The sequence below is a fragment of the Phoxinus phoxinus genome (assembly GCF_949152265.1).
Source record: "Phoxinus phoxinus genome assembly, chromosome: 19".
Taxonomy (NCBI): Eukaryota; Metazoa; Chordata; class Actinopteri; order Cypriniformes; family Leuciscidae; genus Phoxinus; species Phoxinus phoxinus.
The window spans coordinates 24,122,887-24,183,834 of record NC_136894.1 but is presented as its reverse complement, the minus strand read 5'-3'; the positions used below and the strand labels follow the sequence as shown (position 1 = coordinate 24,183,834).

At 37.9% G+C, this 60,948-nt stretch overlaps 1 protein-coding gene across 1 annotated transcript; it reads right to left on the bottom strand.

The window, feature by feature from the left end:
- Nucleotides 1-4,383: 4,383 nt before the first annotated feature.
- On the bottom strand, nt 4,384-55,887 carry grin2da (glutamate receptor, ionotropic, N-methyl D-aspartate 2D, a). Its single transcript, XM_079589832.1, has 13 exons — nt 55,635-55,887; nt 46,620-46,886; nt 34,882-35,210; nt 22,867-22,981; nt 21,401-21,606; nt 18,993-19,161; nt 18,554-18,707; nt 17,413-17,538; nt 16,959-17,188; nt 14,114-14,274; nt 10,254-10,441; nt 8,802-9,034; nt 4,384-7,463 (listed from the first exon to the last, which is right to left on the bottom strand). Exons 1-13 carry the CDS (start codon nt 55,878-55,880, stop codon nt 4,440-4,442), a joined length of 5,448 nt encoding a protein of 1,815 aa, XP_079445958.1. The 5' UTR covers nt 55,881-55,887; the 3' UTR covers nt 4,384-4,439.
- Nucleotides 55,888-60,948: the final 5,061 nt, after the last annotated feature.

Here is a 60,948-nt window from a genome sequence, read left to right as displayed (position 1 = left end):
TTTAGTAGATAAACATTATATATGCATGTTATTCGTTGAAATATATAATTTATATCTATATGTATATATTTATTTGCTGCTGTTTGATAAGAGACTTCTCATTAGAGTAATTAACAAACAAACAAAACATTTACTTTCATAGACACCATCAACACAACAAGACGCATGTCTAGAGAAAGGCCTTTTTAAGATTCTTGGTGGCGGTGGTTCCTAATAAAACATGTGCAATATGCCTGATATTTTATCATTTGAAAATAAAATGGAAGGGGGGGAAAGGCATTATCTTAAGGTCCTTGCTGATTCAGCCCAAATATTTTATCAAAGCAGAATTGAATGTGCGCAATGGAACGGAAAGAGAATTGAAAAATATTTTTCGCAGCTAATACATGAAACACATCTTAATTATAAAGTCTGCCAACAGAAGTTGTCTTCAGCTATGCTGCTTAGCTGAACAGCTATTTCTCTATTGCTATCTAAACGTCACAAACACATATATGAGGTACATCTATATATAAAGTAATCCAGACACATATATTACACAACAAAGTTGGAGTCAAAAGGATATACACACATAAGCTGCCAAATATTCTAAATGTTAATACTACTCTGAAATTCATGACAGTGAGGCAGAGTGTTATGATTCTGGTCAGATTTGACAAGATTTTTTTTACTGCCCTCCTGGTTTCTCCAAACAAAAGTCATCCGTGTTTATAAAAATTTAAACAATCATCACCCATTGTTTCTGGTACTTCATTGTCTCTTGACATATACGCTTGACCCCGTTGACAACAAAATATACCCCAATTAATTAGTACTACTTGTAAAAAGCTCAGCATACAACAAATAAGCTAAATATGGCTCAGATGCAGTTACAAGCACACACAAAAAACTATTAGCTTGTTGGACTGTGCGTGGTTCTGTGTCAAATATGCAATTACATAAATGTACATACATAGATATATAAATAACAACATAGTACATACAATGTTTCAAATCAAATTTAAAATAGTCAAACTTTGCGGCTGGCTTGACAAAGCCATGTCTGAAAGTTTTAAAAATATTTTTAGGATTCCATATCATAATTCCATATTTTTCCAGACTCATTTTTTTTAGACCATATGTAACAAATGATTCATACAGCATTATGTTTGGTATATAGTAGTCACCTGTAAATATTTTTCCATTGGGTTTTCTCGAAGTGATAATGCTTACATGATCAGAAGAAACCTAAAACATTTTATAACCTGCATATTTTCATCTCTGAAACATCAGTGTGATACTGATCAGCGAACAGCAAAGTACAGTCTGACTTAGATGATGGTTTGCTCCTTTATCTGTTGCTGGTTTGAGTGGCACACGCTTAGGTATTGGATGGGGTTGATGTAGCTTGAACATCATCCGATTTGTTCAGAAAGCATCAGATAAAATTTGTTCAATACAGTACGCTGGCTTTGCCAAGGCAATATACTTACAAAATTGACCATTATTCATAAAAGACAATGAAAACTTAAATGCTGTATAAACAAACAAAATAAATCAAACAAAACATAGTTGACTCAGACCTGCTGCCAACACGCATTGCCCTTAGCATTATTCACAGTCAATTATAGCGATCACTTCAAAAATGCTAGCTTTTGGCTAATGGTAAAAGCAAAATGAAACGAAAGATCTACCTGACTGGTTTGCTAATCAGTCTTTTCCTCACAGTTAACAGAATACTTGATCTGGCTTTTTTATTTTTATTTTTTATTAACATATGTCTAGTAAAAGCACAAAATTGCAGCTCTATTTTGCTCTCATTTGACATGTTTATCCTTGCTGCTAATTCTACAGCTTAAGCAAACTTGCTAAGCAAGTATGGATATTGTGTCCGAAGCTAATAAATGGCAGAGCAGAGCGGCTTGTAAAAAAATGTGTAAAAACACAGTGTTAAACTGTAAACAGTGCTCTCCTTCGCTTATCGCTCTCTGAATGATGACGCGTCCTTCATCACTGACAGCTGAGTTAGCGAGTACAGTGCTGGAGTATGGCTAGCCCTGTCGTCCTGGCACTCACAACATCAACGCTCAAAGCTACCCTAACTGGCTCAGACTAAAAGGTCTCCGCTGAGAAAGCTACGATCTTAAAAGTGTCTTGGTTGCAGCACACCGTGTTGTCATGGTAACATGTACATTCAGTCGAGATGGGAAGGGCTGTCACCGATTATAGGTAGTTGAAACATTGCATGTGCCCTAGTGGTAATACAGCACAGTGCTTATATTCTCAGTTTTAATAACTTAACACAACTGTTTTGAACCAGATCACAAAACATATATGTTATATATAATAAAATAACTTTTAAATATAAAATATATGTATTGAATGCTGTTTGTAGTTAATTATGTATTGCTCAAGGGATAAGGATGAAACGCGAGGACCTGTGAGATGGTTTCAACAGAACAGGACTGTACATCAGCTCCAGTTAAGTTTGGCATTCAGCTTCAGTAAAAACAATACTGTATGTTATCAGTCATGGCTAACTTACCCTGTTTCTAGGTATGCAAACGCTGACCACAACGCACAGAGTGCTAGATGTCAATTTGCAGAAGGTGGAGGTCAAGGAAAATGCTCCGAGAGGAGAAAAATGGATTGCTACTTGTCTTTGTGTATGCTTCCCTTGAGATATTTTGAACAAATATACACAACCACTACATCATGATCCGGAGCTCAGAGTAAGAGAGCGGAAAAAAGATGGGTGTGTGGCGTTAGGTAGGGGTGTAACGATACGCTCATGTCACGATTCGATACTAAACTCACAATACCATACGATTGCGATATTTAAGCCAAAATAAAGAAGAGAGTTTATTTTACATTACAACTGTATTATTTAATTGAAATTTTTTTTTTTTAGGTTACACTTTATTTTAAGGTGTCCTTGTTACTGTGTAATTATATATTTAAGTACTGAGTAATATTAAGCAACTACATGTGCTTACTATAGGATTAGGGTTTGGTTGAGGGTTAGTTGCATGTAATTATGCATAATTTACTGTTATTACTCTGGTAAGTACATATAACATATGTAACAAGGACACCGTAAAATAAAGTGTTACTTTATTTTATTATCAGGACCCACAAATATTCCACCATTGCATTATTATACATTATATTCAACATTATATAGAGTAGTTTTTTGTAGTAATGTCTCTGAAACTTCATAAACGTTATTTTTTTTCCTCACGCAGTACTCGTGCTTTCAATGCAGGCATTCGTAGGATCTCTTACACAGACAAGCACACACAGACTCTCCCGGCGCTCACTGTGTCCCACCTCTCCAGCTATTAATGTACTAAAAATATAAGAATAAACAATCTAAAACTAAATGTGCTGTATTGATTTAAATTATGTTTACGCTTTCACATTGAGAAGTGCGGTTCCAGCAATATGTATGGGCTTCAGATAATCAATGCAATCAATCACAGTTCTAATTGCAAGCAAGTAAAAATGACAACTCCCAAACTGTAAATGGTTAGTTAATCCAAAAATGTTAATTCTGCATTTACTCTCACTCTTGAACAAGCAAGCATTTTAACGTCCGTGTTTACTACAGTATGCGCATGGTTGTAAATCTGTTCATCATCTAAATCCATCGGGTCTTTTCAGAAGACTTGAATTTGGATTAGAGTCCACTCGATTGATTATTTTTACGATGCCTTTATGACATTTTTTGGATCTTTTAAGTTTTAGAGGAATGTACTTTAAATGGAGGGACAGAAGTCTCTCAGGTTTTATTAAAAATATCTTCATTTGTGTTTGTAAGTTGAACGAAAATCATAAAGGTTTGAAACGACATGAGGGTGAGTACATGATGAAAGAATTCATTTTTTTGGGTGAATTATACCATATAAAATACAGTAAGTTGAGCCTTGGATAAAACGAACTCTACATCGTGAATCATATCGTTTACATCAACGATACATACCGTTGCATTTTTTTATATCGTGATATAACGATGCATCGTTACACCCCTAGCGTTAGGGTGTTGTATTTTGACCTCAGAATCTCCCTTTGAAAAAAATCATTCCTGAGCCATCGAGCAGCAAAAAAAAAAAACTCGAACAAAAATCACATTTACCCACATGATCGACGCGCCACCTTAAAGCCCCCAAGAAGTTAAGAGAAGCAAAGCCAATTCCATATGAACAGCCTCGCTAACATCAACAAGATTTGTCAGCATGGCAGTATTCCATTCTTACACAAGAAAAGGGAAAGGGCTACAATTTATGTGACATCCCAATCCAGGTTTGTCTCTAAGGAGCATTAGAGCTTTGTGCAAGAGGAGGGTGCCAGCGAAAACAACCCAACTCGACTGCTATGAACAGTTAACAGTTTGTGGCAGGAGCAGGTGACTTGATCACCCCTGGGGCTATTTGCTGATGTTCCTCATTTAATTATGTTCCTCAAACCTCACTCTCCACACTGGAGAATTGGGCAGAGCCTCGACGGGAGCATAGGCTCTTGGTTTTGAGGGGAAGATGTGGGGATTGATACCTTTGGGGTTGGGGAACTGACCGCAGTTTCTGGTATTGGAGCTTAGCACTAGAGGATGACAAAGAGGAGGGCTGTGGGGCACCAGGTGTAGATGAGACAACTGAAGGGGAGGAAACTGAGGAGGAGGAGGTAGGTGGTGGTACATGTATATGGTGAGAGGAAGAGGGTGGTGCTGGGAGTGCAGGGACCATTGGAGAGGGTAAAGAAGGTGGTAGACTTTGAGGAGGGGATGGCGGTTGTCGGGACCGGTCTGAGCGCTGTGGTCTTTGTGCATTGATGTTGGATTGGCTACCAGATTTTGCCAGGCTCTGAGCCCGATCCGGTTTGGATGATTGCCGTTTGGGCCTTACGCTGCTGCTGAAACTGTGGCAGTGGGGGAGTAGTTCCTCCTGACTCCTAGAAGTCACACGATTCCATTTGGAGTGAGTGCTGGCAGAGTGATGGGGCGACTGGCAGGAACAGGATGTGTGGCCTCGACTCTTCTCTTGAGACCTGCTTTTAGATTTCTTTTCAGTCTTGACTGGTAATTTATCTACAGACCAGTATCTTCGAGGTGGTGGGGGAGTCAATGGAGTTGGAGGCCACTGGTTTGATCCTAAGCCTCCTGATCCCCATCCTGTTCCTGCACCGAACCCCAAGCTACTTTCTCTGCCACCCAATCCCAAAAAGGAGTCGTCTCTACTGTTTATACTGCTTCCTCTTTCTCTGGCAGGGTAGGTGCCAAAGAACCATCCTCCTCCTCCAATGCCTCCAACTGCCCTTCCTTCGTGACCCTCCCAGTATCTCTCAAACTTACCAAACTCTCCAGAGGAACCTTCATCATCTGTGTATATCTCAACAGTTTTTTCTCTGTCCCTTTCGGACTCTGAGTTCATTCCTCTGCTTTCTCGTCGTCTCCCCTGTTCTTCTGGCCTACTTCTTTCCACTTCAGACTCTTCATCTTCTTCCTCGGATTCCCATTCGTGAAACGACAGGCCTTCTCTCGAGCAAGGCTTACCTCTACAGTGATTTTCCAAAAGAGGCCGACTCTCTACAGCTCTTCCATGCTCATCTCTCTCAGCTCCTACAGACTTTCGTCTTTTAGAGGTGATGGGAAGTAGGGGTACAAAAGGCGATGGAGACTCTGAAGTTGGGTTCCCACTACCCCAAAATTTGACAGTTGAAGGAGGTTTGTTTGAGGTGGAAAAATGCTTGTTGTTTGACCTTGGTCTGGAGTGGCGAAGGGATTTTGGGCTTCTGTGATGCCTTTCCTTTCCCCTACTGCCTTCTTCATTATCTCCTCCTTGATCATCCCTATCTCTTTTTACCCCATCTCTGATAATATCCCACTCATAACTCTTGGTAGAGCTTTCACTCTTTTTTCGGAAAGAGCTCCGCCTCAGTGCAGGATAGGGATAACATTCCTGTCCTATTCCTTTTTCAAAAACATCTTTCCTGTCCACATCTACTTCCTCTTGTTCAGGTCGCTTTTCCCTGTCTCTTCTTCTGGATTTCTCCTCTTTCTTCTTTTTCTTTTTCACTTTACGTCTTTTACGCTCCCTTTCTCTTTCACGCTCTTCTCTCTTCTTTTTCTTTCTACCCTTCTTCCTCCTCTTTCTCTCCCTTTCCCTTTCTTTGTGATGCCGTTTCTCCTCCTTAACTTCTCTATCTCCAGCTGCTCTTCTACCTTTTTCTTTCTCCCCCCAAGACGCCCACCACTCTTGAAGCTGTGCAAGCTGACTGCCTCCTCTATCTCTCACCTGCGCCCTTTGTGGGCAAGGTTTACGGGGTGGTATAGGTGGAGGCGGGGGACTGCTGGGCAGGGATCGAGAAGACATACGAGAACGACTTTTTCTCCTCCCCAAAAGCAAGCTTGATTCCTCTGTAAGCTCATCTGTCTCATAGTCCTCATACACGTCTTGAACATCTGCCCGGTATCTGAAGCTCTGTGATGATGTGTACGATGAGGAAGAGGAGGGAGAATTGGATCGGGAGACTGACTCTGAAGAAGAGGATGAACTGGAGGTGCTGGAGCTGCTGGAGGAAGTGGATGTGAGGCATATAGATGGAGAAGGTGAGGGCGGAGTTTGTGTTGGGGAAGAGAGGGGCACCAGTATAGGCAGGGGAAGGGGAGGAGGACGACGTCCTCTTCTTCCACCAGCATCCCTCATTCCATATCTGCCGCCACCTCTTCTTCCGAGTGGAAGGATGTTTTCGTACAGCGGCGCCCCTGAGCCCTTCCTTTTTGATAGGCTGCTTCTCCTCCAGATAGATTGAAGAGGTGGAGAGGGATGTGGCAAAGCAGGGTTAATTGGCAAGTGTCCAGAAGCTTGACCTTTAGGAGGTAACCGTGGATTTCCGGAGGATTTTGTCCCTCGATGCTTAGTTTTTGGAGTTTGAGTGCCCATGTTTTGAGGGTCTGCAGATACTCCTAAGCCCTCTGGATCAATTGGTCCATAGTATCTCTTGTACTCATCCAGACCCCCGTCCCCTCCAGTTATTCCTGCACCCCAGTGAGGGGGCATGCCTTGAAATTGAGTTAAGTCTGTAATCCCACTGCTCACACCACCGGGCTTCTCAGGGCCCACCTTTGGACGTGTCCACCGATCTACCACAGCTAATCGGCGATCATGGCGTGGTAGGAAAGTAGAGCAAGGCATAGGTGCTCCAAGAATGGGACTGTTCGATGGCCCTAGAGCCATTCCAGAATGTCCACCTGACGGAGGAGAGCCAGGAAGAAGAGTATTGTATACTGGTGGTGGCTGCTGGTGGTGTTGCTTTTGTTGTTGCTGCTGTTGTTGTGCCATAGAGATAGTGGGATTGGCCATGGATGTAGAGATCACATGAGGTGGCGGAGGAGGAGGAACTGTGGAAACATGATGATATTGAGGAAGTGTGCTTTGGGAACATCCATGATCTCTTTCATCCTCAAAATTGCAGCAGCTGTACATTCCCTGTAAGAAATAACAAGCAAAAGATTTATTTAGCAAACAGTTCAGGATATCATAATATTCCCCTTGGTGACATACAAACAGATTTAGATGCTTGGAAAATGTCTCTGTAAAGACGTGAAACATTACCATAATAATAAAATTGTAAAGCTCCCAGTGCTTTGATGATGCAAGAGTACACACTGTAAGCTCAGCTAACCTTTCTCTGAGGTAATGGCAGTGCTGACCTCACTGTTTGAGTGTCCCATCTAACCTAAATGCCTTACATTTCTCTCAAAGAAAGTCTGTTTGGGAATTTAAGGTTCTTCTCTTTCTTTCCATAATGTAAACAAAGACACACAGTGATAATACAGAATGAATAAATAATCCCTCTTCTGTCATCTCCCTCTGTTATTCATTACTATGAGAGAAGGTAGGGGCTTTCATAAAATCCCTCTCTGTGTGCAGTGGAAATGCTGGATATGCCATCACATTTCAGAAATGACAGGAATTTAAGGAGTGTGCTGTAAAGTTCCCTTCTAAGGATTTAACACCAGATTACTGCATGTCAGTCTTTGTTCGTGTGCAACAAGAATTGCAAAAAGGGTAATCTTGACTTTTACTTGCAAATAAATTCGAATAATTTCAGTTTTGTTTCGGTTAATTTTTACATTTCCTGGGCTACTGATTTTAGTTTGCAGAGCTGGAAGGAAGTCATTATTATGGCACAATTATTGTTTCTTAATGTATTTTATTACATTTTCTCTAATATCAACAGAGTTTCATAAGAAATAGTCATTAATACATTTATTAGTGCATCTGATTACGGTAATTAAATATGTTTAACACCATTTTGCACCATTAACACATTTATTCAATTTGATATTAAAATGTGTCCGTTCTTTGTCATAAAAAAAAAAAATGGGAAGAATTCAGAACTAGTTTGAAAATTCTCTCTCTCTTACACAGAGTTTATCAGCAGCCTAAATCACTAAGAAACCCATTCTCCTACAAATTATTTATTTATAAATCAAACCCAGATGGGACGTTTAATAAAAGTAAAAAAAGTAATAAAAGTTGCAGCCTTTATATAATGAAATTGAATAATCATTGAAGCTCAAAAAGTGAAACATCATCCACTAGTGGAACACCATCATTCATAAAAATGTTAATGCAATCACCAGCCGCAGACTGTGGGTCAGTGGTTGGGAGTGCCATTAACACAAATCGAAGAACAATAAGTACCCTCAATTATTTAGTTAACTTTCCTTAAAAATGAACTGAATGCATTAACATTTTAACAAAATCAATTCAAAGACATAATATTTATATATTATTACTGCTATTATTTGGGTCACTCACCCGACTGAGAGCCAGTAGGAAGTCAAGTCCTCCTGAGCGGCCCATACAGTGGCGAAGCTTCCAATAGACAAGATGCTCCCATGCAAACACCAGCAGACTTAGGCCCATGGCAACCAGAAGCATATAGAAGACTCCTGCCATGTTGTCTATGTCTAGTTTGGAACTCATCACCTCAATCTTATCATTATGGCAGATCCCAGACAACCAGAGTCGTTCAAGCATGTCAATCTCATCTGAAATGAATGAAAAGATGTGCACAATGACAGAAGATAAGAAGCACGAAAGATAAGCAGTCCTTCAAACAGACAGATGGACAGAAGGTAGAGAATGAAAAAAAGAAGAAAGTAAAAGAGTACTAGAATCTAACCGTATTGTTGGGAAAAGTGAGTCTTTAATTCAAATCTCCTGACAGTGGAGATCTAGGTTTAGCTTCGGTTATTATTACACTGTGTTCACAAAAAGGTGAAAATGGAAAAGAAAAAAGAGAGCAAAAGAATCATGAAAGGCAAGGAGGAGGAAAGAGAGAAGCAGAGAAAGAGAGACTGGAGGATAATAACAGCTTTGATGGAGGTCTGAAATGGCCTGGTTTTGAGGCTCTTGTGATAAGACAGGCCCAGAGTAGTTTGGAGATGAAAGCTCTAGACTGATGGGCCTACCTCCCAACAATAGCCATTAGTGCATTTATCAGAGTGAAAATGTCACTGTGGAAAAAATAAAGGAATGACAAGGTCATGTTTCTGGGAGAAAAAAAAAAAACAGAAAGAAAACCACATATGCATTTAGATGTCGGATTTATATCGGGGATTATTCCTTCACTCCGAAGGAGGGAAAGAGATAAGACTTAATCCTCTTTTCATATGAAACAAAACAAAAACATAACTGCTTTGACCCATGGGTTAATAATGTGTTTCAATTCATGATAATATGGCCTTGAACTATGGCTTAGGTAATGGGAAATTTAATCACAGGAACTAAAATCATAATATTTTTCATAATATTTATTTATTCAGACAAGCAAAAATCAGCCCTAATGAGAATTCCAATCCAAACTGGAACGCGTCAAAATTAAAAATCGAGGCGTTCGACTACCGCTCTGTTTACTGAAGTGACCCTTTGGCTATTCATAATTGTGTTCATTTGCTGTGACACTTTTTCTAATTTCATTTCTCATATTTCAATGAGACTTCCAGCTCCCTTTCACATTTAGGGTTTAATCAGTATGGGGCAACTCACTAGGTTCCTCATCAAAGAGCCTCATCAAAGCAAAAAACAAGTAATGCTGGAGAAAAGCATGTGGATGTATGCATATGAGAGATGGAGAGAGGGGAAGACACCCCAGAAAATAAAAAAACTATGTAAACAAAACAATTAGAATATTTGTTTGTCAGGGGTGAAAATCAAGGGTTTGAGACTTGAGTATTACAACTAATACTCATTTAGAATTTCTCTTACCATCTCCAACTAGCTGCAGCAGGGCAAGATCTAGCGGCCGCTTCCAGCGGGAGTTCTTGTGTAAGGCAATGCCATATCCTGTTGTAGCGAACACTTTACCAGAGCCGATGGTCATTACTTTGCAGCCCTCGTCTTTACGGGCCATGTAATTCAGGACAGCCGCATCATATATGAATGCATCCAGTTTGCTGGAGAAAAGAGAAAATCGGAAACAAAACAACAAAACATAGGGAAATCACTTTAAGAGACTAATTATCACTTTATTGATTGTTACATGTAAAGACAAAAACATTGATGATCTTCTGGGAAATCCCATTCCGAAACTAAATAGTTTGTAATGGGTAATTAGTGAAGCCAATCAAGCACCAAGCACCTACACCATGCATTTGTTGGCTTAACAGCACTGAAAATCCTATTTAGGACATGGATTTTTTTTAATTCCTGTATTGCCACTGGCACCTGCCTTAAAAAGACCCATGGATTTCCATTATTTTTCTATTACCTTTCTATGAGTTGGAATACTGTATTTTATTTTTTTAAACAATTTTATAGAGATTTTACTCAAAATATCTCAGAGTAGAGAATAACTATAAAAAAAACTCCACTACCACTCAAGTTTTTTTTTACATTTCTTTTAACTTATTTATGCAATAAATACTTTTATTCAGCAAGGATGCATTAAATTGATTAATAGTGACAGTAAAGACTTTCATGTTGTTAAAAAAAAATCTATTTTAAATAAATGGCATTCTTTTAAACTTTACATTTATTAAAAATCCTGAAACAAAAATGTTCCACAAAAATATTGAGCAGGAAACTGGTTTCAACACTTATAATAATAATAATAATACATTTTTCTAGAGCACCAAATCAGCATATTAGAATGATTTCTGAAGGATTGAGTGACGCTGAAGAATGGAGTAATAACTCCTAGAAATTCAGTATTAAACATATTTTAAAAAAATATGTAAAGGTGAAGAAAAGGAAATTATAAGCTCCTAGGGAAGCATGAATAAGCAGAGCTACTTCATGCATGAATACTCTGTTTTTATATAGAGGCGGATAATCAAATACCTCAAGAGTTTTCTGAGACACGTCTTGTTTCTTTGCCATAAATGTGATAATATATGCGCACAAGCACTTTGCAGAATAGCACCAAAGAACGTTGTTATTGTCTGGCAGCGCGCCTCGCTGAAATGAGCAGCACATAATAGGACGACTAATTTGTAGAGACACTGGTCTTCAAGTCAAAAAAATCCCACCTGAAATTGGGACCATGATATCTGAGCTGTGGCTGTGCTGTGTTACACAGATACATATTTCTTCCACAGTTTGTAATGTAATGCTCGGTGTCATGTGTGCAATTATTTTTCTAAGCACTAAAAACGTCTGCATGATAAAACAGGCAAAAAAGGGGACATCTGCATGCACAGGCACCACTTGCGTTCTTAAAATAATGCAAAAATCCACTTTAATCTTATTACTGCATATTCACAGTGCTAAATAATTTAGCAGGTGAGTCTATTACAGTCAAGACATAAAAGAAAGTTGCAAAAAGTCAAAGAAGCATTGTGCCTTATCAGAGTCAGGTGCACCGGCGGTATGCCTCTTTTCTTTGATCGCATTTTCCCCACCTTGTAACATGCCAACGTCTTTGCAGCAAAAACCCAAATTGACAGCTTATTACTGGCTACTCTTCAGACTCCTGCTAAGCACACCTTGAGGTTATTAACAAGCTCAACTTGGCCCTCTAAGACCAACGAGCGCTGCATTAGCATTCAAGGTGGAAGCTTTTGTCAGAAGTGTTGAATCCAACAAAACAGAGCCCTTGGGGGAAAATGAGTCACACATTTCCGTACGGGTGAAACCAAACTAACAGAACACACACAGACAGGTGTTTGATAGTGCAGAATACCACCCCACAGTGCAACACTGGAATAGGTAGGCTACTGAGGTAAACAAGTGCCTTTGAGAATCAGCTAGCACCTCGATGGAGGCCTGACTGGCAGGCCTGCCTTGATTTCCGTGGCTTGAAAGTGAAAGTATCACTTTGCGGGCTGGAACTACTATACAAACCAAGTGCTGATAAACGACAGATGAAATCTTCACGAGAAATTGCATAGGTGGAACATCGTGATTTTATATTCTAATCTGCAAGCATAACCTTTTTTTGAAATGGGAGGCATATTCACGCCCTTTGTATGCATAATGCAGGGACTTGAGTTTTTAAGACGCCTATACACACACACACACACACACACACAGATCACAGGCCGTGTTGATACTACACTACTATTTAATAATTGTGGAGCTATCATGGCATCTCATGATGCGGAGCAGAATATTAATAATGCAGAAGTGCAGAATTGCTTCTTTGATTGAATAAACACTACCAGAAGAAAATCGAATGACGTCAAATTTTCTTTGCAAAACAAAGCTTTTAAAAAAAGTTTTGTTTCCTAAACTAGCATCATGCAGAGTGGTGTCAACTGACTCGACACATTAAAGCACCATTACAGGAAAACTGTAATACCGCCAATGCCTCTACACTAAGGCTGCCACAACTGTGGTCACTCTCAACATGACACTAATAAAACACATTCTGCTACTATAAAGGTAGTCTCGTGTAGCCAGAATTACAGTGCAGCTTTCATTGGCCAAGGAAAGCTTAGAGGCCGGCTGATTGGCATGTAAAGCAACCAATCACAGTTCGTTTTGTTCATGTTTATGGGCGTGAAAATGTATGTTGTGATCCCTACAATAACTGACCGGTGTGTAAAATTCAAGTTGTATTGGACGTATTATAAAGAGTCTATGCCGCGAACTTCACAGTAAGATTTTTATTTTTTGAAAGAAATTTCTTATGCTCACTAAACATTTATGACAAAAATATTTCATAGATAATAAATAAAAAGTAGTTTTCTATTTGAATATACTTTAAAATGTAATTTATTCCTGTGATTGCAAAGCATTATTCAAATATGGGGATTTGGTGTTTAAGAAACATTTTTTATTATTATCAGTATTGAAAACCGTGATGCTTTTTTTATGATTCTTTGAAGAATCATAAAAGAAAGCATTTATTTGAAAGAGAATTCTTTCAAAACAATGCAGAAGTCTTCACATTTAATGTTTAATGATTTAATTGCATTTTTGCTGAATAAAAGGATTACTTTCTTTTAAAAAAACCTAACTGACTCCAAACTTTTGAACGGTAGTGTAACTAGTTACTGCAAAACTTATAACAAATTGCTTGTGATGTTCCTCACTTGTAAGTCACTTTGGATAAAATCATCTGTTACATGAATACATTTCAAATATAAATAAATGAAATGAAAACGTAAATAAAATAAATGAAGTTTGACTGGAGTAAGCGAGAGATATCAAAACCATGCTCGCCCTGCAAGAACTGTAACAAATCAAGTTAAATGAGAAGTATCCTGTGGTGATCGTAATGCCTCCTGAATGTTTGGTCCTTCCAGTGACATAGCACCAAGGATAAAAGTCAATCTTCACACCCTCCTTGGAAATGGAGACGAAAAGCGACAGCCAACAAAATAATTAACGCCCCTGTTGTGATCCATCATGTCACCCATATCCGTCAATTAGTTGTGAGCACATCTGTTTTCCCCCACTGCTACAAAGAACATCTTGACTCTTAGTGGTCAGATTTAGGGCCAGGGTTAAAGAGTTTGGACGATTTTTGTTTATTTGTCAAGCTGGCCATGTAAAACGATCATTATAGATACAGTTTATGCATATGGATTAACCTATAGATTCTTCCGAGAGTGCGTGTACACCTGAACCTGGATCCCCCAATCAGATTTTAGAGTCTTTAACACTGGTCGTCATTCACTCACCCGGTTTTAAGGTTGTCGATGGCTTCTTCCACTCCTCTCTGATTGTTCCGCACCATGTACTGATGCATGTTGGGGTAATTGCTCCGTATATTCTCTTCCGTACTCCCGTTCGGGACAGTGCCGAATCGTAAGGGAGGGTACTGATCTGTGGGATGTTGAAACTGAAAACGACAGTGGGAGATACTTCATTAGGTTTCTGAAATATGAGATTACAGTTTAGGCCTCTGAGTTTCAATTAATTAATCATTTGTCTAACTATGTTGGGAAACCCAAGGGGGGGGGGGGGGGGGAGGCTCTAATGGGGGTTTAAAAGAATGAAAATCAAATCATTGCTTTAAATGATTATAGGCCGATGATTTATTTGCATAATTTGGCCCCTACTCCTCCACACAAACAAATGTCTGGTTCACATTCAAATGAGACCTGTTTCAAAAGATTAATAGTGTGTGACCATATTACAGTGATGTCAGTTATTGTTATAAATCACAATTTCAGCTTATTTAAGATATTCACAGCTCAGTTTAGTACACTTTAGGTCCAGTAAATAGGGATGCACCAATATTAAAATTGTGACCAATGCCAAAGTCCCTTTAGGCAAGTTATTTCACTCGGCGGCCATCTTTGAAAAGCCTCTCGGACAGCTATTTCAGTCATGCAAGTGCAGCTCCTGTCTCCTTGAAATATCTCAATCTCATTCAATTCTCCAAAGCTGCTCACCAACGGTCTCATTTCTTATTCTCAAATATCATTAAAAAAAGCTTATTTTTCAGGCTGGACCAGCCAATGCGCACGTGCGTCTCAGAACACTGACTGTTCTATAGCAACCGGAGCTTCTAACGGCAGCTGCAGTGACTTTATCAATCAGCGATTGGCTGTTTTATTTAGAAGGCGGGACTTATTCCGCCATTTTGCGCGTTGCACTTTCTACCATTCTTAGCAATATGACGAGTGCACTGTCTTTCTATGTATAAAGTCTTTGACAATACCAATAATTGGCTTTTAAGTGTTAAATTTTTTTTTTTTTAATTGGTAAACCCTTCCTATGAAGTCCATGCTTATAATGAATTATAGCTCCATTTACTATTTTATAAATATATTTATAAAGACCTATACTGCATTATGAGAACAGTTAGTTACCGGTACACTTATATAATTTTTTATAATAACAGCATTTGCAGATTCAATGATAATCCATTATACACTGATTTATGAGTATTAATTAGTCTTATGTATCTATGAATGTGTTTATAAAGATGCAACGTGCATTGCTTTAATGTTATTATATTATAGTTACAATTACTTTTTAATATTATTATTTCTGTCAAATAAGTGAGATATTGTTATTAATAGCAGTGATCTTATAAACACTTATTGTGAGTGATAATACAGTTACTAACCTCTATAAATGCATCATTGATGGCTTTAAGTAAAGTGAAAACATAGGAAGCAACTTTCCTAAAGCAAATGTTAAGAAATCATGAAGATGTGTTCCTTATACATTTTAAGTTGTTTACTTGTAAATGTAACTAATGAACAATAATAATCATTTAATAAAAGAATGGAAACAAAAACACATAAATCATTAATACAAATTGTTGGAAAAAATCATATTTTTTAATGTTACATACTAGCAAAACACTGCAACAATATTTTTTAAGTATAATTCCAAACTGCTATAAGTAAAACTATGCATATGGCTGAGATATAGATTTTAACAAATCAAAATTACCATTCATGACCTCTAATGCAAACATTAGCCATTAAAGACATAATTGATAACTAATTGGTACAGCAAACAAGTGTCTCTGAAACCATTTTATATTTGATCATTTATAAATCAGTGTATAATGGATTATGATCATGCAAATGGAAAAAAAGCAAATGCATGACATAAGTAATTATAAAAATAATATAAATGAAACTATAACTGTTCTTATAAAGCAGTATAGGTCTTAATGAGTCTTTATAAATATATTCATAGAATAGTAATACTTAAGTATAATGGGGTATATAAATAATTATAAGCACTGGGCTTCATAGAAAGTGTTACCAACTGTTTTAACAGAAATAAAGCTGAAATTAAATAAAAATATAAATTATAAATGACAAACTTTTTTAAAAAAGTTGGCAACTAACTGAAATAAGTTTAAGTACTAAAATGACTAAATTTGAAAATAAATGTATTAAGTTAATAAATATTGTAGTATATAAATATTACTAAAATTACACTGCTGATAACTGAGAAATATTTGATTTATACCCTACATTGTTAAAACCAAACATTAATAACTAAAATGTTTTATTATTTAGGCATTACCATAATCTATCAATATAAGTTAGTGCTAAATGGTAATCTAAACCTTAAAAAAAGGGAGAAACAATTAAATATTCAATAGTGGTAGATACATTATGATGATTATAAATGATAAATACGTATACAATTATACATTGAAAACACCTCAATATAACAATTATCGTATTTGCAAACAAGATTTATTATTACACAAAAATAAAACATCTAATCATAATTATTCCCCTGGTTTCACAGACAAGGCTTAAGCCTAGTCTCAGACTAAAATGCATGTGTGAGCTGTTTTAACTGAAAGCAAATTTCTCTGGCATTTCTTAAAATATGTCAGTGCCATTGTTTTGTCTCAAGACACACACCAGTAATGTTTTTTTTCTAAGGAACGTTTATAAAAGCTGCTTAATTGTTCTAATTGAACTATGGTCTAATCCTGGCTTAATCTAAGCCCTGTCTGTGAAACCAGGCCATTATTTTTCAACGTAACAGCTAAAAAGAGGGAAATGTGTTAATAATTAAATCACTCATATTACTGTCTACCTTCTTATCACTGAGGCCCGACACAGTGTCGATGTATTCTTCTTGGATCATGAAAGCAGCCAGGTTAGCAGTGTAGCTGGCTAGGAAGATGACAGCAAAGAAAGCCCAGACCAGCACCATTATCTTACTGGTGGTGCCTCTCGGGTTTTCCACCGGAACAGAGTTATTAAACACCAGAGCCCATAGCAGCCAAATAGACTTCCCTATGGTGAACTTTGAACCTCCTAACTCTGGGAGAAGAAAAACACAGGAAGGCCAAATGAGACATGTCTTCTTATGGGATGGTGATAACAGGAAGTGTAAAGAGAGGACACATGAGAGAAGAGGAAGATAGCTCGAGGTGAATTGTGGAACATGCTTACAATGATAATAATAATCTGTAAACAAATCTTTCATTGCTGATTGCATTCAAGAAATGCCTAGAGCGAAACCTTAAAATATAGAAATAACATACTCTTTCCGCTCTGTAAGCTCCGGTTATATCCAACAGGGCTGAGGAACTCGAATATAAAAACGGTCACAGCCACCACAGACAGGCACATGACGAACATCATAACCCACACAGCTGGGCTGTACGGCTCTACAGTAGTGGAAAAAAAACAAAAAAATGAATAGATGTGACATTCAAAACAACTTTATATTTTCCTCTGAGCTCCATTTATAATGTTAGCAAAGTTTTTGTATTTTGTGCCAATAAGCAGGGGTCGGCAACCCATGGCACACGTGGATAAACACTGGCACGTGACAATAGCTAAAGAGGTATGCATTTAATTAAAATAAAGTGCTTGTTGACCTTTATTGAAATAAACTTGCATGTGAGCGTAAATTTTGAGGTAATCATTCCTCATAGTCACACAGCCTGTTTTAAGTTAGGTGCTATTATACATGCTATTAAAGTGTGACATTTTAACCTGCGCTTGCGCGCAGATTCGACAATTCATTCGCGTGACCGGAGGTGCGTGCTTCTGTGACTATCCCTCCGCGTGCCATAAGGTTCCCTTAATTGAATTGCCTAAATTTAATTGAGCAGTCTAAATGACTTTGAATAAACAGTCTAAAACCTGCAGAGCAGTAGGTGCTACACACCTAGCCGGGAACAACTCAAGAATCAATGAACTTTCTCATATATCACAATTCTTTTTGTTTCGGAATAATATCATATTTTCTTTGTTTTATCTCAGGCTTCTAATCACCCAATAGATGTCATTGATATGTCATTTGTTAATGCATTTATCTGTATACAAAATTTGATTCCTTATGCCAGCTTAACATTGAACAATTTTTTCATTGTTAGGAAGAAGCCCAGTTGGTTTGCGAAGTATGAGATCATTTAAAGATGTATATAAAAATCCTCATTTGGCAGTGTGCATAAAAAAAGACAATCAGCAAAAAAATGTTTAAATAATTGTAAGTCTTCAACATGACATAACACTAAACCTGAAGTAATGTGAAGCCTGTAGTGTACTGTAGCTCCATTGGTAGAGCGCGGTGCTGGCAAAACCAAGGTCAAGGCTTTGATTACCAAGGAAACCGATACTGTCTGTCAAACGCCTACATGTAAAGATGAAGTCTGATGCTCTTTCCTACTTTCTTACCGAGGAAAGCAGATGGTGACACAGTGCCATTGCTACGAGAGACCATGACACTGATGCCAGTCTCCACAAACGGAACAGAGAACTCCACAACCTCTGACCTCTCCTCATTAATAGTCAGGGAGCCGATCGCCATGTCGGCCCGCTTGGACACCACCTGGTGGGGAAAGAGGCTAATAACATTACGGACGGAGAAAGTGGATTAAAAGTGAACAGGTTTATCAAGATAGTAACTAACTTTTATTATTTGAATGTTGCATAAGTTTGGACATTTAAAAAAGTGAAATATGTTTATAATTTTAAGAACATTAGCTTGCATATTTAGCCTGGTGCTTCATCTGTCACAATTCAAGAAAGAAAAAAAAAACTTTTGAATTCAGTGGACTTTATGATAATAAAATCCGGGTCAATAAATAGTCAAGAGATAAGATGAGGGCCTGACCTCCCCGACCATTCCATTCCACTCTCCATCTATGTTCTTTCCATGCCTGCCATTGGTCACCAGATAGAGGTCATAGGTGAAGCCCACTATTTTAGCCAGGCGCTTGAGAACATCAATACAGAAGCCTTTGCAGCAGTGCTTCATGGATTGAATGCCCTCAACAACCATGCTGTAATTGAAAAGAAGGAGAAGAGAAAGACATAGAAAAGGAGAAAAGAAACAGAAAGGGGACAGTGACAAAAGAAAGAAATAATGTAGAGAAACCAAGCCAAAGAAACTAAATGAACATCCCTGCTTAGAATTCAGTGCTGTGTCACCTAAGGCAAACACACATGATCTGGGGTCTATCAGCATAAAGCATTACGACTCTTAACGGAAATGGTTCTGCGGTTTTAAAAACCAGCACTACTCAGAAACTGGAGTTTTGGTCAAATAGAAATAGGTTATTTATCTAAATATTGTATTCCATATTTTAACCAAAAATATAATACAAATTATTTGAAGACAATTAAGTTTTTTTTTTAGATTGTGACTTTATTGCACACTAAAGGGGTTCTATTATGCTTTTTCACTTTTAGTTAGCGTGTAATGTCGCTGTTTGAGTATAAAAAAGATCTGCAAGGTTACAAAGCTCAAAGACCACTCCAAAGGGAGATATTTTATTTAACAAAATCAACTTTACAAGAACTACAAAGAAAAACGGCTCATTTGGACTACAACGCGTTTTTTTCCGGATCTTATGAAGTCATAATGTTCCTCATTTAAATAATCTCCGCCCACGGAATACGCAAAAAAGTTGACGAGGCCCCGGTTGAGCTGCGCTAGGTGAAGTGTGTTGTTGCTGTTTTTTTTTTTTTGTCCAAAGGCTGACGAACTTAAGAGTGGTTAAAAATTTATTTTAAACAATGTTCCTGAACATTATAACCTCAATGTTTGTCTGTGTGCAGCACTTTTTACGGAGAACAGCTTCCAGAAGAGAGTGCAATGCAGGCTCCGCACAAAAGCTTCTCCTGAAAGACGTAGCAGTTCCCATTTTCCCCAACTACAAATAAAAGACATACTTGTAAGCCGGGATCATAACTTGTAAGTATGTGTCTATTATATATGTCTTTTATTTGAAGTTGTGTTTTCTATTAACAGTTCCAATTATAGGTTTTATGTAGTTGCTATGATGATGTAAACGAAGGGCAAAGCTTTGCCTCCGCTAGCCTGCTAACTAATATTACAGTATAGATGTTTTATTTACTGTAGCTTTTGTAAGACTGTTCACTGCCCCTTAGGAAAATTATCCATGATTTTGTGATTAATTACTCAAAAACGTCCTGTGAAATCCGTTCAGCACGTTCCTCTTGTTCGTTAACATTGTTAGAGTCTGTATCGTGCTCGAATCGCCATCGTTAATATTTACATCTGAGTAGAGCTTGCGGTTAATGAAGGGGGCGGGACATTTCCGAACACGCGCTAAGCGGTGCCAATCATGACACACGCTGGGCCAGCTAACCAATCACAGCACATTTCGTATTTCGGAAGGAGGGGCTTCATCGAAAACAACGCGTTCAAACAGACTGGGGAAAGAGGAGCTGTAATGATGTCAAATATGTGAAAAAATAAGGCGTTTTTTTGAACAGTCAAGCATTAAAACACATTCTAGTACACCCCCAAAAACAAAATCAATACTTTGTAAAAGGGCATAACAGGACCCCTTTAAGTACATTTCCCCTTACTGTCATTACCGTAACTACTTTTGAGTATTTAGTAATTCTCATTAAGAATCAAATGAGATTCGCCACTGCAATAACTACCATATATATATCTTTCAAAAAATTAGAACGAGAATCACTGGGATAAATTATTAAGAAAGATAATGGAAATTAGATTATGATTTAGTTTAACCAACTCAATTTTAAACATTTTTCATGACATTTTTATTATAATTAATTACGGTAAATATGCTTAATTATAATTAAAATGTCATGAAAAAACAAATACAAAAATTAGTTGGTTAAACAAAAATCATAATCTAATTAATTAAAATCGAATTTCCATTATCTTTCTTAATTTTGAGGTGAAATATCACCTGTGCATGTTATCCTTACAGTTTTCTGCAATTCACCTCGGCTCTGTATGCTAGGCCAGGAAGACTTTTGAGCAATTCTCCATTTAAACAAGGTAAATGAAGTAAAGTGCCTCTAACACAGAACAATCATTGATCAACCTATTCTATTTCTACGTGAATTTCTAATTTATTTAAATTCCATCAGTGCTAGCGACAGGACGGGGAATTAATGCCCCTGGGCTAATGTGAATGTAATTTGCAACATCTGCATATTCCCTGCCACATTCGCTAAAAGTGATAGCCTCAAATGTTGAACACTTCTAGTCTAAAAATCCACAGACTGAACCTTGACCTGTTGTTGAGTGGCAGACGGCACGGGACAGAGTCTCTGATGCAGGAGCCTGTTCCAGGATCAGCAGGCTCTACGATGACGAAGGGCCTCTCCTCCAAAGTAACAACGCGCAAGTGCTGGGAATCATCCAGAGGTTTGAGGAAGGGGCCGTACCGGGACCAGGGCGGGTAACGCAGACGCAGCACTCCATTCTCCCACCAACCTACCTACAACAATAGCAAGACGCCATTAAAATGGTACAAACACGTTTTTGAGACCTGACAGATGCTAAATGTTTCATAATGGTGCTTTGATGAAGTTCAATATGACTGGTGTTGGCAGGTCTGTTTCCTTGCTGACATTCTTTACATCGTTACTGGATGTAGTCCCGACTTTATTAAGTTAGATACTTGAAGCTAAAGAACATATGAAATGCCTGTCGTCCCAGTGACAGCTATTTTACCTTTCAACAAGACACGTAAAAACCCAAACCTTTCAAAGCTACTGCAGCATGACACCTTTGTAAGTTCACATGATTCCCAATCTCAAGTGTTAACCGTCTGTCAGTGAACATGGCAATTAAATGAAAAAAAAGAAAAAGAAAAAAGACTTTTGTACTAGCTCAACAATAAATGATTTACGGTTTCTGCAGCTCCTTTGGCAGTTCTGTAACCAGCCATTTCAAACTGTCAAAAAGTGCATGAATAACTAATACCAAAAACTGTCCTGCAAAAAACATTTTTTTTTTCCATGGCTTATTGACATTTGCCAGAAAAAAAAGATGTACAGTATGTGCAATCATTTGCAATTGCCACTCAATTGCATTCAAGCGCACTACCCTGTTAACAATTTCTCCTTTGAGAGTAATTTAAAATAACAGACAAGTTATTGAAAAACAGGAACATTACGAATTATACAGTAAAACATTAGCAGGTAACTGCAGTGCAGATAACATATTTTTATAAATCTTTTTTTTTTTTTACCCTGAAATGTTTTTAATAAGGGAGAGAGAGATTACAAACTAAGTGTCCAGTAGGTTGACCATTTTGCTGCATGATATGTATTAGTATATGTACTAAAAGTACCTGAATATGAAAATGACTGGTTAATACGGTCATGTACAAAGTACAAAAGAACACAATAAAATGATAATGATAGTTATGTTTATAAACACAAATTTCAATGCAGTAAAATTAAAATTAAAATGAAAAAACACCGTATGACCTCGACTTCCTTGATTTGCTTTGCTTTGCACAAAATGTATTGTAATAAAATGTGAATGTGCATATATTTATTCTTTGATGTACTTCAGTCCCTTCTGTATGCGACACACGGTTCATTTCAAATACATTCTTCACATTTCAATTATATTGCATTTAAATGGCACAGGCAAAATGTGAACTCACTTGGAAGCTGCATTTAAAACAGTTCAGTGATAACCATGAATATCTAAACACATTTAAGCATACTAATGGCTCCACCCCTACCTCCTCCCAGCTTCTCCCTGCAGTGTAGGAGATAACATCCAGAAGCGGATTTGCCAGATAACCGTCATTATTAAAGGAATAGTCCCGTCCAGATAGAGTTATGTTACTGAAGAACCTGCAGGAGGAAAAGGGGGGGAAAAGAGAGGGGTGATAAAGGAAGAGTCTGAGTGAAAGTGATAAAGAGAAGGAGAGCGAGCAGCGAGAGATAAAGAGTGATAGATGGGAGTTCCATTAGTCACCTCTCCACTTGGGGTGGTGTGTGTGATTTGTGCTGAATGCTTAAGGGACTTAAGTAAACCTTCTCAACTGAACATTAAACAGAAATGACAACACTAAATCTCAGAGAACATATACAAGAAATTCATTTACAGAATGACAGGAAACTGAAGGTGTAACTGCTTAACCAAATGAATGAATAAATGAATTAATACAGAGTAATTGTGTGTGTGTGTGTGTGTGTGTGTGTGTGTGTGTGTGTGTGTGTGTGTGTGTGTGATGAAGAATAAAAATAAAAATAGGGACAATATTTGAAGAGAGGGTAGACGGATTCATGGATGAAAAGAATAAAAAATGAAGGGATCAACTTCATGAATGTATAAATGAAAGAACCAATAAATAGAGGAAAAGGAGGAGGAATAGACCGATAAAATATGAAGGAGAGTAAAGACGAACAATTTCATGTTTAAAGGGTAAAAATAATGAATGAAACGGTGAACGAGTAGCTAAATAGAGAGGAAAAATTGGATGAGTGGATTCAAAATTATAGAACCAAAAGATAAATGAAAACAAGAATAAATGCATGAACATTTTATTTATGGAGACAGAATTGTAAAGGATAGATGTGGACGAATGAAAAAAAACAAAAAAACATGGGTAACAAAGGATAAACTTCACAGAGGGATTGATTCGATGAATCTTAAAAAGAGGAACTCTTGGATGGAGGATGAATGACATGCCCTAAAGCACTGCAGCCACGGCTCCGGCTGCACTTTTATCACACTTCCAGATCGGCGGCAGGACACGGCAGTCATCTCGCCAGTGGCTTGTTTTCAATATTCAGTGTTTGGAGCTCTTAGGATGCTGCTGAGATGCTCTTGTTAGTCGCCATGACAACTAGAAGCATGAGAGTAGCATTGAAACTCCGGAACAGAGGGACGCGAAACGTGAACATCACAACAGAGTATCTTTCTCCCCTCGGCATGTGTAAGCTGAATCTCTCATCAGGCATTTGTCAGCAGTTTTCTTTTCACTGGTGATGCGGTAATGGCCAGAGAAAACGACTCTTTCAACCAGCTCGTTTTTCATTTTTTTTTATTTTGGCCCGTCATTGCACGGGAATGCTCGGCTCGTTTTTATGAGACGCGTCTCATAAGTCTTTCCACTTCTGTCTTTGGGAGAAATTGCATTTGATATCTAATCCATAATTTATGACAGGCTCTATATACGAGATTATGTTCATTTCAAAGCGTTGGTCGGAATGACGGCTACGGGCCCGCTTCTGGTTTAATGCCCCATTTAATAGAATGTGAGCGGCATTGCTTAGCCAAACTTCATTCCTCCATCTTGAAATGCCACACTAAACACTTTTAGGAATACGGAATGAAGATTATGAATGACTGCTCATTTTTCATGCACACTTAGATCTAGCACAAGGGAATCATAATCGAGTTTACAAATCACTCTCAAACTTCTTCGATCCGTCACACACGGTATCTGCTCCGGATCGGCAATTAAAGAAAACGTCCGATGCGGTGTAATTCATTTATCTCGCACTCATTACGAGAGAGCAATGGAGAGCGTGACAATCTTAACAACCTCGAGTCTGCGATGCCAGCACTCACACTTCCCTCGTTCCCTCGCTCTAGACCCCTGCATGGTTGTCATAGCGACGCAGCCATTGACATTACATGTGTTCCGCTAATGCCTTACATTGTGGGGTGAACAAACAACCTAAAGCACAGCACGTAGCGGAATACAGATGTCACTTGTGTCATCACAATGAAGACGAGAAAGAGAGAGGAAGGAAAAAGAGAGCGTGAGCCTGACACGGAATGGAAACGTAGCAGTGATGTACTGTCACACAGAATATGAAATGAAAAGGCCTGGAGACACAAGGAAGAGGAAGCAGGGGAGGGGGAAAGTGTGAGGCGCACACTCACTAGGACAGGATAAGGAGAAATGTTGAATGTTTAAACATCACAAGGGTGTTTAAACATCAGAAACATTCGAGGGGTTTTAATGTGTCCATTAAAGCGGCATTAGTATGGTGATGAGCAGAGGCACTGCCCTCTGCAGCTGTGTGTGTGTTTGAAAGAGAGTTTCTCAAAGCAGTTTCAATATGGCTTTATGCACTGGCAATATGGTGACCCTATAAGTGAGAGTCATAAAAGAGAGAGGGTGTTCCAAAGCCTGAGACATAAGCCGCATTTCCATTACATAACTTTTGCGCTATTGTCGATAAAAAATATTGCGAAAATTTCCATTAACCGATGTTATGCGACTAAAATGTCATTTTTTCCTCTCACGAGAAGTCATTCCAAAAATCATGGCAACGGATGTTGGTAGGTTTACGCATATCTCAGAAAACCGCACTAGCCATTATTTTTTTATATACTTGGGGAACGACACATACGAGGTGTTTCTCCCTCCTATCTGCTCCAAGGTCTTGATAAATTGTGGCATTTCTTTATTGTTTCGAATCCAGTATTCCCGCAATACTTTTGTCTTTTACGAGTTTAATGAATAACTCTGTCTCATCTTCTGTCCAAACACACCGCGCCATCTACGTCAGGTGACCTGTAAATGCGCAAAAACTGTTTCCATTGCAGGTTTGCGAAATATTCCTTTTTCGGATTGCCTGAAAAACCACCTCATGTGAGGGTCAACTTTTTTGCGATATATGGGAGTTTTAGCAAAATTTACGTGTTTCCAGTGGGCGTACTTTCAATTCGCAATTTCAATTTGCGCAATTTGAAGGGTAATGGAAATGCAGCTATAGAGTTATTGTAATTGTTTCCTCTTGCGATAAGTCATTCCATTTCTTTATTGTTTAGAATCCAGTATTCATGCAATACTTTTGTCTTTTACGAGTTTAATGAAGAACTCGGTCTCGTCTTCTGTCCAAACACACCGCGCCATCTACGTCAGGTGACCTGTAAATGCGCAAAAAACTGTTTCCATTGCAGTTTTGCGAAATATTCCTTTTATCGGATTGCCTGAAAAACCTCCACCTCATGTGAGGATAAAAACTTTTTTGCGATATATGGGAGTTTTAGCTAAATTTACATGTTTCCAGTGGGCCAACTTTCAATTCGCAATTTCGATTTGCGCAATTTGAAAGGTAATGTATATGCGGCTATAGACAGCATTTTTTGGGGGCGAGATCATGGGCAGGTTCAAAAGGTAACTTTGAAAAGACCACAAATGCTGTCTATGAAGGAATATTCAAAACCAGCTGTGATGCCTAAAACTCGTATATGCAAATTTAACATCCATATGATCCCCAAAAAGGGCCTTTAGGGTTATATAGAGTTATCTACGCAGGAATGTTCTAAGGGGCCATTCACACAAAACGTGTTTTACAAATCAGATATAAGGCAGTGGAATAATAGATCTATAGAACATCTTTTAACTTCTTTCCTTAATAAAATATGCAAGAACTGAGTGCACGTCCAAAATCAACGTCATTTCCAAAAATGCTGCTTGTTGAAAAAGTCTACACTGTAAAAAATGTTGAGGAATTTCAAGGATTAAAGAGTGTTATTTTATTATAAATTACTGTAATCCGGAATGCTGACCTGGGTCATTTTCTTATGAATTATTGTTAATCAATAGCAAATTGATGATTCACATTATAAAGTTGTCTTTAACTATGCCACAGTACGATCATATTGTTTATTACTGTAATTGTTTTGAAGTCACTATAATGGTGATTAGTGTTCAATTTGCTTGGGATCTTGGACCTTGTATATTCATATTCAAATTTCTGATCTATAGCCAAGTAAGAAGTGTGACAAATGAAAACATTTGTTAAAATAAGCTAGAATGTAAAATAAGTGAAGTGGCTGATTTTAATACCGGTAGTCAAACTATACTATCATTAGCATTATTTCAGCATAAAGATTTTATTTCAAATTCATAATTGTTTGTAGATGGATATTTCACAATAAAGCAGCTGCTGAGATTTATCTTTGAAAGGTGTGACATCATCTTGCAACACAGGATTCTTTTTTTCTTCAGATCAATTCTGAACATAACAAAATAAACAAACAACACAAACTGCTAGAAGTGAACCAAAAATAAGTCCAGCAAGGATAAAATCAACAAGAATCAAGAAACTCCACAGCATAATTTATTAATGCCGCACTGCATGCTGGGTACATTCAAAGTACATACGCACTGTATGATATTGATATTGTAATATAGTATGATATTGTAGACTTTACAAGACATTTCCAAGAGTGAAGTTAGATGCAAGGGAAGGTCCTACTTTGGAAATACCGTGAAATGAATGCAATTATTAACCTGGAATATACTGTAATTACACAATGTTTAACGGTGTAGATCTAAATGCCCAAAAAGGTCTATGTAAGAGTGTTTGAAAGAACCCATGATGGAACACTTTCACGTCCCTAATTCTTAAAAACGCTGTTTAGGAACATTTAAACGTTCCCATGATCCCCAAAATGTTGCCTAAGGACAAATGCAGTTTGGAGTATCTTGGTCTATGTAGGAATGTTTGAATCAGGTTTCCCCACTCTTTTCAGCCATCATTTTCCAGGACATTTTCAATTTTACTACGACAGGAATAAAGGACAAAGATCCCGCCCTGAAGTATATATTGCTCTCACCATAAATCTTATAGAATATTGACTTGGTACCAAAGTATCAGTACTTTTGACATCAATCAGAACTGAATAAAACAGACTGTGTGACTGCTTAAGTTAGAAAAGTTACTGAATTATGTGCTTACCAGTCGACATTCCCTGCATATATTTGAGCAGTTAATAACATTAGCTAACGGCTGCAAGTGGCAACACATGACTAAACATCATCATTCAAAATACTTCTCTTACATGTCAAATCTCAGCATCCCTGAACATAGCACTTTCTGAAACTAACGTTAATTGTTTTGGGCCAGAAATCTACTTTTTTTGTTTAAAAAAAATCCATGACAACAAGATTTTCCGGAACATTTTACATTTTCTCTAATTTCCCATGTGTTTTCCAGGACTGGAAAATGTACCATACATTTTCCAGGTTTTCCAGGATGCAAGGGCATAATGTCCAAAACAAAAACAGTCGAGGTAGAGCCGTTCAAATGTGCATGATGCCCAAAAAAGGCCAATAGGATTATCTAGGGCTATCTAGGCAGGAATGTTAGCCTGGGAAAACCCAGACCACTTCCGGCAAATTTAGATTTGCTCTGCAAGTGGGTCTGGCAAAGAGCCCATTGAAACCCATTTCCAATCCGTCGAAATCGCGGCACCAATCAGAAATGTCGGGGCGGGCTTTACACGATGACGACAGAGCAGAGACGGTTACGCAGATTTAGTACATTACAAAGATGGATGCCGCTGTGGAACATCACAACATCACTCATTCGAATCAGCTATCGCGTCTGTTTCAAGCGATTTAAAATTGTCATTTTCGTTAACACAAACAGAGAATTGCTGAGAGTCTCAAGATGTTTCTCCGTCGCTCTGCATACGTCATGTCATTCATCGCTCTGATTGGTTTTAGATCTATCCGACGTCCGTTGGTGACGCCCCTGTGGAAAAGAATTGTCTATGGAGCTTTGCCAGACCCTAACTCAGTTACAACTGAGAGTGGTCTGGGTTTTCCCAGGCTACAGGAATGTTCTAATGATGCCCAAAACTGCTGTCTTTGACACACATATGCTGCCCAAAAATGCTGCTTGTTGAAATGGACAAGATCGGACCCTTCAAACATATCTATGATGCTCAGCAATTGTCAATGTAGAATGTTCGAAAACATTTGCATGTACCTAATGGCTAAAAATGCCGTTTAGGAATGTTTTAATGTGCCTATGATGCCAAAAAATGCTTTTGCAGTAGCTGTAGAATCCTTCAAACGCATCTACAGTATGATCCTTCAAATGAATCTATGATGCTCAAAAACCCACCCATAATACAGTCAGGATGGCCAAAAAAATGTATGTAAAAATGTTGAATGCACCTGGTACTGTATGATGCCCAAAAATTACGTCTATGCAGGAAAATTCACACGCATCAATAATGCACAAAAATGCAACAAAAGTAGAAATGTTCCTATATGCCTGTGATGTCTAAAAAATTGTCTAGATAAGCAGCTCACAGGGTTGAGACACAACCAGAGGAGAGAGAGAGAGAGAGAGAGAGAGAGAGAGAGAGAGAGAGAGAGAGAGAGAGAGAGAGAGAGAGAGAGAGAGAGAGAGAGAGAGAGAGAGAGAGAGAGAGAGAGAGAGAGAGAGAGAGAGAGAGAGAGAGAGAGAGAGAGAGAGAGAGAAAAGTTGGCAAAGTTGGCTGAAGACGTCAATACTGCAGCGACATTCTGCACAGACAGCATGAGTTAATAAGAGGAAGTGGGTGTAAGAGTGAGCGAATGAGGGATGGAGCAGACCCTGAGTGAATGAACGAGTGAGAGTAAGATTGAGTTTGAGTGTGTGTGGGTGAAGCCGTGTGGCTGCGAGATCAGTTCCATTGGTGACAGTCTGTGATATTTCCCCCACTCAGCGCACCATAACCAATTATCCTATTTACATGCAAAACGACACTGCATGTATGCCTCTTTATAGCCGCCCGCAGGGGCAAGACGAGAGCGGAGAGGAAAAATGAAGGGATGAGACAGTGGGGGCCAACAAAAGGGAGGGAGAAAAGGAGGGGGACAGGAAAGAATGAGTGCGAGAAAGAGCGAAGAGTATGAGATAAAGAGATGGAATTAGAGTGGGGGGGGGGAAGTAATGTCGACATGACGAGAGAGGAGAGTTATTATGAAAGAGTGCAGGGACTGAGAAACGCATGGGCATGAAAGAGTGGGAGGATGTGAAAAAGAGGGGAAAAGAATGACAGAACAAGTATGAGAACAACCCAAAAAGAGGGTGAGAAAGGGGTGAATAACAGTGGGCCGGAGTTCAGGTGAGCATTCATCACACTCTATTAGCTTAGGCAGTAACAACAAGTTAGCAGTAGGGGGCAACAGGTCTGTTGCAATATGCTTACTCATAGTAATGCTATAGCGCTCGTCTCCTGCACCAGCCTCTAATGACTGATTTAAGAACAGCTCGCGGCACACCTGCCTCCATATTTAAACTTGAGTAACTGGAATATACTGTTCCCAGAGTAAATGGCCATACGTGCGATGGTCAGGGACAAAATCTCAATATAAATTCAGCAACCGTGCCTGTAAGTCTGTGAACTTGTTTCGTTGATTGGACTGCAGATCATGCTGGAATATATTGAGGTCAAAGAATCAAAGCGATTTCATTATTTCGTCAACTCAAAAGTGGACTTTAGATGAATCATATTAATACTAGATTCTATTTTATCCAACTGACCACTATTATACTAATCAATTTAACTTCACTAAAATGACCACAAGCTCAAATATCAAACATGGGTGCTTCATACAGGTGAAACTCGAAAAATGTGAATATCGTGCAAAAGTTCATTTATTTCAGTAATTCAACTTAAAAGGTGAAACTAATATATTCTATAGACTCATTACATGCTAAATTAAAGTGAGATATTTCAAGCCTTTATTTGTATTTTATTTTTTATATTTATTTGCCTTATAGCTGTAAGCCATAATCATCAAAATTATAACAAATAAAGGCTTGAAATATCTCACTTTGCATGTAATGAGTCTATATAATATATTAGTTTCACGTTTTAAGTTGAATTACTGAAATTAACTTTTGCACGATATTCAAATTTTTCGAGTTTCACCTGTAGGTCAGAAAGCTTGGTCAATAACATGATCATAAACCACAAGAGACTACATAAATTTCACCATACATCAAACATTTTCAGGTCATATTTCATTTGGAAAAAAAATAAATAGAAATGATATTTTGCTTAAAGAAAATGCAGCCCGTTTGTTCAAAAAGTCATCAATTACCCTAATGTCGTTCTAAACCAGTATTTTCTTACTTCCTTACCACAAAAGGTGATATTTTTAATACCGTTTTGTCCATACAATTAAAGCTAATGGTGTCCAATGGAACATTGTCTTTGCATTGTGACCAGGGCCTTCGCTAGTGTGGTGAGAGATAATAACAATAGTGGCCCCACTAAATCCAGTAGTCATGCTATATATATTAGCATAACTACTATAATGAATAACCCTACTCTAATGAATCATTATAGTATATTGATTTGTATGCCTGAGAGTTCAATGACTAACATTTTCCAAATATCTCCTCTCAACCCCCTTCATAAAAATGGTTTAGTCCGATGGTTATTAATTATTTCAGCTCAGTCAGCGACAAACAGCGGATGGAAACCCAATAAAATCGCAAGTCCCACCCCAGCTAGTGAACAGAACCAATCACAGTTTAGGCTGCTCCGAGAACGGTTGAAGTTAGAAGTAAAGTTTCATTGTAAGCGAGACTGACTGAAACTGTCAGGGGGGGGGGAAATCTGGGTACCAGTAACATCATGAAAAGGAGAGGAAGGCCAGGAGAACTGCTTAATCAGCCTATCAAAACGTTCTTTTACAAGACAGGTTAGTGCAGTCAGTGTAGGGATGTCAATGTGATGGGATGCCGTGCCCTGATCGTTTTGCGGGAATCGGATACCTAATAAGAGCTGCTGCCTGCGCCCTCCTGCCGGTACATCTCATTACTGTATACCGGCGTGTGATTAGTTTTAGTCGATTGCGCTATTATGTAGTTTGTTGGTTTGTATAACACGCAGAAAAATGGATATGCGTGTCACACTGATCACAGACTTGCCGGCAGCTGATGAGAAATGTTTCAGATAATACTGTCAAGAAAACGCAAATACAACTCACTGCTCTTGATGGATACATTTTTAAAGCTTTATTTAATCAAATAGCAGTGCATTATCTTCATCAAAAATGAAGACAAGGACAAACATAAGTGGTTTTATTTTACATTTGACTGCATTCTTTTTAATTTCTGAATATTTATCTCAGCTGTTAGACATGAGACTGCCTGGAAAGACATTTTGGTAACACTTTACAATAAGGTTCATTAGTTACCATGAACTAAGAATGAACAATACTTCTACAGCATTTATTAATCTTAGTTAATATTGATTTCAACATTTACTAATACATTATTCAAATCAAATGTTGTATTTGTTAACATTAATGCACTGTGAACTAACATGAACAAACAATGAACAGCTGTAGATTTATTAACTAACATTAACAAAGATTAATACGCACTATAATGCATTTATTTCTCGTTGTCAGTTAATACATTAACTAATGAGCCTTATTGTAAAGTGTTACTGACATTTTATAAGCCTATTAGATTGCTGGTATGCCTACTTAAAAATATATATATTATTAATTTCTTCTCTTTTGTTGTTATTTTATTATTTTGTCTTGCATAATTGCGTGATGACTTCAAACAGTAAGTAGTTATTAAATCGTTAAATGCAACTGTTTTGATATAATATTTATAATCAACTTTGTATATACATTTATATAAAATAAGTACAAGAAAAACCTGTATTTGCATTTATGTATTTGTCCGTTTTGTTATTTTGTAAGAAATCCTTATTAGGTGCATGGCACCAGATGTGAGCCTCCATGCCAATATCGGCCTACCGTTACGGTACACGGCATGGGTGCAGGACAATGGGGGCCCACATCAATGTTTTTTTATGGGGGCCCAGGATTCAATAGCTACGGCCCTGATTGTGACATTATTTTTATGACAATCCTCCCCCCCAATTCTCATTATTGTAATGTGCCGCCAAAAAAAAAAAACAAGTCTCGCTCATTACCAATGAAACATATAATGGTATATTATTTAAATGTGGAGTCATTTAATAAGAACCAAATGAGAATCACGTTTGAAAATAATGAGTAACAAATTAACTTGAAAGTAAAATATCCTGATATCTTGCCGTAATGAAAAGTGGAAGGAAAATATGGTTATTTGTCATGAAAATAATGTTGCAGTGTCACAATCTTAATGGTCCTAAAAACAGGCAATAGGCAAAGCATAACTTCTATTTTTATTTGTTTTATTTTAGAACTGAAATATGACTCGTCTCGGACATGTGCTTGGAGACACGTTTTAAAAAGAAAATTGAGAATAAAAAAATTACCCACATGAAGATCGAATAAGAGTTCATTCAAATGTAGGTTGCAATGATTTCAAAATAAGGAAGAAAATAATTAAATGAAAGAGAAATTATGGGGAGGGGGAGCGTGTATGAAAACACTTGCAAAGGATCTATAGATGTGATTCCGTGCTCAGCGCTAATGAATAGAGATCAATGGGAAAACCTTGAGTAAAAAATAGCTGCAAATTCTAAAGTGTACTGTCCATTGGCTCCCCTAAAGGAATAGATGTTGCAATACTTTGAGGTAGAGAAGCAATATTAACTTTAAGACGTGGACAACTTGGTTACACCTAATATGCAGAAGATGTCACATGAAACAAAATCTGATGATTGATAACCGTGCTGGTAAAGTGGGCTTGAGAGAAGGCTCAAAATGGAAATGAACTGGCCAGGTCAGCTAACCTAAACTGATGGCATGTTTAAGTGATTGACTTTTGAAGGCGTTTAAAAGATTTATGATTCCCTCAGTTCATGCCTGAGTGACACAAACACTTCCAAGAGAGCTCCCCTTACCATAAAAGACAAGTCAACGGTGCTGTTTGAGGCCAGACTTTCTTTTTTTTTTGAGTGATTTGTGAAAAGCATGACTGACAGATAGCAAATCCCTGCAGTATGGGCTGTCAAACACAAATCAAATGCAGGTTAAGGGCTTGTGTGTGTGACTGAACACATGTGGTCTCACTGGGGTAATGGGTGAAAAGAGACCCAGGTAACAGACAACAGGGTTTTGATTCAGTCATCACAGTCGCACTAGTCTTTGAATCTTGCACGGCAAGAGATGGAACAGGAACTCGTTAGATTCTTTTTTGTTTTGCTTTGCCGCTCATGATGTACCCGGTTTAGGGCCATTTCCTCTAACAGTGCAAAGTCAATGTAGTGTTCATACATAATTAACACCAGTTATGCACAGCTTGAAATAAAGAGTTTCGGTTTGTGTTAGGAGACTGTGGGGAGATATATTACAACCAAAATGTAATGCATATTTATCAAATGAAAGCTTTAACAATTTTAAATGGAACGGTCTGGAATGCATTATGGTCAGCGTTCTTTTATTCTTTTAAATGCAGCTGGATCATGTGCAGATCATTGATCAAATATAAAAGACTTGTTCATGATTATATATAAAGACCTCATACATGTTTTGTAGATTCAAGTTTTAGCTTGCATGCCATTGATATGCTAGTGTACTCTTAAACATTGACAGAATCTGCTTTTAGTGAATATTTGCATTTATTTACAGTCTTTCTCTACAAAAAAGGGGACCAAAAGTTGATGACTCATCCTGTACTTCACAGATTTTCAACCAATGAAATTCATATCAGAATGAGAAAACGCCTCCAAATCTACACTTGTCAAGTGATTTTATGGTATATTTAAAAGATTAAATTAAGCAGCATAACTGTTTTCAACCTTCATAATAATAATAAGAAATGTTTCTTTAAAACCAAATCTGCATAATATAGTGATTTCTGAAGGATAATGTGACACTGAAGACTGGCTGCTGAAAATTCAGCCTTGCCATCACAGGAATAAATTATATTTTACACAATATTACTGTTTTACTGAAAAAAACTGAACTGACCCAAAACTTTTGAACGGTATATTGTTTTTCTTTCTTCTTGTTTTTGTACGAGACATGGATGTACATCAAACAAAGCCGTGAACCAATCAGCAATCAGGTAGATTTTCTTACCTGATCCTATCTGGCACCCTCTGGGTTTGATTTCCATCCATCATGCAGTTCCCAGCGAAGCTCGTCCCACGAGCCCCAGCATACTCCCTACGCAAAGCCATGGCACCGTGCGTCAGTACCGACACACCCTTTGCGATTCGCCGTCGTGGCTCGTCCCTCCATCCCTGTGGCCTCACAGCAAACACAGCCTTGGGTAGACCCTCAAGACCAAGTCCTGCCAGACCCGGGCCCACAGCAAACCACATATGTGAGGGAGTAGCCTGCCCTGATGCCCATGCAGCCTTAAAAATGTGCCCTGCCTCTTCCTGCGAGCAATACAGGAGTCGCACCTATAAAGAGTGGTAGAGCGAGAATAGAATAAGTATTCAAATGGACCACTTTTTACTTTTAAAGTCAGCATAAAATCAAAATGCATTTACTTAAGGAGAAAGTTCACTTACTCACCCTCATGTTGTTCCAAACCTGTATGAGTTTCTTTCTTCTGTTGGTAACCAGACAGTTGATGGTAGCCATTGACTTCTTTTTTTTTTTTTTTTTCTGCTATGGAAGTCAATGGTAACGTCAAATGTTGATTACCAACATTCTTTAAAATATCTTCTTTCGTGTTCAACAGAAGAAAGAAACTCATAAAGGTTTGGAAACCCGAGAGCGAGTAAGTGATGACAAAATGTTCATTTTTGGGTGAACAATCCCTTTAATGATTCCTGGTTTTATTGTGCACGACAATCATTGATTTAAATAATTGCAAAGAAAAGTCTTTGTAATGTTTAACGAATGAACAAACTTGATCCACCTCAAAAAAATTCTCATGCAATACTATAGAAACGTCACATTATGGAAGAAAAAGAAAGTTTGGAGTTAATAAAAACATCATTGGTCTTGCTAAGGATACCGAAGAACACGAATATCATGTCGACTTTAACTAAAAGAGTCTCCAGCGGAAAAAATAAACATATTACAGACAGTCATCAAGCTCAATAAGCTCTTTCTGGATGCTCATGATACTTGTATGATTTCAGAAAATGTCCTATCGGAACAGAGTGATCCGGTCACCTTGTTATCCATGCGCTAGCACGCGTTCTTCAATTTCTTTAGCATGACCAAAAGTGTTATTATAAAACTCAAACCCAGGAAGTGATGTACAAGGGCTTTTTACACACACATTTCAAAAACAGGTCAGAGATGCCAGACATCTTAAAATTACTTTGATACAGGTCTCGTTTTTTCTTGCTGGAGATATATTACTTATACCGCTTGTCGACATGTAGCCACAGGCTTCTCACAGGGAGATAAAACTACTCTTGAGGGTTGTTGACTGGTGACCTGCAATCCTCCAAAAATTCAAACAGTATAACAATTGTAGCGAAAGTAGTAGTGTGGAATTAATAGACCTTCCAGCAGGGGCAAGACTAGGCCCTGGCTATTGGACTACACCCCTAAAAGTATTTTTAATTTTTTTTAATGGCTGTGGGTCTTATTTTCCGTATATATTTTTCATATATATTAAAAAATTGGGCAGTTAAAATAAACTTGCAGTTGATGACAATTCTGTCACGAGGCACTGGTTCCATTCATTCTGCCCATTTTAACCTCAGAGACCCAAGCATTGACATTCATGATGTGATGATGTTTTTTCACCTTTCAGTGTGTCTTTAGACAGGGCTCGACATTAAGCCTTGTTATGTGCTTGTCAAAAAAACAAATTAAAAATCCTGTCCGAAAAGAATGGTGTAAATGTACTTCTAAAACAATATTCTCATAAGTGTTCTATCGGTACTTACTTGCTTAAATCAGCAGATTTGTTTTGTGATATTAGTCCCCTTGATTTCCAGGGTATCTTTTACCTTTATAAATAGCATTTTTTCTTACTATTTTAAATATGCGTCATCTTGTGTGTCAAATTCTTACATTTTATCAATATATTCAATTATAATAATAAGACACTGAAGGGCTGTTACCAGTGAAATGAAAACAGTATGAACATAATCCATATTTTCACTGCAGAGGAAAGCTGCATTTAAAGTATTTGTATTTAGATGTATGTACACAGACTGTATAATGAAGCTTAGAGGTGGCATGGATGCATTTAAACTGCATAAATAATGTTATGAGATTAATGTTTTAAATAACATTTTCTAAATATCCAAATATAAAATATTGGGGAAAAAAATTGAAAGATACTTTTAAACATAATAATGAACTAAACCACCATTCAATGGATTCATTCAAACGGCTGATTCGTTAAAGAATAAAACAAGTGACTGTCTGTCTTTATGAACAAGTGACTGTCTGTCATTGAATCACAGACTCACCCGATTCATTCAAAAAACGAAGCAGTGTCACGAATCACCGCAGTGTGTTTGGACACACACAACAGTTCTGCCTTGGCTTAGTTTGGAACTATGGTTGACGAAAACAAACAAAAAAATCAATATTGTGTCTAAATCTCATGTACTATTAACTTCTTGTTTCTTGAACTGTCCTATAAAATCAACACCACATGCAATCATGTTGATTTTTGAGAAAACCACACTCTTGTGCATGTGATGTTGCTTAACAGCTCTCCAAGCAAGCTGATGATGTCATGTGTGGTAAATAAGGACATACAAAATGTGCACAGCAGGAGGACCCCAGGGACAAGATGTTATAAATATAAAAACTCAAACAATTTTAAAACGCCTTTTTTAAAAAATTAACACATAAAAAAGCTGCTTCTTTTGAGTTTTTGTTTTTTTGTGCTGTTTGATTTCTCCACCAAGAGTCTCTTTCATACACAGACAGGCTGTGCGAGCCTCAACTAGTGCAACCCTGTTAAAGGGGTGGTATAATGCCCCTTTTTACAATGTGTAAAATAAGTCTCTGTTGTCCCCAGAGTGTGTATGTGAAATTTTAGCTTAAAATACCCCACAGATAATTTTTTTACACCATGTTCAAATTGTCCCTTTTTGAGGGTCAGTAAAAATGCGTCATTTCATGTGTCCATTTAAATGCAAATGAGCTGCTGTTCCCGGCACAGAGCACATAGACCTTCAAGAGCTTGTGTGTGTTAGCAGCTCCGATTACCTCAAGCACTGAAATGTCAGAAACTGTTCAGCCTTTTATGTTTAAACTGGAGTCGGACAATGATGGAGAGACTCAAGAAGTTGATGATTTTATGCTGCTGATGGAGTTAACTATCTTCAAGTCTTTGATTAGCATATTCTGTCATGATAATCTACAAATCGCTTGTTTAACTGTTGTAAGATGTCTACAGAGTGACATACTATTGCATTTGTGTTACGTACTGTATATTGCATGTGAAAAGACGGATGCGACAGCTTGAGCAGACTAACAAATGTGCTGTACTACAACAACTCTTCCTATTCTCAACATGGGCTGCTGTTCCCGGGGGTGGGGTTTAACTAACCCGGGAGGAATGTCATGTAGTTCCTACCAGCCGTTTGTTGTAGTCCTTAAAAAAACTATTTCTTTAAAAGCAAATATCTTCCTTTGCTTTAAACTTTGAGCGTTGTAACTTTGCAGATGTTGTTTATGCTCAAACAGCAACATTACACACTAACCAAGTTAGAAAAGTGAAATAATAATCAACCACCCCTTTAAATGTCAATTCATTATCCATTATCTGTCGCCATTTACACTGAATGTAATAAAATCTGAATCCTTTTTGTCCCCAAATTTTTGGTGGCCGAATTTTCAGTGCTTCCCTAGTGATGTTTTATTAATTACATTTTAATCAGAATACTTTTACTTGCCCCTTCAAAAAAAATAATTAATGTCGAGCACTGCTCTAGGAAGCCATTAGTCGTTTAAAGAAAAACAGATAAATTTGCACCAGGGTATAATTTGGAAAAGCATTGCATAATTGCAACACTGGGCATTTAAGCCCCATATACTTCTTGTGAAATCGAAGAACGGACTGAGGCGACATCATTTTGAACAAAATCAGGACAAACTGAAGTACATTTGGAGTTCGTATCGGGAGTTCGAAACAGCTTGCCAAAGCAAACTTTCTGGAAAAGGTTTTTTTTTTTTACGTGCACCCCCACGCGCTCAGTCTTGGATAATCAGGAATTTACATGAAACACATTGCGCTTACACCCTTCTCCAAAACTAAGGCAGTGCAGAAAAATGATCATCCAATCCAGCAAGAAGTGTTTTGTTGAACTTTTTATTTTCTGGCTGCGTTTGAAAAGAACCGTTTCTTTTCACTTATCATGAGACGTGTCTGACATGCACGCTTCATCTGCAATCATTTGTTTACATTCAAGTAAATGCAAATGAACTTGCTGCAATTCCACTTTAATGTAACATTTGTGAGATGACAAATGGAGCTTCTGACTGCAACGGCTCGCTGGGCTTCATTTATCATTAATGACGTTATAATTTGCGTTTTTTTCTTGATCAACAGCTTTCATCGTGCTGGTGAAAGTTCAATATCAAGGTGTGAAGACGTGTGAAACTGCTTAACGATTGTACATTCCAAGATTTCCTCAATGTAGGTAAGCTAATGTGCTACTGCTTAGAAATGTGCTAATTAAAGCAACCATGCTTAAAGCATAAGCGGAAATTAGAAAGTCCACAGGGCTTGTTTCCAGGTTTCAAAGCTTTGCTGTTTGCTGTCAATTAGGTTTTACTTAAATTTGAAAAACCCCTGAAATGTCTATATTCATGCTATTGTTAAAATTACCTTTCAGTGAAAAGCAAATTCGGCTAGCAAGAACTGCAGCCCTTCAAGTCTTTGACACAGACACCAAATGTGGAGGAGGAAATCTTCCATGAATTAAAGGCAGTCTACATTTAAACACTTCAGACATTCTTTCAAGGCCTCCATACTTCTGATATGGTAGTGTAAAGGGTTTATTGTACCCTGTTTGAAATAATGTTTTGCTTTTCTCTCTTAGAGTCTCCCACAAGATCCTCAACCCCCATCACATGCACTGATACTCTTTCACTCTCTTCAACTGGCCATAAAGAGACAGAGAGAGCAGTGCAAAATCAATCAGTAAGGGCCAGCAACAGCCGTACCATAGAAGCTGATAAGGCAAAGCAGCCATGTACGCATGTGTTTTTCTTCATGATTAATTTGTCCATGTAATTATTCCCTTCCATTATTTTACTAGCCTTAAGTTGTCACCTGTATTACCCGCTTTTCCACTGAGGCTATTGGCACCGAGGCAATAGCCTCGGACCTCGAGCATGTTTAATCATGTAAGACTGGAGAAACTGGAAGAACTGGAAGAGAGCTACTCTCTGAGAAAACAAAGGAAATTAACATTTTAACTCTCTTGCTAGATTACCATCCCCATTAGAGAGACGATCACACTTGAGTTGATCACCTCCCAATTTACACATAATTCCCTTCACACATCCGAATTCACCCAAAAATAAATATGGTTTAATATGAACAATTATCATACAGTATTATACATGTTTGGTATCATTTGAAATGTGTGGAGAGTTTAGAGACATCTTGTTAAGTGCTGTGGGTGTGCCGCCATGTAAATCATCTTCTGTCCCCAGTAAGTCTGGGACGGTGATCAATGCAAATTTCCACTGTGAACTAATGTTTATATTTGAAAAGAGGTTTCTGCCTTGGCCTGAGTATTTAGGGAGATGCTGAAGAAAGCTTGTTGCGATTTGTAACTCAAATTAACCTGTGATGCTGAGAGTGGCCAAGACTCTCAGCATCATGTATTTTCTAATGTCAGGTTCGCATCTTTTCTCTTTATTCCAGAGCATTTGATGTTTTGTATTTATTATCTTTGAACTGATTATGAAATTGGCATGATATATTTACCTGACATAATAAATTGTTACATTTGACTGAAATTATTTTCCCCAAGTAGATTAAATGGATTTGTATGTTCCTGCAAGTTTTGGGTCAGATTAGTGACGACTAATATTTGGCGCTAATTCAAGTGTACTTGGTTTGCAAAGACAAGAAGTGAATTTCCATTTAGGGCAGCAAAAGTGCTGCTTGACCAACATAAATCTGGGTGTGTCTTACCTTTGTTTTAATTTAGTGTTACTTGTACATGGGAAATCACGGCATGGCCAATCCAAAGCAATTGACCGTTCGCAAAGACCCACCCCCTTTAGTTACTGTTGCCATGTCCGACAAGCTACCATGTTCTCACACAGTGAAAAATACTTCGCAGAGCAGAGAGGATACTGACAACGTTACCTTTAATATGAAACAAACTCTCAACTTTCAAATTTGGTCATTTTTTAAAGAAATGTAAACAATAAATACCTTTTTGTAGCTCTTGTGTCTGACAGATCGCTGTAGAGCATCAGTGAACCGTGAACCGATCATCTCTTCCTTCTAGTTAATTTATAGCATCAAATAAACATGAATGAACATAAGAAGGAATGTAGTTTTAACCGCGGAAAGATGTCAGGACACTCCGTTTTTCAAGTTTAAATCCTTCCATGTTCATCTACTAACTCTCCTGACTGCTTTGTCGGACAAAAATGGCGGATTCGGCGGATTATGATTGGTTAGATCGCCTGTCAATCAAACTCCATGCGAAGGGTCAATTATAAGAGAAGTAAAGTTGGTTGACTTATATCTGTAGTAGTGCCCATACCTCTACTGAAGTAAACGTTAAGTTAAATTCAGGTGCATGCAATTCCATGGGGGGTATACCAAAGTACCTTTGATTGTGTAAGTTTGATTGTGACCGATCTCATGTAGCAATTACCTCTGTTTAGTGACCAAAACTGATGAGCTTGTGTAACCCTAACGCTCAAAATACTTAATTGGTTTGAGTAGAACGAACTTAAATTAAACTAATTAGTTCAGTCAAATGAACTTTTATGAGTATTTAGCACTTTCTTTTTAGTTCACAGAACTGATATATTTTACGTAAACTGAACTGATTCATTGGTTTGAGTTTTATGAAATTATTTATTTTAATTTAGACAAACTTAAGTTTAACTGAAATAGCTGGGATGTCTATTTCCCAGCATGCTTTGCTGATGGCACTCGAAAGGGAGAGTAAATGCTAAAATTAGAAGAAGAAAAAAAGAAATATAATGGGGTTTTTTGTGCCAGTCTAATGTTAAGTGGGAGATTTAGTAGTGATTAATGTTTTGTTATGCTAATTTAGAATAATTTCTGTTAATGTTGGTTTTAGGATAGTTACCATCATGGTGACAAAAGGTGCATGCAGGTTGATTTGAGAGCAAGCAATGCCTTTATATTGTTGCACTCACACAGCAAGTGCTTCTGTATAACATACTATTGCTAATATGTTAGCAAATTAGTATGTTAGTGGATTAGCTTGTAAAAGATAATTAAGTTTATACTAAAAAAAATGTGCACATTGAGATTACATGAAAGCTTTAAGTTAATTGTATGAATTAGTGTACATTTTAATTGTTCTTAACTTGAAATGTTTAAGTACAAAATACAAATCTGCTAGTTCTGCTTACTTAAACTTTGAATTTCAGAACTTAAAAAATTTGAGGGGGTTGCTTAAATGTTTTGAGTTCTGCCAACTTATTCGGGTTTACAGTACATGAGACCTGCATTTAAACAGAAGACGTGAGGACCTCTGAGCAACATAGTTTCCTAATTTTAACGGGTAAAACATAATTAAAGAGTTAAATAGAACAATCAAATGTATTGCTAAACTATTATATAAATTAACCAATAACCAATTGGCAAGCTAACTTAAATTCGAGGTCGTGATAAAATGGAGTCAGATATAAAATTGAGTCAGATAAAAGCTTAAATGGAATTAAATTACTTTGCAGCGCGGAAAGACAGTAACGCGCAGAGACCTTCACCCGTTATCGGAAACTGCCTTTGGGCCGATCTATACGGGCTTACAATCAGATTGTCCAAGACGCCCTGGAAAAACAATCTGGTGGTGAGGAAGTGCTTCAGGGAACGAGACTAAGATCAGTCCAACGGCGGCTGTTGACAGACTTGTACAATTCCATAAAGGTAAAACTCATAATTCTGTTTGAATTTTTAAATCAGGATCATGGTTGTAAATACCATAATGCAGTGGTTTTCAATCCTGGTCCTAGTGACCCACCACTGCAAATTTTGTTTGTCTTTCTTGCCTGACACACTCAGTTCAGTTCATGAAGCTCTCTCCAAACAAGCTCATGATCTGTGTCAGGTGTGTTAAAAATAGGACATTCAAAATGTGCAGAGCGGTGGGTCCCCAGGACCAGAGTTGAAAACCACTGCCATAATGTCTTAGGCTACGTTCACATTGTCAATCTGTATCCGATTGGAATCTGATCTAAAATGATTCACTGTCCACATTGTGCATCGCAACTGTTCAGATCCAGATTTGTGTGTCCCTTGCTGCTCTTTTCTTTTCTGGAATGACTGCATTAGTTTCTATGGCAATGACGTTGCGATGGTAGGTTTAAGCCAAAAAAAAAAAAAAAAAAAAAAAAAAAAAACGCGACATGCAATACAGATGTTGACTTTTTACAACATGAAAAAGTACAGCCACCATGCTGAACTGAGGCAGCAAAAATGAGCAAAATTCAGCATGTCTCCATTATATTGTAAATTTCTGTCTGACTGCCACTTTGCGTAAACACAATCTTGTTTCTGCAGTGACTTTCAGAATGTTTCCTACAACAACGTTGGACATGTTTACGTTTTACTTGGTGTGAGAAAGTGGCATAAACCATGTGGAATACGAATAAAGCGGTCAGACTGAAACCGATTTCCAGACAAGCAATTTAAATAGGATTTCAAACCACATTTCATTGCATTTCTTGTGATCTTTTTTTTTGTTGCCATTCACACTTTCTAAAAAATAATCGGATTCCAATCAGTTATGCACAAAAACTTGATTTGGAGTCTGAACATAGCCTAAAATGTACCTTTTGGACTCTAAAAGTGATGTCACGCGTTCACTTGCGTTCTATTGACCTACAGCGCTTAGATTTCCTTGAACAATTCTTCATTGTGAATTAATGAAAAAGGTAAGTCACTAATTTTTAGGGTGAAATATTCCTTTAATGAAGTTGTCCTTGTCACAGTAATAAGCAAAGCATACCAACTGGTTTTATTTTGCCCATATTGGGTTTTCATTTGTTGTTGTTTATATTATGATTAAAGGGTTAGTTCACCCAAAAAAATAAAATTGTCCTTTACTTGCCCTCGTGTCGTTCTAAACCCTTAAGACTTTTGTTCACAACACAAATGAAGATATTTTAATTAAATCTGAGAGCTTTCTTTCTGCTTTCAGTTTTTACTGCTGTGTGTATTTATTTGATTTTTGATAGGATTATATTTACATATTCACCTAAACTCTCTCAGCAGTGTTGACAGCGTCGGGATGTTCGCTAGTGATACACAACTGGTAACGGATTTCAAACTTCTTTTTACCCCCTAAGCGAAGAACGAGAAAAAAATTCACCACTGTATTTTTTTGATACACTAAGTGAAAGTTTTGAATTCAATTTCAAATGAGATAGTTATGCATTATTTTATTGCTTTATACAAACTGTGCAATTCTGCTACACTGGGTCTCTTAGGGTTAAACACACACGTGAAGAGGGAATGGATTATTTAGTCTTATAGCAGCTTCGACAATGGAGCAGTTTACAATTTATCATCATGCTGCTCTTTCTTGTGAAGCTTATTAAAATAAAATATAGCGAGTAAGCTTATGCTTTGAAGCGAATCACTGGCAGAGGCAGAGTTTTTACATTCATAACAAAGCTTGCTGATAAAAATCTGCACTTTGATGTAATGTGTGTCAGTTGAGCCCTTACAAAAACCGAACTGATGTTTAATAATTTTGAGGAGAGAAAAAAAAAATGGAAAAGTTTCTATCGCATAGCATCAAGCTGACCCCAATTTTTTCCTCATTCTTGTCCATGCGGGAAACGTGACAGGCACTTTGAATGTGCTCCTGTATCAGTCACTGATTAGGGCCTGAAAGTCTGGGTACTTGGACACTGTGGAGAATTAATCAGTCAAGTTGTTGAACGTAGAGGATGTCTGCTGGCGTGGCCAGTCCTGTGGGGAATTGAGTTGGCCACCTTTGGGTCAGATGGAAACTGTCATTTAATGTCACGCTGCTCTGTAACATTACGGATGCCATCTCCCCTTTCGTAGGTCACATGACCTCCTTCTCTTTTGGAGCCTTCACGTAAAGGCCAAAGTATGCAGGAGAGTAAGAGAGAGAGTGAAGAAAAAGAAAGAGTGGAACGAATACACGAGCGATGAGAGGGAAGGTTAATCGAGAAATCAAGTTGGGAATATGGAGGAAGCGACTTACAGAATGCATGAGGAGCTTTACCATATTTTTCTTATTTTGAATTTCTGTAGAATAATTGCTCTGGGGCATTAGAGCTGGCTTCTCTCTTTTCTTTGTCATATTCATACTTCTATAATTAACCAAGACTGATTTTGTAATACAATTGTTAATTGTGCTGCCAGTGAAGCCACTTTGAATTAAAATGGGAAAAAATTAACTAGGAGCTGGTGGAGTGGGAACGCTAGTTCAATGAAAGGAAAAGAAACCTCGGAAGAGTATGAACTGTACAGTCGCAATTGAAAAAAAGAGCTGCAGTGCAGTTCACAAAAGGGATTGGATTTACATGAAGATAAATGAACAGAAAAATGAACAGATTAAACAAAAACGCTGATTGTGAACACTTTGAAAATACCAAGATTTGGGATATTTAATGTGCACGGTCATGATAATTTATTTATTTAATTTTTTTTTTTAATCTGTGCTTTAACCCTGTAATAAATCATTTTAGAATTTATGTATGTAAAATTACTTAATACTTAATAAATGATAATGAATTAAAAAAAGTGGGACAAAAAGTCAGATCACATGAAAAATCTGGGCTATGAACCCTTTAAATTTTAGAATGGAAAAAAAATATAGTAAATTGATATACAAGAAAATTTAATAAAAATAAATAAATAAAATCTGGAAATTAACCATAACATAAAATAATTAAAAATACATAATGTATGGAAGCTTGTTTCTGCCACTGGATAAAAATGAAAAAGGTAATTGAGACTATTTATCTTACAATTTAGATTTTTTTTCACAGAATTGCGTGATATAAACTCGCAATAGCGAATTATAAAGTCTGAATTGTGAGTTATAATGTCAGAGTTGCGAGATAAACTTGCAATTGCGAGTTATAGTCAGAATTGCATTATAAAGTTGCGTTTATTATAAAAGTAATAAAGAGAGAATTGTGAGATATAAACAAAGAATTCTGAGAAAAAAAGTTTATAACTCGAAATTGCGAGTTTATATCTCACAATTCTGAGAAAAAAGGGTCAGAATTGCGAGATAAAACGTTGCAATTATTTTAAAAATTGTTTTATTCCATGGTAGAAAAACTTCCATAATAATGATATAGGAATAAGAAAAAATAACTACCCTGGCCTGCACTAATTCTATATCACTAATCACATGTAAATAAATTTGTAGCATTGATCATGTGACTTCTTTGTACAAGCAGTCAGATGTTCTTGTTTCCATTGAAGCTCAAGATGCTCTTTGATCACGCTGGAGAACATGATCATCAGGTTTTACACAAACTTGTTGAGTTCAAGCAGCTGCTTGAGTGCTGCTGTCATTAAAGCAGAAGAGAGACAAACCAAATACGAAGACATTCTGAAATTCAGGTTCGTTTTTTTACAATTAAAGTTACAATTTTTATGCTGATAATATAATGTGTTAAGGATTCAAAAGAGAAGTATTTTTTCCATTCCCTCTCCTGACCTGTGCTTCATTCTCCTTCAGTAGCCTGCGGGTACGAGCCCCTCCCGGGTCATCGGTCAGGTTGAGCATCACCACACTCTTTCTCTCCCAACCGATGAAGGAGCCATCTATCATGCCTTCTACCATGGCCAGGAAATCCTCGTAGCCGTGGTGGCGTGTGGTAACCACAGAGAACGCCGTCCAATCAAACTCCTCCAGGACTTCAAAAATGACATCCAGCTGCAGGCTAGTGGAGCACAAGAACTGCAAATAGACGGAGCCGCTCTCCTGTAAGAATAAGAACATTTGGGAAATAGTAAAACTTTCCAACATAATATTTTGCATAAAGAGGGGCACTTCTAAAAGGTCCAGGGCATCATATCCAGATTCCACTTCACTGTAAAAAATGTAATCATGGTTCTTGTAATTTTCATTAAAAACATGAAGATAATATTTCAAATATTGTGTATATTTTATTAGGAAAATTGTGGTTCAGTGACAGTGTTGTATAGATGTTTTTTTGTTGAACATTTCACTAATAAAACCAAGAGATATATTTTCCAAAAAATTTGAAGGAACAGGTTTTAGGCTTGAATTGAGGAACCGATTAAGCTGATACAATTAAGAGGAAAGGCACAATATGTTAATATTGAAATTAAGTGTTACTTTGAGTGTTTTTGAGTAAATGGAAACATCTGTTAATTTTTAATGTTCAGTTATGTTTGAAAGCTTCTATTATGTTGAAGTTTTGATTGTTACCATTGTGCAGAAGAGTAGGGCTTATGCTTATGGCTGTGAATAACGGCATGTATTGATACTCTGAAGCATGTTGCTTTGTTCATTGAGCAATAACTTTGCTATAATGCTAGTGCAGTAACACGTTTATTTCTGTGCTGAGCAGCATACAGTCTTTAATTATACAATAAAACTCAGTCAAATATAAACAGGTTGTTTTCCATTCACTCCAATTCACACACTTTTGAGCGTCAACTTAAAATAAAAAAGCATTTTTCACAAAAGGAAATTAAACTCATTGTGACTAAATTTAAGGGATTTAACATTATTTATTCAGGCAGATTCCGTGAAAGAAATCAAGCCTTAACTACTCAAAAATATCATGTTTAATATTGTTACAATATTTGTTTTTAAGTAAATAGCAATCTTTTTTTTTCAGTGTTCCCTTCCCAGCCTGAATTTCTGTTTGTACAAGATATCAGCATTTCTTATTCATCAGGTATCTTTCCCTTCCCTCCATTTACTCTCCGCTTCTTACTCATTCAGATCAATACAGTTATTCTTAATACCCACACAGCATGACGTAAAGGATTCATTGCTATTCATAAGCCTGTGTTTCATGCGACATTAGTGTCCTTGGCTGCTTTAGGATTCGAAACAGTCCGTTCGGCTTTCAGTCTTTTTTTCTATACCCTGGAAGGTGACCATTCCACTGTACACTCGGGGAGATTTATGACCCTGACATAAAGCCGTAATTCTGATAGTGAAAAATAGCAACGCTTAGTCTGACACTTGCTAATGTATCATAATCATGATCAAATATATCATGAATGTGTCATGACACCTGTTTTGTGCCTGCTGGTGACACTGGCCATTAAATGAGAAGTGTGCTGCCTTTATAATTGTCTATTTTTTAAGGCAAGCTGAGCATGACCTCTGTTAATCTTTGAAGAGTTATTTGTGGGCAGATGTTTTGTGTATCCTGCATTTGCTAAAGCAACACATTAGAGTCAATATTTTAATTGCACCGAATCGATGCATATAAACAGCATGATCTGGGTGGGAAAATAGCATATTAAAAACATTTATGCCTTAAGAGAAGTTTACATACAGAAATGTTAGTGTGAAGTGCTCAGCGAGAACGAGGGGTTTGTGTCTGTACACTCTAAAAACTGGTTAGTTTCAAACGTCTGCTTTATTTGCACCAAAATATAATTGTCTCAGAATACATATTTGTTGTTTAACAACACTTTAGTTTGCACTGATTTCATTTGCTAGGGTAATCAGTACTTGACCCTCTCCAAGCAGGATTCGAACCCTCCGGTGCGGGAGGCGGACGTGCTAAAAAGGACGCGGAAGACCACTCTCTCTACTCTTACTGGCCTAGCTTACACTAGGTTTGCACAAACAAACATCCACCACCGTGTCAGAGCAAATGAAGAGATATGACCATACAAGATGGCACCCATTATAATCAACAAAGCTGTCGCTGCACACAGGTACAGTGGTGCAGGTATGACGCCACTTTGTAGGCCAACCAGGAGTTAGCATTACACTGGTTCCCTCAACAAAAACCCAAAGGGATTTTTTGCATAGGCTTTTGGATAATCGCAAAAAACAAACAAACAAAAAACTATATGTTCCACAAAGGTTTATGATACTTGCACGTTTTGTCCATCAAGATAATGTCACAGATGAACACAACTTTTATAAATTTTGAAGCCTAAATGCAGTCACCAGAAATTAAAAAAAACTATAAACGAACTACACCACGGGCCCATGAATTCAACGACCATCACTAAGCTTCCGACAACTCTTTCAGTTTTTATTTAAAAACATTTTCCCATAACATTTGAGTTAGACTAGTTTATAAGAGCTCATACTACAGGGCCGTTGAATGCTTGAATCTAATTGGTTGATGAACGTTCTAAGGTGTGCAATTATTTTCAGCACTGGGTAAATTCAGCTCCGCTTCATGACCGCATTACCACCTCGGGTGTGGTTATTTTTCGAATAATTCAACGGCCTGTCGTCAATTATTCCTAACATTATTATAACCATAATGAGGCTGTAAAATCGGACTGAGCTTTACCTTTTTGGCGTGACAATTTTTAATGTCCCCAACTGCCGCTGCAGTCCCATTTAGCCACTTGTTAGAAACCGTCTTTTTTAAGACACGTAACAGCTTAATAAAATCACGAGTGGGGTAATACCGATGTATTTTATGTTGTAGAATAAAACGGGAAAGTGTCTTGAGCTTGTGTTCACCACAGACCTTATTTCAGCCATTTAATCAAAATTCCCATTCATAAAACCCATTGAATTCAGGACAATGGAACTGGAAGTGCTAAAATACTAACTTGTTTCTGCGTTTTGGCCTACAAAGTGATGTCATACCTGCACCACTAAATGGAGATGAACTCCAATGTCTGGCAGAGGGCATTACACAAGGAAAACTTTGTTGTTTTCCATTGACATCCCTTTGTAAATATGAATACTAGCTTAAGATTTCATACACTGAATTGTATTTAAATCACATCTTTGCAGATCTATAATATATTGAGTCCATAGTTATATTTCCACAGTTGTACCGGCTAAGCTCCCTTAAAGCCCTACATTTAAAAAAAAAGGGTAAAGCTGACAATTTTATTTAAATTGAATGCGTCATCTATTCATGATTCCATAATTTTGTGTCAGCCAAAATGTCCTATTCAAGTTTATTAGTAACCAAGTCTTTATAGATCTATATAAATATTAAAATAACCATTTTACGATGTAAAATCAACCCAGAATTTGTGTCAAAATAAGCTACCATCTGTGCTAAATTTGTAACCTAGCATGCTGGGTTGAATGAGCACCCCAACTTGTCAGATAAGATTAACACAGCATGTCTTCTGACTATTATTTAGCCAACAGTGTGTTTAAAAACAACTAATTTTGGCATGTTTTAACCCAGCTTTATTTAAAGAGTATAGACCCCTTAAATAATGATCACAACAAAATAGCAGTCATGACAACTACTAACAACTTGCGGTTGAACTCACTGATGAGAAGTTTTTCTTCATCTAGAACAGCTTTTCCGTGTTACAAACACTTCGTATGCAAATAAAGTCTCAATTAACTCCACAGTACTTTCCCCGAATGAATCATTTCCCCCTAGGCGTTACCTTGGCAATCTGGCAGGTATTTTTTTGTGTGTGTGTGTGTCATAATTACACTTTGACTGTTTGACTGCATACCTGTAAAATGTAAGCAGAGGAATTTTTAGCATCTCTGTCAAAATCCAAGGCAATCAGCACGTATTCCAACAGGCTCATTAGAATACAACCGCCTCAAACATGCAAAACAAGTGTTCATACTGTGTGACCAAAGGATAAAGCCAGGCTATTACACTGAGTCTTTCAAATAATAACCAGACAGAGGAGCCGCAAACCTGATGAGCACAAAAATGTCACGACTGCAGAGAAGCATTAACCAAGCATAAAGGCTCACCTCCGCTCTATATTTAAATGAAGACCAGCTTGTAAAAGCTGAAAGAGCTTACAGTTGTACAGTAACTTGTAGCAGTGAAGCACTTAAATGGGTCAGGTTACATTTTCTGCAGGACTACATTTCCTTCAACTCCGTATTGGAATCAAATACCTTGATAAATTTGATGCACTAAAATTGGAGCAGGTATATTTTATTATATTTTACTGAGAGCAAGACGAAGGGAGAGTCAGATCTTGACATGCATATGAAAAATGGAAAAGATAAATCAAATTGTAAGGGTACATTATGATGATTTTATTTGTTTTAAATGATTTATAAGAATATGTTATAATAATAACCATATTTCATATCTTGATAAATACTATCCTGACCAAAAACATTGCCATAAATTGTAAATATTTATTATTATTAATATTAGTAGTTTCTTTCCTGCTTTTAAACTCAAATCCTGCATTTCTTTTTTATTCTTTTATGGAAGGAGAATGAGTGCCCAAGGTGTTTGTGTTAGTTCTGGGATTTCAAAAGAATCCCAGTACTAACAGGCTTCAGTTTCTTCTGATGCCGCAGCTTTGATTCGGCTAAAAAAAAAAATCAATCTACATTGAACACTTGAAACTAGATTTGCTGCATGCATCAAATGCATTGCAAGTGGGAAGGTTTAGATTAAATTGCAAAACAATATACAGTACATTAAACACTACTAAATCAATTTCTGCTCTAAATGACCTCAGATGTAAATCTGTATGTGCTAATGAAGTACCTTCTGTTAGCGATTACATTCTGTACATAGAGAAATGGAGCAGCCTGCTCTGCATCCTCTCAGCGACCAAACAAAATACATCACATTTTTGGAAACGTAGATCAAAGTCTATTGGTAAAAATATCTGAATCAATTTTCATTTTCCCCCCTTAAAAATGACCCATTTAAAAGAAACAGGAAACATTTTTTATTTTAACTATTGTTAGGAGTAGAAGTTTAGATGCATTTGTCCCAATTTCTCACACATATCATATAGATAAGAGTCCAGCGATCTAAGTGGCCTGCCTTCCTTGAGGAACACTTCAACGGCTATTAATATAATCTTTTTAACATTTGCCCACTTATAATCAGAAGTCGCAGCCTTTGAAATTACTGGAATCCACAATGACACATTTAGTGCTGTTGCTAGGGAGATTTGAAAGACTTCAGGATGTATTGAAGTGTTGCATGAATGTCATGCATTGTATAGCATTGCATAGCTCTGCATCGTAATTGCGTAGCGTCCATATTCTTCTGGTTTCATATGCTCGCACTAGTTGAACCAGAAGTTGTGCATGTGCTAGCTTGTGCCCCTGAGACGCCAATAATCGTATGTACTGCATTATGTCCCATATTGAGGACCAGATGGACTAAGTGATGCATTTTATTTGCAATTTGGGGGGGGGGGGGGGGGCTAGTGCCTGAGGTGTTTGTGTTTTCAAAAGAATCCCAGTATTACCAGACTTCAGTCTCTTCTGATTCCGCATCTTTGATTCGGCTGAAATCAATCTACATTGAACGCTTGAAAATGGATTTTCAGCATCAGATTTCGAAGCTCATGCAGAGGGTGCAAAATAGTGGCTGAAACATCTACGTTCTTCTCACACCAGAATATTTAACCACATAATGTAATTAATTACTGTCCTAATTAAACCAGTTGTGACTCCTTTGTGCCGTGCTCCGGTTGGCGGGTTGTGAAGAGGTAAAGGAAGTCTCTGGAGAGACGTGCTCTGCGAGACAGAGTTAACTCCATGACTCCAAACCCACGCTCACACCAATCCACAACACATGAGCCTTTCTAAATGTAGTTAATTAAAGCCAAAGCAAGCAAATGAAAAAGTAATGTAATATTTTTCCACAGGAGAGAAATATGCTGGCGGAGAGGAGATGTCTCCTGAGAGTGAGTAAAACAACACAGGTAGCCTGAAACTTATTCGAGTTTAATTGGTCACCTTAATTATGCTGGAATCTCATTAAGTGGTACGACACGGTGAATTTTTAGTCCACCGTCACATGCGAGAGGCAGATACTGGTTGCTGCAGAATGAATAATTTAAGTAGGGATTTTTCCAAACAAGCCTAGACAGTGTTTGTTCAACGGATGGGAAAAAAGTACGAAACAGACCGAGATTTTAAATATTGTAAATCCAGGGCATGTGTAGACCGCATGAAGCTTACGTGACAAAAAGAGACCTTTAAAAGGCCTCTGACTGAATAATTTCTGAACATAATAGTTGTGCCGGATGTGTTTGTGTATCACAGAGTGGGTACAAAACACTGCATACCATCACATGATTTTCAGTTGCACCTTACTATAAAAACACAATGTCATTTTACTAGTTTACATTTAGATTAAAGAGGCTTTAAGCTGTTTTCTTTGGAATCCATTGAATCAAATCCTGGCAATCACTTAAATGTGTCCTGAAATATCCCACCTGTCTCCGTGACAGCCCTAGGCTCTATAAACATCTGGGAGTGGCACACACTTTTTCCAGTCAATCAGAAATGCGTTCATGCATCTGACATATCTGACATGTCTTTGGAGGGAAGACACAACTTTGGAGGGCAATTTTCTCAACTTATGGTCAAATGATGGAGCATTCCTTTTGCAAACCCTTGTTTGAATTCCTCTTTGCCAATACGTACATTCTAGTGTGTATAGGCACCGTAACTCAAAAAGTAATTACCATAACTTTGGTCAAATATTTGTACTATTGTACACAGGCCTCTTATACAACATTTTACCCTGTTTACTGCCCATTCAAACCCCGGCTGACCTGTATTGTTGAATAATGCGTAATACTTTGAATAATTATTTTATTCACTGTTTTGCTAAAATTAGAAGAGGCATATCTAGGAGACAGCTCAGTGCTTTTCCAGGCCGCTGAGAGCAGTGTACACAGAGAGGACAACTGAGGTCATGGCTGAAAAATGACCAAATACCATTACATCTCTGGGGAAAGTGTTACTGTGCATTCCAGAAAAAAAAGAGAATTAGGTCTAAAGAAAATGATAATGAGCTTTAGTTTATTTCAATTAGACTAGGTCAGGGTTTGTCTGGCTAGTCTAGTCCAGTTAGTACCTGCTGCTAGATACAAAAAGCATATTTGTTCATTCATGCCAATTTTTTTTTTAAAGCAACATATAACCAAATAAATCATATGATATATTATAGAAAATTTACCCATGACCAATATGTTTTCAAAGGGCTCTTAAAAGCGTCAAATTAACTTTTATTTTCCATGTCAAAGCTCTGAATAGTCTCTAATGAATAGCTTGTGACTGTGCATGCTCGTTTACTGTCATCAGCCAATCAGTTGTCATATATAGTGCCATATAGTGTCATATTTACGGCTCTAACATACTGGCAAGTAGAACTGATGGCCACACCAATGGACTCTTTTCACAGATTGTGATCATGGGTTTCCACAATGATTAAGATTGTAAATCTATCAAGTTTTTTATATTTTCATCTTGAAAACAATGTAACACTAAAGGCCAGTTTCTCAAGAAACGGAAATTACGTCACTGCGGTGTAAAATTAGTTCCACTACGGGTCCGCGACTATTACATTAGAACGCCCTTTTCTTAAATATCGCTTCTTAACTTTTCTGTTTCGCCTGTTTTCCAAGTTGCTGTTATAAAATGTACAAATAAATTAATTTGTACTTGTTTGTAAACAGCCACTCTCTGTTTTTTAATTCACCGGCTGTCATGTGACCGAAATATGTACTTATTCAGTAATATCCCTGCTCGTATCACCATATGATGAGCATTTATTTATAATTAATATATTTATATATATCTTATGTCTTGGTTTCACCGTTCTGTCGGATATGTCACAACACAATATCCCGCATTCAAGCATATGTTATTACTAATCCTGACAGATTAAAATAATGAAACTAAAACATAATTTATTTTCATGACCACATTGTATACAACTTACCTTAATCAATCTTTTCATTCATCTATAAGCAGAGCAACTATACAATGTGCAACAGCAACAATACTGCTTCTAATGGTTTGTTAAGTCTGTGCATAATTACAGATTTTAAGATGATGACGACTGGAGCATATGTGAGTGAAGGAGATGAAATATAATTTAAAGATGACAGAAGTGTTGCAGTTTATGATAGATATGTCCAGAAACGCATGCTTGTCCCTGGTGCAAGCGGCCCTGCTCTTATTATGAATCGGCCGATCAGGTCTGTGCGAGAAGGGAGCTGCCAGCCGATGACTTCCCCAATACATCGCGAAAAACAGTGTGATCATGTACAGTCCCACCAAACAGACACAGAGAATGATATAACCAATTAGTGTCGTCATTTCAAATTTCTTAAATTTAGCTCTTAATTAGAACTTTGTAGTCTCACCCAACAAAAAATCATCATGACAGTTCAAACATTTTCATGGTATTTAATTCGTACAATTCCCGATATAGTTCTATTTAGGCTTAGCCATCGCTGTTCCCACAAAAAAAAAAGTTAGCCAGCGTGGGCCAATCCGGAAGCCAAAAACCCGGAAGTATGAAATTGGCCTATTGTGGTTTTTTTTCATTTGCTATTGGTGCAAATGGGAACACAAAATTATATTTGTAGTTTCGGTTCACCACTATAGAAGTTTACCTAACTATGACAACTTCTGCTTCTGAGACCCTGGAAATGTCAGTTTTGCATAATTTCCTTTTCCCTAAGCAGTTAAGTGCGAACACCACAGCTGATTCCATTCTCTCAAATTCATAAAGAACCATTATATCTAAGAATCATATGAATGAACCTTAACTCTTACCTGTGGCTCCCTCCCCAAACCAGCCCCTCCTCCCACAGCAATGATAGGCACTCCTGTCTGGGCCGAGACAAATTCCAGCATAGGTGCTAGCGGTGCCCGGTTGGGCGGTGGTGGCTTCTCTTCCTCAAACACAAGGCCTTGTAGTGGAGTGGTAGCCAGTAACTCGCATAACTGTAGCAAGAGGCTCCCAGGACTGCTCTCGTTCACGGCCAGCCAGATCACGTTTGCGGGACCCCACGGTGTCATCACACTCTCACCCACCTGTCCTGACCAGGCCCGACTTAGAAAACCCGTCCCCGAGTTGCTGCTGCTGCTGCTTGGCCCGGCACCGGAGCCAGAGCCCGCTGAAGAGGCCCCGCCCACGCCCCCCACCCCAGCGCTCGTTTCCGGGAGGTGGGAGGAGCCGGAGTGAACCACAGCGATGTTGACTCCGCCCGAAGCCCCTCCTGAGTCCCTCTCTCTCTCCCGGGGGCGGAGCAGCAGTGGGGGGGAGGGCTGGGCCGGCCCAGTGCACGCCAGCACAGCCAATAGAAACGAAAGGGCGGGCCTCGCCGCCATAACACGGGCAGAGAGTCACTTGGGTGGGTAGCGCTTTATGCTGGAACGAGACCTTGAGGGAGAAAAGAAAGGAGGACTGTTAGAAACAACGTAACTGAACCGAGGGAAAACATGAAAGGCAAGCCATCAGCGTACAGTCCATCAACATCAATTAGGACGCCACCAGACACCAAGATACATTAACCTGGCAGAGGTAGTTAAGTCCCTGCATGGGAATTGGAGAAGAAAGCTGACACATCTCACCTCCCTGAACCTCACCATTCCCCGGGGAACGTGGGAAATCATTACCTCCTCTGCATTGATTCACGCATTAGATCCTTTAACGCAGGACAGTGTCTCGAATCTCCGCTATAAATCTGCCTGGTCGTAAAGCGTCCATCTCTGCCTGGGTGGATCCAGAGCAGACGGAGTAAATAAAAGTGAAAATAAAGAAGAACAGAGGGGATGAGGCCGCCCTCTGTGCCTTTTGTTTGTGTACCTCATTCAATGAGAGAGAAAAGCGAGAGCGCACGAGAACGAGAGAGGGAGGGAGAGACGGCGTGCTTGTGCTGATACAAATGGCAGGCCATGTAAGCGCCAGCAACACCATGAATCATTTTCAAGTCACTTTGTACGCCAGCCATCAAAACCTACCCACCCATCCCTCCGCCTTTGCAGTAGACGTGCACATACACACTCTCTTTAATTAACCTCCCACTAAACACACTTATTTATACACAAACAACGTGTACGTGAGTGCAAAGACAAGCAATAGTGCGATATACTGTGTGATGTATAGCACAAACGTACCTATACTTTCACTAACGTGTATATTAAGTAACGCACTGACTCAGGGTCTGGCAGCACATTCACACACCCACACGCACACACACACACAAACGCAAATGAACATCTATCTCTCCGTCATACTGGCTACGTTTCAGAGCTGGAGCTGCTAATGTCATAGCTTTGAACCAGAAGGCACACTGACGTCATAATTTCTTCTCATTTTCCTCCTCTCTCTCCCATTAATTCTCCTTGCAGTTCTTTTGACACTGGGGGAAAAGACACAGAATGGGGGATTAAGACTTGGGAAAGCAAGATCCGTTTGGGAAAGACCAATAGGCAGAGGCGAGGGGGTGAAAAAAAATGAAAGAGAAGTGGACGTTTGAATGAAAGTGGGAAGAAAGAGAGAGGGGGGGGGGGTGGAAATGATGGGAGCAAAGGAGGTAAAAAGAGAAATATTTAAGAGCGAGTTCAATAACGTAAAGGACAGATGCCTATAAGGGAGTTTTGAGTGAAGGCAAAAGGGACTATAAGAGGATCTGCTGCATAATTCAGGACATCATTACTATGGACCTATGGGCAAAAACTGCAGTGGCGAGTAAGGGCAAAAATACTGCAGACTAAACAGAACACAAACTAAATTTATTTGACTGTTATGTCTAGCGCACAGTACTTCAAGTGGACAGCAGGCTTTTAAAAGGGGCTATACGTTGAAATCCAAAGGGATTGAAGACACGAGAAGGTGACTTCTTTGTGCATCAAGCATAAAAATCCATTAAAATTATAATTCCGCTTCAAAGAAATACAAAGTAACGGATGAAGAAGAAAACAATAACCCATACAGTAGACCGAGTCTAGATAGGAACATCTGTTCTGGATAGTTAAGTATGATTATAAATGAAACTGTGGAGGTATAAAGCTCCTTATGTTTGATCCAAATGGGTTATTAGTAAGAAAGTGGGGAAAAAAAGGTTCTTTAAAACACAGTAGAGTAGGAAGTCCAGCACACACCTCATTAGACTTCAAAATCATTAAACTTGCATCTAAACATGCAGTGAATTGCAAATGAAGTTAAATCTTTGAGAGGTGAAAACATCTAGTCACTATTTTTCCTTAAATAATTATGGGCCCCACTAAAACTCAAAGGGGCAGGCATCACAATTTTTCACACTTTTGAAGTCCAGTTTGGTAGTTTGTGTTGAAAGGTGTTTTTATTTTAATGAAGAAATACAAGGAACTGCATGCTTTCTTGTGACAATGAGGTCGAGGGTTCTTGTCATCAAGGCCAGTGGTTAAGTTTTGCTGATAGGCGTATATACCACAATTTAAAGTGCAAAAACAGAGGTGATTAACAAAACGGCAAGACATTCTTTTTACCCTTAAATTCTGTAAGCTTGACTTTCTGAAGGCGAGCTGCTTTGACGCTGGAACACTGAATTCAGCAACAATATCGACATAAAACCAGACAGAGATGTTCAAGCACTTCTAAACAGAAGGGAGAAGCTATAAGACACACCACATTGCTCCAAATTCATAAATATAAAAATTGATTGGATATGAATTATGATTTTATAAAATAATGTGCTTGAAATAAATTTCCAAAACCGAAAAGGTGAAGCAAACATTAATGAACATTTAAAAGCTTGTTGCCACATGTTGATGACAGAAGCGGTACGGCACATCGGGGAAAAAAAGTGTGAAAGCAGAACAGAGGGGAACAACTGAAATTGGGTATGGACTGAAGCAATCGTATAAAGTGTGAAAACACTCTAAGTCAGGCAATTTGGCCAGTCATTGCCTCTGTGAGTAGCCGTCTGGTGATTAAGACTGGGCTGATAACACAGACGTCACAAATGTGATCCTAGGCAGGGCTGACACATAAACTGGGGAGTTTCTAAGTGAAGCCTAACACAATCAAGTCTTTCATCAAGGCACTTAATACCATGTTGCTCTAGGGGAAACAGCTCCTGCCATTTGTGTACTAGTAGAAAGCGTCTGTTAAATGACAAGTAACCTTCATGAAACCACACGTATGAATGAACTTGCCCACAGAGATAAAAACGGCACCAAGCAATAACTTCACAATCATTTGGTAAACATTTGTATGTTTTTTCGAATTCAAAACATTTCATTATTACATGCTTGATCTTGTGAAAGCAGCTGATGAAAAACAAAAAATAGCTTAATGCTGCTAATACAGGGTTTAAACGAGTTATACCCCAGCCTCGGAATAACCCACAGGTCTAAAATAAATCACAACTTAACTTGTCTTATTCAAATTCTGCTATTAGAGAATAGAATCTGTAAATATGTAGAGCTCTAAATGGATAGTTAACATTAGTAAATATTGTTGTGTGAGTTCATGCTGTTTCCCCAAGAGTCTGATGGCAATAAGTTTCCATTCAGGGCTGATAAGCAGAATCGACTCATTCTGGGATGAGTGACCCCATGATGAAATGAGTCAAAGAGAAAATTTCTTGAGATTTCTGTGGTGCACTGTAAAGGCAAAATACTTTTTCTGCTTGGTGACCACATCTTAGCACCTCACTGCTCTCCAATATGTACTGTACAGACAGTTTCTGATGCTCAAGAAGCTGAACCAATAATCTTAAGCAAAGTAATCTGAAGCAAAATGAACCAAACTAGCATTTTAACAAAAAGTGGTTTCATGTATTTTAGTAATAGACATTCATGAAAGTAGCAGCAATAGGAATGGGCATCAATAGCCTACAGGATTGCCAGTTGATTAGATTCTGGTTCACAAGCGCTTAATTTGGTTGGGATTCATTGGAGTAGACTATATTTCAGTAAATTTCTATTTTGTTTACATATGAAAAATCATTTAGCCAATGACAATATTGGGAATAAATTGAGATTGTTGAAATAAAGATTGCATTTAATCAAATATTGATATTTACTTTAAGAACAGAATTTCAGCAAATTGTTTGATCCAGTTAAGAAGAAAAAGAAAAGAAAAAAAAACACGCGTCTAAAAAAAACGTGTTTAAAAGTCAGAAGACCAGAACATACAAGTTTACAAGTTGTTTGAACCATCTTGATAATACCTTTATGGGGGTGCTTTTATCATTTTAGAGCTTGACAGCTCCAGCCCAAATTCACTCTCAATATAGAAAAGAGTGGCTGGGTATTCTTTAAAACTCACCTTTTCTGTTCCACTTGAAAAAGGAAAAAATCACACGGATTTGGAACGACATGAGGGTTGGTAAATAACAACAAAATTTGAGTGAACTGTTCTTTTAGTCTTTCAGAAGTACAAACAAGATAAACTGTGGAAATTGTCAAGGTAACTGAAGGGCAAAAATCAAATAAGTGCTGCTCGCAGCTCAACAAGGAGGTTCTTTTCAGCGTGGTTCAGCTTGAGGTACTAGCATACGCGGCAGTAAATTTGTGGAGCTCTGTATCCGACTGAGTGACTCAGAGAAATTGACTGGCTTGGAATCTGTCCTCCTAGTCCTCATACATTTCCAGCATGCATATGACTTGGCATATCCTGGCAAAAAGGATCTATTCACAAAGCTAACAGGAATGTATTGCTCTTATAGTCACAGGTATTCTACATCTGAAATTGCCCTATTTTCAAAACAGAAATTTGTGCTTCTACGATGTCTAAAGCTAAGTACAGTGCTTTGACAAGTATGGTAGTGCTTTTGTAATCTGTAGAGCAATAGCCGTTTTCTCCCCCTCAAAAGACTCTTTACTCCAAACCTTTGGAAAATGCTGGCTCTTCAGGACATTTTCATGTTAATAATGCACATTTAAATAACATTCGGTCTCTAAATGACATCTCTGGAATCATTCACTTTTCAGCTGCTCCCCATCCCTCCACCTCACAAGGATTTTGCTGCAGGTACATTTACAGCAGCGCACTTTCATCAGACTTGAATGACTGCAAAAATCTTTCAGTGTTCTTCAATGACCCCTTTTAAATATTCCGGTGTGGCACTGTAAGATCTGTGTGGGGAGTTTTGAG

What these genes read in the sequence shown, in the direction of transcription:
- grin2da (XM_079589832.1), bottom strand. Translation starts at nt 55,880, where the DNA reads ATGACACCGTGGGGTCCCGCAAACGTGATCTGGCTGGCCGTGAACGAG. An exon ending in TGAAGGAGAATGAAGCACAG is followed by an intron (nt 35,211 to 46,619) that starts GTCAGGAGAGGG and finishes CACTCTTTATAG; the next exon opens with GTGCGACTCCTGTATTGCTC. An exon ending in CGTCTGCCACTCAACAACAG is followed by an intron (nt 19,162 to 21,400) that starts GTCAAGGTTCAG and finishes TTTCAATTACAG; the next exon opens with CATGGTTGTTGAGGGCATTC.